The 72,089-nt window shown below is 40.4% G+C and overlaps 1 protein-coding gene across 1 annotated transcript; it reads right to left on the minus strand.

Moving 5' to 3' along the window:
• Nucleotides 1-1,380: 1,380 nt before the first annotated feature.
• On the minus strand, nt 1,381-22,119 carry LOC148016495 (cyclic phosphodiesterase-like). Its single transcript, XM_087663998.1, has 3 exons — nt 21,727-22,119; nt 8,348-8,405; nt 1,381-2,152 (listed from the first exon to the last, which is right to left on the minus strand). Exons 1-3 carry the CDS (start codon nt 22,030-22,032, stop codon nt 1,926-1,928), a joined length of 591 nt encoding a protein of 196 aa, XP_087520124.1. The 5' UTR covers nt 22,033-22,119; the 3' UTR covers nt 1,381-1,925.
• Nucleotides 22,120-72,089: the final 49,970 nt, after the last annotated feature.

Raw genomic sequence — 72,089 nt, forward strand, 5'->3', positions numbered from 1 at the left:
TATAAAATATACTTCATATAATGCATAATAAACAAATAAACATTTAGATAATACTTCACAAGATTCACTTTTAAATGACACTACCTCTATGGAATAAACCAAGTTGCTTTTGATTTTCTCATAACCTAATACTATGGTTAATCTATATCAACCCAATTCTCTTTACATTTTCAAACACTATAAATCTTCTATCATCATTTCGAATATACACTATCATACCTAAGTTTTAAAACAACATTCAAAAATGCATTATTTGCATTTAAAACATTTACAAATGATATCATTTATTTTTTATAAAAGTAGAACCATATTCATCATATGATGAACTTATCATGATCATCTAAATGCCTCTATATATCTTTATCACCCCCAAGGAGAATGGAGCATATACCCATCACTTGAGAGATGGATATCATACCTCATTAGTGCAAACTTTTTGTTGTAGCGGCCACACCAATGAAGACATAACCAACAAGAACATATTTGATAGCAACCCCACAACAAACAATCCAATGACCAACGAGAGACTCATCATAACAAACACTCGTGGACAAGCTAATTTGCAAAACACACATTATATTCAAAATGAAGGCACTTTTTTAGTTGTAAGAGTATTTTTGATAAAAGGTTTTCATTGTATTATATTCAATATTAATCCTTTTGTTGAGATGGAAAAGAATACATATTATAATATATTCATAACATGTCAAGGAATGTTTTAACTTATATTGATATATTCTCATGCCACGCGGACTCCCCATGTGCCTATGCTACCTAGGAACAATGGTTAGTGGTGGTTTGAGCTAGCCCAAGGAAACCCTCATTCCACTAGGAAGCGACATTCATTGGTGAGAAACCAATCAACAAGCTATTGCATGGGTAGTAAGAAAAAGTAAAACTACATAGTATTGTAGGCACAATGTGACACCCATTTAAAGAGCCAAAGGATTCATAGTTCATATTAGGGAGGGCAATCCATCAACTTGATGCCTCACTAGTTGCCTGGCATGAGGTGTGTGCCTCGGCGCATACCCAACCAATGGGACTAGGAGGTTGAATTCTAGGTCATCGATAGGTTTAAAGATATGGGCTTGTTTGTATTGAATTGATATATTGGCATCTTGTAGAGTAGTAAATAGATAATTTGGCATTGTTTTGTTTTCTCAAGGGATTATTTTAATGAGCCTATATTAAAGGGAGAAATGGAACATGTGTATTGATTAGGTTGTGGTTGTAATCAATTAAAAAACTCAATGATGAGTGGGTGGGTGGAATAAAGGCATATGGAGGACCCTTAAGAGATCGTCACAAGGCATTGATCTAAAGATTTGCAAAGTCATTATTTGCCAACTACCACCCATCATCGAAAATGAGCACCAATTAATCCCCTTTTAAAGGGTAAAAGTTTAAGCGCATACCTTATCATCTTGAATGTGGAAGCCATATGTTTTAATATATCCAATATTTACATTGCAATGATGCAACTAATAAACAATCTTCGAATGATGCCAAGTTTGTAGAGAAGATGATCACTCTTTAAAAATGGTTAGATTGAGGGGTGGATCTTCATAATTATATGATGCTTATAACCCATAATTATATACTAATCCTCCCCACCCCCCAAAACGGCATGTCTGTATAGGGTGAAAACTCAGTCCTCTGTCTGTTAACCTTCATAAGACCACACCATACAGATCATTTTCTCCTATAACAGAGTATTCATCTCATCCGCTCCAGCTTTCCCTAATCTAGCTCAAGATACTGTTCCAACTGTTATTCCATGATTTCCTTCAAGGTGGACCAAATGTTTGCAGAGTTTTACACTTTCCCTCCACAGTTAGATCTCCAAAATACAAGAGATGTACCCTTTTCCATCTGAAAACTTTGACATACCCAAGAAACCATCAGGAGTAACATTCCAAACATCATGAAGTAACACCAATGCTGTTTCCTGCCAAAGGAAATTCAGCAACTTTCCTCCAGGATTCCAGCTGCTTATCATTTGTATCTGTGCTGTACAAGCAAAGGCTTGAAACAGGGAACTCTTTGTTGCAGAGTTGATGACCAAACTCTTTTTCAACTAGCCTCTTAGCCTCCTGTCTTTCTTCATGAGTTGGATCTCCATAAAGCAGGCTTAAATGAGGCATGTAATCTGCCAATGTTGATTGGTTAGCAAGCACTACGGACTATTAAATCATGTAAATATCCAAATTTCACATTTCACATTTCATAAAAGTAAATTGTCAATACAACCTTCACAGTCAAGAGATTGAAATCATGAGACACGATGACACCATCAAGCCCATGATAACCAATTTCAAGCATCGCATACTCCAGAACCTTTAGAAATTAGTTTCTAGCTGCTAAACTAATTGTGCTCTCTCGTCACCCCTCTGTCTGTAGTCAGTTAGGTCTACCTTGATTGTTTCACTCTGTCTATATCATAACAAAACAATCTGTATGAACCAGACGGGATCTTGGCTGCATTGATACTTCGTAGAGTCAAGGTCCATTGAAGCTACTGTTTGAAACTTTGAAGCTCCATTGTGAGGCCACTAAGTACTGCTGCAGGCTGTGACATTGATATGCATAGGGCGTAAGTGCCCATGGTAGATCTAACTTTTGAGATTCATTTTCAATCATGTGAAGGCCCAGAGATGGTTCCAAAATGAATTCTTAATTGAAGCAAAGCTCGACTGCTGTGCAACATTTTCTGTGCTAAAAGCAGCATCAGAAAATAATTTGTGTGACCAACTGAGTACTATCTCCCATCACGGATACACCAACCGAATAGGAGAAAGGAGTCCTAAAGGCTGTGCCTAATGGAAGATCCCCCGGTGTGGTGTGTGGTGAATACATAGGTGCACTTAATGGAGGCTGAAAAAAATGTGCAGCGGAATATGAGGGAGGGATAGGTAGGATTCCAAATGGATTTGTGATGGGTGTAGATGTGGGAAACATCATTGGTTCCTTTTGTCCATTAAATGCAAAAAATGAGATGTACCTATTCAAGTATGACCATGAGAAACAAAATTATTTGAAGGAAAAGGAAGAGAAGCGATACTTAAAAGTTATTGCTTCTTTTTCTTACCTTGTCTAGAGTTTTCAAAGAAATATCTATCTTCCTCATTACTTCCAAACCAAAAGATGTTATGTATTACCCCGGATCTCCTGAACCATGAGGAATAGAAGAATCAGATACCATAGAATCAAAAACAAGATTGGGCATACCTAACACTGGAGAAAAGAAGTAAGATGAAAGTGGTATGTAAGAAGTGTCAGTTTCCACTTGAGGATTGCCAGTCTAAAGTGGAGATTCTGTTGTATTTACATAGTCAATAGTTCTATGCACCAAATCTAAAGGAGAAAACTCAAGCTTACCTTCAATCTACTACTAAGCCCTATGCATAAGGATAAGATCGTACCCAGAGGCTGAAATCTCGTACGGTCGATGGACCCCATGGTAGTCCAAAGTTTCTCCACCCATGCCAGATCTAGCAAGGACAAGCTAGGAGCCCCACTCCTGCTCGTTTCTTGATATCTTGGAAGAGTGCAAAAGATGAGGAGAAAGGTCGGAGGGGGTTATGTGGAGTATAGGAGAGGGTTCAACCTTTCAGATAGGCCTTCAGGAATGGGTGTTCGAAGTCATTTGAACCTTCTGTTGTTCTTGCTTCTATGAATGAGCTCTTCGATCAAGTCCAAGGTTTCTCAAAGAGAACTTGGCTTTGATACCATGTGACAAGAGATCTAAACACAAAAACATAATACCAATCGTGCGACAAAGCACAAACTGATAGCACAAAACATAGTTAGGATTAGGATAACTCAGAGACAATGAACACAAATAATAATTAAATAAATGGTTGTTGGATATACAATGCTCATGCAACAAACACACTATGCAAAGAGTGAATACTGAACCAGAAACTCCTGAATCTTGAGGATTAGGGCAGGAGTAATGAGCTGGAAAGTGCATCGTATTGTGAATAAATCCCGAAACATAGCAAGGCAACCTCCACATATCAAACACTAGCAAACACAACCAAGGAAGGCTGGATCTAATACAGACAACGGTGCACGAGAGAGAGACTAAAAACGCAGGTGAAGAGAGAGAAAGACTAAAATTGCAGGTGAGGAGACTAGTAGTTGCAGTCAACAGGCTAAAATCAGCTCCGAACAGTGTGTAGTAAGCTGAAAACAGGCAACAGATTGTTGTGGACAGCAATGGAAAGCTTGGACTGCGATGTCCTTCGCGTCTGGGGTGTGGGCAACAAGCTGAAAGACCTGAAATCTGCAAAAGACAAGATTAAGGGAGAGTAGTGGACTACATATCTATTTATCGAAAGTTTGGGGAACCCAAATTAGGGTTTTGCATATGGGACACCGTAACTCTCTAGGATCGCATTTCTTTTTAAAATAAAAGGTTTGCTTCATTAATTAAGCATGTTTTGGAACTATTTGTCAAGCTAATGCATTTTTAGCTCAACAACCACAAGCTCACCTCCTTAAAGAAAACGGTGATGTCTTGACAACAAAACCATGAAACCGGCCTTTGAAAATAATCCAAAGGGTATTGATCATAAAGTAACTTGCACACATGAAATAAATCGACAAATAAATAAAACACTCACTGAACAGGAACACTAGAACAACCTTGTATGGTAGATGACATATGATAGGCCCCAAAGGTTGGCACTCCTTTTGGAATTTCTTTATTATTATTCAATGCTTGCACAAATCACATATAACTTGCTTTCGCAAACCAACGCTCGCTTGATGCTAGTGATCCCCGTGTGCCTTGTTTCAACCTAAACATGTCTCTAGCTCGATGTCCTCAATTGTTCTCACCAACCTTGACCAAATGCACAATAAATCTATCTATTTACACTAACAAGTATAATGCATAAGAATGCATGCTATCCTTAGTCCAATTGACTTGCAAAAGTGACATTGGAGGTGCAAATCTAGTCTCACACTATTGCCCGCTGTAAACAATGTGTAATACATACAAATCTCAGTTCAAAACTTATCTAATCTGCTTTACAAAGCCTTAGCCATGTTCATGCATCAATCCTAGTGCTTTGCCCTAACCTTTGCATGCCCAACTTACTATCAAACTCAATAAATTTAGACCTATATTGCTGCTACAACAAACCAACATTCAATTCATTTCCAAAAACTCTAATCCTTGCAATATGCATTCCATTAAATACTGCCTTGCATTTCCCTAATCTTCCCATGCATTTTTCACAATTAAATAGCTGAATTTCAAAACTCAAAATGCACATGAACAATGCAGCCTGCCAAATCCTAAAAATGATAGCCAATATTCGAACCCAATTTCACTTACCATTCATCTAGACAACTATCCCACATAGTTTTCATGCAATTCCACATTGTTCCTCTCACATATGGAGAGATTTCTCGCAATGGAACTCTAAGAAAATCAGATTCTTTATGACAAAGTTGTCCAAAAGTGCATTAGGCTTGAGATCTTAGAGGAGAAAAGAAAATCTCAATCCATAGTGCTATAATAACTTGTAATCACGGCACTATCCTACATAGTTTTCATGCAATTCCACACAATTAGGTAAAAAACAATAGCATACCTTGTTGTAAATGGAATTACAAAGTTGCGGAATGGATTTTCCATGCCGAGAAGAGAAGATTGGCTACTATCTTAACTCCATACACGTTGTCAACTCATGTTCAATGACTGAAAATTGCAATTTCTACGGCAAAGAAGAGAATAAATAATGGCTATCTCCAAAATTGGATCCCTCCAAAAATAAGAGAAAAAGAGACCCCGATTAGCCAAGATTAGATTTCTAAAGGAGTAACTAGTTGCTCCTTAATCCAATCTCATTTTTTATTAAGGGCTAAATAATGACTTGGCCATTAATCATAATTGAGCTACTCACTAGACCAAACTTAAGCTTGCTTTAGAAGAAAGAATGGTTGTCTCCAAACTCGGATCGCTTAAAAAATGAGAGAGAAAGAGACCTCGATTAACCAAGATCGGATTTCTAAAGCAGTAACTGACAGCTTCTTAATCCAATCTCGTTTTAATTAAGGGCTAATTAATGACTTGGCCATTACTTAAACTTGAGTTGCTCACTAGACCAAACTTAAGCTCAAAGCTTGCTTTATAGCTTAAGTGAGGTACTTACTTGGGTGAAACTTTCAAATGATCATTAAACCTAAGGTACAAACTTTCAATTAATGAAAGTTGTACATTGCACCTTGTTCCTTTTTCCCCATCCTTGTATCACATAGCCTTTACACTTGTCCACTACATACCCCTGTGTCAAATCTTTCATTGCTAGTGCAATAGTCACCATGCCAAGAGCTAGGGTTACCAAAATCAAAGTACGTTTTTAATTAAATCATTAAGCCCACTTCTCATTTTGGTAACCATTGTTGATACAATGGTCACAATGCCAAGAGCTAGAAATACTAGAATTAAAGTTCATTTTTAATTAAATCATTGAGCCCATTTCTCATTCTAGTGATACAACAGGTGCACTAGTATCTTCAATGTCATATATTCCGATAGTAGACTATAGAGTGCATAAGCTTTGGGTATAAGGCCACCTAGCAAGGGACTGATCGCCATGCACAATCCCACCCTACAACAGACGATGATGGCTTCACTAGAGTGCAATGTCAACATGGTAAGCTCAAGTATCCCCCCAACAACCCCAAACGAGAGAGGAGGGACATTTAACATTCACGTCGACCCTTTCCCATTTTGTAGTGAATCGAATTGAAGGAGGAGTAGGTGCAGTTATATCATCACTGGGATAGAGCACTCAATGGGCTAGGGTCGCCTCAAGCCTGACCAACCTCAAGGAAACTCCGAATACAGGCCATAGGTTTGTATAGACAGACTTTGGGTGCCTATGTCCAGCCAGCATGCCCCATTATAAAAGCAACCCTCCCACGCACTGTGACTATTACCCTCCACCTCCATCCCCCCAACCCCAACCCCCCTCCCCCTCCCTCGCCCCCCCCCCCCCAAAAAAAACTCACCCATGCATCTTGCCCCTCCCCCAACCTTTTTTCTCTCTCTGATCCCCACCCTCCAACACCTCCCTTCCTCACCCTCCCTCCAACACCTCCTTTCCTCACCCTCCCTCTATTATTTCCACTCCCATCCCACCTCCCCCTCTATCCCCCCCCCCCCCCCCCGGCAAAAAAGGGAGGCAATGAGTTCCCCGCCCTTGTTCCATCCCCTAGACAGCAGCAAAGTAGTCCTTCCCATCCAACAAGAAGTCCCACATCATTCTTGGCAACCCCTATGCCTAGCTTCTACCAAAGGAGTTCTATCATTGTAGACCGTGGTCGTAGATAAGAGTTGCACGTCATGGGAAACTCTTGCTTCCTTTAGAAATGGGAATCTTCCCTAAGAACGGCAAGGCACACACATTGGCTTCTCCAAATGGGCCAAATTACTACTTCTCCCTTCGAATTGCACACATGACTAAGTGGTCGAATAGTGGAAGTCATCTATGATCAAGTGGTACAGCTCATGTCTCAATGGTTGGGAGTTGGGAAGGTGCAGTAGCTCTCAATACAGTTGCCCAAATGCATGATAGACATTAACTGGAGTTCGAGAGCAAAGTTTCCCCACCTTAGCATTCTTCTTTACACCACACCAGTGGCACCCCTCAGACATGATCAAGTGCCCAGGCTCCCCAATATTACTTAATGGCCAAGCATGACTGGCAGCTGGCCTGATGGAGGCACACTCCGCAGTTCAAGGGGCAAACATCACAGCCATACTACACCCACAGACTAAGAGTGGTGGTTCAAACCATGTGTTGAGATGGTATATTTATCACAAAGTCCTTCAGTGTGATAGCTGCAAGCATCTCAAAAGAAGACTCTATAAGTACAGGATAGTCTATATATGACACCCATGATAGGCTTCACAGTTTTCTTGACCAAAGAAATCATGTGACAAATTCACTTCACACCTTCTCAAATGATGTATGCAAAATCTGATTAAGCCACTGAGCTTAACTGCAATCATTAAGTGTAGCAGTCACTCCGATGGACAAGCAACTTCAGCTTCAAAGCATTGTAACAGGCTTCCCAAACCACCCAAGTCTGCAACCAGGTATGTAGCCCGGTGGCTTAAGACCTAGCAAACAACCCAAGATAAACAGGACTCTACTTAATTTTGCCTTTAACCATTTCGGATACTCCTGGCAGACTTGCCTTAGAAAACATAAAGGAAAGACCCAAAAAGAATCAAACAAACATCTCTCTTGTTATTCAACTGTTCTTCTTATAAAGTTAATTGTTCAAGAACCCCCATTGACTGTACACCAGACTCCAGTACCTTCATCTGATCTTGAAAGTCCAAAATAGCTCCACACTTGCTGATTTGTTTGCATTACCTGCAAGTATCACAACCACTGCATTTATGAGTCATACAAGGGAGGAAAGTAGCTTACCCCAGGCTAAAATAATTCAAAATTCACACTTTTGACTCAAAAGCCATTATGGAAGTTACTCAGCTCTGCACCTAAAAGAGGTCAAGGTACTCCCGCTTCCCATTTATAGTACCAACAAGAATGTGGCTGCTACAGCTAACAGAAAACTTTCATCCCCAAAAAGAGAACCTAACAAAAAAATGGGAAAAAAAAAGCATTGTTATCATCAACTTCACAAGATCAAGAGACTATTTGAGTCTGGCCTCCCATTATGACTGGCCTATTTCTCAAATGGACATCAAAAGTGCTTTTCTGAATGGCCTTTGGGACAAAGAGATATTTGTGGTGCAGCAATTTACTTCTCCATTCGTAGTCATGAGGATAAGATCCTTCACTTGTGGAACATTTGTTAGGTGTTGAAGCAAGCACCTAGGGGCATGGTACCATAGGATGAACCATTTATTTTGAGATCAGACTTATCTTGCATATGTCTATGATCCAAATTTTTGCATTTATCATGACCAAGTGATGTAGATGATCTAATATTCACAAGCTCAAATTCATCTAAGATTTACAATCACTGAAGCCACAACTATTAACAACATTTGAAATAGCCAATCTCAATCATCGCTCTCACTTTTTGGGCATGCAGGTTATCCACCGTCTTGGAGATATCTTTGTTTCACAGCAAAAGTATGCCCTTCAATTGGTCACTCTCTATTTTCCGATGGTGTAAATCCTATGATCATTCCACTAGATCCAGTCCCCCAATCCATAAAGACTCAAATTCTCCTCTCCACAATGAGCATGTCTACTGTCAAGTAGTAAAAAAAACTTATTTGACTTACTAACACCACAGTACAGACCTGACTTGTCATATCGTCATTCCATTCTCACTATTTAAATGCACCAAAAGCATCTCATTGAAACTTTGGTATGTAGGTCATCAGATATATTTTGCTACTTACATGCTAGGGTTGATTGCAATCAAAGATTAACATTGTGTAAATACACTGATTCTGATCGCACTCGAGACTTGGATCCTTGGCACCATAGCGACTACATGTTCTCTTGCTCTCTTGGTTCAACCCCATTTTTTGATCCAATAGAACCAAGACACATAGAGACTATTGTTGAAACATCCCCATAGGATCCAACCTTCTCACAAGACCAACACAAGCAGTACCCCCACAACAAACAGCATAAAAGGAATGCACATCAATCACGTGCACATGAAATTTTATTGCTTTGCTTAGTATTTGATTAGAAGTTAATCAAATGTGCTAATGTGACTTGCAAATGTGAAGTGCAAGTTAATTATTTCACACTGTGGGACCCACGATCTGAAAATATCAACTGATGCGAAAGACAAAAGTTGTAATAAGTTATGTATGATAGGTATTAGGTAGTACCCAGTGTCAAATTTGTAGCTCAAAGAACAAGACAAAGTATAGAAAGCATCTAGACATAGTGTTCAATGAGCTGCGTAAGCATAGGCTAGTCATTAATGATAAGAAAAGTGATTCTTTTTGCATGAAATCCACTTCTTGGGGCACATTGTATCGGCTGATGGTATTCATATAGACCCTGCAAGGGTTGAGGCAATACAATCATGGCCACCTTTGAAGAATGTACAAGAGATCCACAACTTGCATTTATGTTCCTACTACAAGAAGTATGTACATGGGTTTGCTAAAATTGCATCTCCGTTGTATGCCTCACAAAAGAAAAATGTGTCGTTTAGATGGACAACAATGGAAATTTCAGCATTTGAAAAGTTAAAGGAAAAGATGACTTCAAATCTTGTGCTTGTGTTGCCCGATCTAAAGAAGTCATTGTGATTCGGTGCGATACATGTGGGAATAGCATTGAGGCTGTTTTAATGCAAGACGACCAAGTTGTGGCTTATGAGAGCCGTCTTCTCCAATGGTGCAAAAAAGAATTTGCAAGTCTATGAGAAAGAGCTCTTGGTTGTAATTCATACACTGTCTACATAGAAACATTATTTGTTAGGGGCTGATTTTACAGTGCAAACAAATCATCAATATTGAGGTACTTTCTAATGCAGACAAAGTTGTCAAAAACGCATATGAGATGGGCAAACTTTCTCTCTATGTTTCATTTTCAGATTGTACACATTGATGGTAAAAAGAATGTTATGGCTGATGCACTGTCAAGTAAGCCTCAAATTTCACCCGTCAGCATGGTTTATTACACTGAGTTGGATGCCATGACAAAGCAATATGTTGCTGATTCAAATTTTGCTAGTGTTTTATGATCAAATTTGAAATGGCTAGAGGCATGAGCAGCACTTTGTCCTTAGAGATGGGTTTCTAATTATGTATAGACAACTGTGTGTCACAATGCAGTTGAGACCTAGAGTGATCACTAAGAGTCATACTCCTCCGTATGCAAGACATGGGGGTTTTGATGCCACAATCAAAGTAATGGAGCATTTCTTTTATTGTTTAACTTTGAGGCATGATATAGAGCAGTTTGTCAATACATGCATCGTGTTTCAGAAGGTCAAGCATGATAGGCAAAAGATGCCAGGTTTATTGCAACCCTTACCTATTCCAGACAAGCCTTGGAAAAGCATTGCTATGGATTTCATGTTTGAGCTTCCTAGGACACCTAGAAGAAATGATGGGATATGGACTATCGTTCGCAAGTTTAGCAGACAAGCCCGTTTCATTCCGGTGAGGAAGAAGATAAAGACTAATCATATGACATGCTTATTTTTACATCACATCTTTGAGTATCATGGTATGCCAAAGTCGATTGTCATCGATGATCTAGATCCTTGGATGACCAATATTATCCTTCCATCCACAAACAGATGGTTAGTCTAAGAAGGCAAATTCCACAAGGCTGAATCTTTTAAGGTGCTATGTATCCGACCATAAGTCACAATGGAAGTAGCATTTGCCATTGGTTGAGTTTGTTTATGATAACACGGTACATAGTTTCGCCGACAAAGCTCCATTTGAAGTAGTTGAGGGTGGCAAGAAGATAACACCTATTTTGCACACTAATAATAAGATCTTTTAAAATAATCATTATGTGAAAAACTTGGATGCAACCTATACAAAGATAAAGTATGCACTTCAGAGATCACAAGAAAAGCAAAAGAAGGTAGTTAATTGGCATAGATATGCTTTGCAGTTTGCAAAGAGCAATTATGTATTGTTGCATTTTGAAAAGGCAAGGTTGAAAAAGATGAAAGGAAGAGAGAGGTTATATCTGAAGTTGAGTATAAAATACTATCGGTCTTTCCAAGTGTTGAAGAAGATTAGCAATGTGGCATATAAGCTAAAATCACCTCCATATTTGCGAATACATAATGCCTTTCATGTTAGTTTGTTAAGGCCTTTTTGTAGTGATGTGTCAAAGGATGTATATGCAGAAATTGAGCGTGAAGTTGAGGAGCTAGATGAGATCTTGGTACCCAAGTAGATCTTAGAAACATAAGGAAAAAAATGTCTGGGATAAAGTTTCCACAAGATATTTAGTGGAGTCTCAACATTGTTTCTACTTGGAGATTGACCTTCAACCTACTCCTTAAAAGAAAATTTCAGCCCCAAATCCAATACAGGCTAGCTAGCCTCTTGAATCTCCCTAAAATTGTTTATTTTCAACTGTCAAAATTCAAGTCCTAAGCCCTCAATTTTGAGCATGCATCCCAAGGTGACTGTCAAACCCTAATCTACAATATAAATTAGGGCTTACAACAAAGACTTTCCAATATCTCCACCTCTGATGACTCAAATGGCTGGATTTTGCTAAGATAACTTGAAGGATAACTATAGAATACGAGACAATGTTAAAAGAGACAAAATTTCAAAGTTTCATCATAAAAAATGCTGAAAAACTATTGTTGCCTTGCTCAAACAACCATGGAAGCTATCAGCTATAGCTTAGGACCACCAGAAAGACTACTGCCCTCTCCTATATGCTATCATCTACACCAAAAGGACCTTGGGTCACCTACATCTGAAGGGCTCCAAATTGCTATCACCTACTGTAGGACTTTCCTTGCTCTCTATTAGCCTTCTTTTCGTTCACAATGGCTAGAACAAACTTTCATTAGCCCCCAAAAACATTTTTCCCACTTGCAATTTTACCAAGTGGTAGCCTTCTAATTCCATTTTCCGGCATTATCCAACTGATTAAATTAATCTTTCAAAATATTAATTCTGAAAATTAATTTAATAATTATTTTAGTGCTCAAAAAATTAATTTCACCAACCAACAATTAAATTGGCTAGGCCAGTTTGTCTTCCAAGTATCCTTAAGCAATTATTAGCCCTTAGACTGGCATTAATTAATTAATCAATGCCTAGTCTCGAATGTCACTACCCCTGATATTAAAGGCCAATAAATTAGTGTAGGCCAAAATCTGACATCGAGTACTACCTAGTACCTATCAAGCATAACATATTACAGCTTTTAATTTGGCATCCAACTGATATCTCAAGGACCTAGGTCCCACATTGTGAAATAATTAACTTGTATCTCACATGTGCAAGTCACATTAGCATATTTGATTAACTTTTAATTGAATGCTGCACAAAGCAAATAATTTTCACGTCCTTATGAGACATCCTTCCTCGTTCTTCTCTCATCCCCCTACTTCCATGTCGTGCCCACACTCATACTCCAAGTTGCATGTTAGGGCCGACTATTGCAACCTTGTATTATTCAATTTTTTGTCAATTTATATTTTTTCTGTGTGTGTGTGTGTGTGTGTGTGTGTGTGTGTGTGTGTGTTCTCTCCTTTCCTTTTCTCTTTTGCCTTGTGTTCAACAGTTTATTTCAACACATGTTTATGCTTCCATTGCTACATCACTTCTAACATGGTATCAGATTTTAGGATTTATGCTCTTGCTGTGTTTTCTCATTGATTGCAAGACTGTTTTCACCCTTGCTGATCAAGCGACTGTTGTTTCCAGCCAAGTGACCTGTTTCCCTACTGATCCAGCCTATGTTTTCTGCACATTTGCCATCAACTGCTATCTACAGACCCTCTGCTGCCTGCATTTTCAGTTCTCAGACTGCTGCAATAGTTTTCCAACCTATTTTTGGTAGTACTCAGCCTGTGTTTTGGTGTTCTTGACTCCTTTTTGGCTGAGCGACCATAACTTCAAACCGTTTTTTGCTGTTTTTGGCAGTGTTTGACTGATTTTTTGCCTTTTCGCAACAATTTTCTTCTTGTTTTGGTCAAATTTTGGCGAATACTGCATGTGAACTCTCATTTTCTGCAGTCTATGCTTGTGGTTTGGCTGTGTTCCCTCTCCAAATACCTTCTTTTCTCTACTTCTCTTCTAAATCCTCTACAAATAACTCCTCCATGCATATCCACTGATGATAAGTTACATGGACCTGATTATCTCACATGGAGAGCTGTGATGAAGGCTTGGTTTATACAAAAGCGGTTATGGTATGTGGTTTGCGGAGCTATTGAACATCCTCAACGGCCTTCTCCAGTTCCAACTGATTTTGATGAAAACAACCTTGAGGAAGCAGTGCTTACATGGGATTCAGACGATGCTCATGCTTACTCAGCCTTGCTTCGATGTATTTCCAAAGAAGTCCTACCAACGGTTACCTCCTATAGGACATCTTCTAAAGTATGGACGAAGTTGCAGGTGCTGTACGCGGCACCTTCCACCATGAGGGCAGTTACTCTGTATGGACAGCTCTAGCAAATTTTGCTCAAGGCCAACGATACTATCCAGTCTTTTCTACTTCGTGTGACCCAAATCCAAACCCAGCTTTGGCAAATGCAGTCTACCCTTCCAGAGGCTCATCTTATTGGACTCGTACTCTCCACACTCCCTCCGGTGTTTGATGGAGTGGTGAATGCTTTATGGGCGCAGACATCTATGACTCCTCAGTTTTCTTCATATGTCCTCGATGTTGCTTGAGCAGGAGGCGACTTTGAGACTATATGGGCGGCTTCCGTCACATTATGGAGGTTTAAGTTAAGCTCTTGCAACTTCAGAGAGGGTTCGAAGATAAAGAAGTCGAAGGCCCAGTGTTACCACTGTGACAAGAAGGGCCATTTGTAGAAGGACTGCAAAGAGTTAGTGGCTTCCAACAAGAAAAAGGAGCAGAAGACGAAGCGGGATGCGAACTCCTCTGACGAGTCATCATCTACCTCAAATTCCGACTCAAATCCTCTGGCTAAGGTGAAGTCCAAGGCGCGGAAGGGATCCTCTTCTTCAGTCGGGAAGGGCTTGCTGGCCTCTTCCTCAATTGCTTTCTAGTGGTGGTGATGAGGTCACCCCTCAGGACTCTCCAGTGCCAGAGAGGGAGTGTGAGAGGGTGGTGAGATGGGGAGGCCGTGCCTCATCTATATTTCTATACAGATGCACAGGATCCAAAGCAAGACGTCCCTGACACATTGACCAAAGTAGCAGGTTCAAATCCTGGAGATGGGATTGACATCCAGGTTCATGATGGGCTAGTTATTTGATAGAGAGCGGGTGGCTTTTGTCTAGAGCTTACATGAGGGGACACTTTGGCAGTCTGGCCAAAGGAGGGGAGATCCATGGTTATTTATGCACTACCGCATTGATGATAGGATGGTCACGTTTGGTACATCAGAGGCATTGTTGAAAAACATAGAGATATGCTATGATCTTCTCTATTTTCAAGAGCTACTACGATAGACATCGACATCAGGTTCTCTTTGAGGCACCTTGGTGGTAGCTTGATCACCCACTGCCTGGGTATTCATGGTTCTACTTGGTGGTTCTTTGTTGTATACTGTGTCAGAGTGCAGCGATGCAGAAGCGTAGGACAAAGACTGAGAGAGAGTAAACACAGAGAGGAGAGAGAGAGAAAAGGAGAGTGTAAACGCAGAAAATCTGTAGTGTAGTATACTGTATAAGAGTGCAGAAATATACACTGGGGCAGAAGAAATATTTGTGTATGTCTCCGACTTGATGACCTTGATCTCCATCAGCCCGAGCACAGTCTATCTCAGCCATCAGATCTCAAGATCAGAATCTGAAGTAAATGACGTGGAGCCTGCTGTACTCTACTATCCACCGACTGTCCAGGAAATGAGAGTGAACACAAAGAGAAGAGAGAGAGAGAAAAGGAGACAGTGTAAACGTAGAAAATCTGCAATGTAGTATGTTGTATAAGAGTGCAGAAATATACACGGGGGCAGAGGAAATATCTATGTATGTCTCCAACTTGATGACCTCGATCTCCGCCAACCCGAGCACAGTCTGTCTCAGCCAACAGATCTCAAGATCAGAATTTGAAGTGAATAGATACTGGAGTGTGCCACAAATTGGCTGTAAATAGCCAGAAAAATAGGAAATAACTGCGGTCGGCCCTATTCACTGGAGTGTGCCACAAATTGGCTCTAAATAGCCAGAAAAATAGGAAATAACTGCGGTCGGCTGCATTAAATGCAACCGACTGCAGTAAAACTAGCTGATTGTGCAGTCCGACTGGATAGAACTGCTGTCCGACTGCCCAGTGCCATGTGGCATCTTGCCATACTGCTGACATGTCCTCTACGTTGACATGGAGCCTGTTGTACTCTGCTATCCACTGGCTATCCAGGAAATCACTGTATAACATTATGATGAGTCATTTATCATTGTATTGTATCAGATCACCCATGATCTGAGAGAGAGTGTTAGTAGAGTATGTCAACTCATGTGTGAGTCTAAGCATGTATTGTGGATTGGGCACATAATGTAGATATTTTAGGCATTTTTATTGTGTAGCATTTTATGCTTTACAGCATTTATTGTTGTTTATAGCATTATTCATGCCTATATATTTTGGGCTCCTCCTCAGTAAGTCAGTTCACCACTTGAAGGTCCCATGGAGAGAGGAGCCGATGCTAGTGCCCACACAACCAGTGACTCACTATTGTATGCGAAAATCTCGTGTCTAATATATGGATTCCATTTCCTAAGTATACATCTGAGTTCTCATCTATATTGTGTTCTCTCTTTCTTTTCTTATCTCTTTTGTCTTGTATTCAGCTGTTTATTTCAGCACATGTTAATGCTTCCATTGTTGCACCACTTCTAACATAGGCACCATCAACAAAGTTGCCAAATCTGCGATTTCTTTTGTTTCTATGCAAGGCAGCCCCAAAAGCTACGTTTTTCAGCATCGAAGTCCTATCTTTTCACAAGCGTGCCACGTTTTCTGTAGGGCAGCACTCGTGTGCTAAGAGGGTGGCACTTTTTTGTGCTGGGCAACTATTGTGTTTCAGATAGGAAAGACATCTCCAAGGCTGTGATCAGCCCCAACCTGTTTAAAGGCTGTGTTTCTGCCTACAGCCACCTGTCAATCCTATGTTTTGCAAACTAGATATCACGGGGACGTAAAATTTTGAGATGTTTTGATCTTGTCAATAACATTTGATTTATTAATCAAATGTGCAAGGGTGTTTAGCACATGTGATGCACATAGCAATTATTTCATGGTAACTAGCCAAGGACCCCGAGGGTGCAGTGGATGTCAAAGGCAAAAGTTGTGATAAGTTATGCCAGTTGAGCTTTGGGCATCAATTGGTGTCAATTTTGACCCTACGATAGTTGTTTGGCTCATAAGTATAATTAATTAATTAATACCAAATTAATTAATGCCAATTTAAGGGTCAACAGAGGTTGGAAACCACTCCAGGTTGCAAAAGGCCTAGCCAATTTATTTATATATGGGCACGTTCAGCAATGTTGCTTGTGTTTTCCTTTTTTTGCAGATTTTCTTAAAGGACGCCTATGGGAGACCACTATAGCTAGGGGGATTGCTTCAATCGGGATTGCAAGGATCGTCAAAGTGACGAGACCGAGACCAAGAAGGCCATGTTCACAAAACTGTGACTGCCACTAGCCCACAATTGGCTATTATAGCATCCCTTGTGCAGTGCCTATCCTACCATCTCTTCTTGCATTAGAAAAGCTTGATGGGACAAACCACCCTCTATGGTCATGCATAGTCCAGTGCATCCTCAACACCTTTGACCCATGAGATTTTGTGGTAGTCCCTATTCCCCAACCTACCATGGATCCTCATGTTGTAGGAACCATGGGCTCAGCAGCTTTATGGAATCAACTCGATGCCAAAGCCTACTCTTTTCTCTTTATGAGTTGTGTAGGATCTATGCTAATGCATTTAAGACTATCTACACCCTACAAAGGTTTAGAAGAGATTAGCATCTCTTCACCAAATTTGGACATTTGGGTATCACATAATCTTTGAGTTGAAGCTTCAACAGCTCTCTATCACAAATTCCCTAACAATGAAGGACCACATCAACACAATGGAAGAGATTTAGGATGAGATTGCGCCCCTTTTATAAGATCATGTCTTTGAAGGACCTTGTTGTGGCACTCCTCTCACATCTCCCACCACCAAATATGATGTGTTCTATAGTAATCTTCTCACCTCTCATACAAAGGGTACTTTCATTTTGAAGGAGCTAGTCCCAATGGTGCTGAAGCACCAAGAAGCCATCCCCTCTCAACACTGAATGATGGAAGGGAAAGTTATTGAGAACCCCCTCAAGCTGAAGTATAAGGGGAGTGAGCAGCCACATCAATCCTTGGAAGCAAGTTCTATAAGATCAATTGATTGACCAACTTATTCAATATATCTACAAAATTATTTGATGCCGACACAAACTCTAAGCAGATGGTACCCAGCTCAACTTGCTCTCTCGTAAAATGGAAGCACACTCCAACATGCTTTATCTTTGGACTAACGATGGGGTCACCAACTAGTGCAATGGCATTCTAGTTGTCACTGAAAATCACAATTAGAATGTCACAAGAAAATTGAAGCTCCACTAGCAAACTCTTGAACTAGACGGCCTCTATGGTACCATCATAGAGAGCCCCTAAATATATGGATTTTTAAATTTCTCGTTCCCTCCCCATTCCTAGAACGGGGCCTCCCTGCTCCAATCGCATTCTATATCCCCATTTCACGCAACAATGCTCCATTCCCCTTGCAGAGTGAAGGACCTACTGAGGCATCTTCCCATTGTCACACCTGTTCCCATTTCTATACCACCCATCCCACAAGTTATATCCCATTCGCCACCATCTCCTTGTTGAGCTAACATAAGCATTACATGCTAATTTAGCCACTTAAACAACCCCAAAAATGCTTAATTAATGAAAACCTTAAAATGGTGCATGATTCGAGAGAGTTTTAATGCAGTGCATGGTAAGAGGTCCCAAAACTTTCTATAGATAGATAAGCTGCCCTCCATTCAGTCCAATCTCGTTTTTACAAGTTTCATACCCTCTACCTTCACTTCCACACCCCGTTCGCGAAGGACATCTCATCAAAAGTTGCTCATTGCTGTCTACATCAATTTGGCGCCTATTTCTAGCCTCCACCCTGTTGTTTTCTCACCTTCCAACCTTCACCTTGCTGATCAAGCCACACAGTTGTTGTGATTGCTGCTTGGCAACCCCTCTCCACTGCTCATGGACCACTCCTTGCAATTGGCAACCATCCAAACACTATCACCCTGCCGTTTTTGGTATTGCCTCACTGGGAGGACATCAGCATTTGCGTTTTCAGTTTTCTACTATCACCTAGTTTTTCTCTCTCCTTAGTTACCTACGTTTTTAGCCTTTCTCTCATCTCACTACCCATCTATATATCAAATCTAGCTTCCAGGGCTGCATTTGCTATTTGACCCTCGAAGGCTACCTTGCTGTGTTTTAGGATCCATTCAGAGTATGACACACTCTCCAGCTCATTACCTCCACCTTGGTCCTTGAGACAAGAGTTCAAGGTTTGGTATTCATTCACTACATAGCATAGTGTGTTTGATGTATGAGCACTGTATTTTCAATAGACATTCACTTCAGTATTCTCTATGTTCATTGTCAATGAGTTACCCCAACCCTATCAGTATTCTGTGTTATCAGTGTGTACTTTGTTGTACGATTGGTTTTGTGCTTTTTGTGTTTAGAGCATTTCTTCACGCTCCTGTGGTGGTTTCCTCATATCCCCCATCCCTTTCAAAGGGAAGAATATCAATGATGTGGCTGTGGATTGCCTCGCCCTTTGCGTTTTAGAGGACGATTCCCAAGATCATGAGAAAATTCTCCAAGGATTGCAATCTTCTATGGGCATTTCCTTCATGTGCAGCCTCTTTCTTTCATCATCAAGCCACCATCCCCCACCACTTGCATGCTCATCCCAATGGTCCTTAGTCCCTCCTACTCTTCTTTGGCAAATTATGGTGCCTTCGAAAGTTACTCCATATCATCTGTCAATTGGGTCAGAGACGTGGCTCATCCATTCCTACCTGGACATCTTTGGAGTGATCCATCCAAGGCCTCTCCATTCTAAGTGGACTTTTGTTGGATCGAGTTTTCATCTAGAGAGGGGATCTTACTCCTTGGTTGGGATTCTTCATCAATGGACTTCATTGACAGTGGCATTGCTACCATGCTCAAATCTGTTTCAATTTCTTTGGCCTTTTGCCACATCCAAAATCTAAGGGCAGATGTTAGTAGTAATGTATCATCTATGGTCATCTCATACCTATGAGCCTTAGTCTAAGTCAAACAAGGACATTTGGAGCTCTAATATTGAGATTGTTATATTATTAATTTTAGACACTTAGATGGAGGGTTAGGCAATGCATTTCATTTCTAGCCCAATGACCATTTTTTTCAGTTGGGTAGGCTGAACTAGAAGCCCACATTTTGGGCCTGGCCAATTGTATACTAGTTGTGGCCTCATTTTGCATATTTATAGGCAACTGCCCCCTCTCTCCATTCATCCATCATTTAGCCAATCCTCCTCATTCTTCTCTCGTCCCCCTACTTTTGTCTAGTGCCCATATTGACACTTCGAGCTACACGTTGGGACTGACAATTACAACCTTGCATCATTCAGTTTTTTGACAGTTTGTTCCTTCTCTCCTCTGCATTTCTTTCAATCTCCTTCTCTACTCACTCCATGTTCACTTTCCTTTCCACTACGCACTCACATGTTCATCCTCAATATGTGCGGTGACAACAGCCCATAGGGTACTTAGATTGGTTGTGATTTAGGCAGCATCAAAACTGTCTGTTTTCTTGCTCAGCAGCCATTGCTTTCAGGTCGCTACATGTTTCTTACTACTAAGTGGCACGTCTCAACCCTTTACAAGCAGGGCAGCAGATTTTGTATGGTCCAAACAGGTCAGCCAGTTTTCATTCCTTTTGGCTATATATAGCATTCCCAATTTCAGTCATACAAGATATTGGTGCATTTTTGTGTGGCTGTTGTCTCCTCTTCTCCCCCAGCTACCCCTATGCCCTAACTCTCTTGGATATTTTGAAAAAGCAATTGTGGCATTGCCAATGGTTAATCAATGTACAAAAACTCAGCAAGAATGCACGAAGATTGCAGCTTTTAGCCCCAAAAGCTAGCAAAATGGGGGGTATCTGATTTAAAATCCAATATTTTTATTATAAAATGAAATGCAAATTTTCCAATGGAAAAAATATTTATAATTTTGGTCATAGATAAAAACAAAAAACCTTTAGCATTTTTTTAATTCCCAAATAAGAATATATATTTGTAGTTTTCAAAAGGAAAAAAATATTTATAATTTCCAAACCAAAAAAGTGTAATTTCCAAATGGGCTATTTCAATGAGATAACATGTATTTAGCATTTTTTTGTGATGAGGTCGGTTTATTAAGGTGCCAAGTCCCCCCCCCCCCCCGGTTGGGATGAGGCAAATTAAGACAGAGCCGTCCATAGAAATCAAACTCAGGCCGCCAGGCACAAGCCTGGGCCCGGCCCTAAAGTCATCCGTTATATTCGTTACACGTAAGGGGGAGGGAAAATATTGCAAAAAATACACTTGTCTTAATGGTTAGAGCTTTGGATTCTGGGCTGATTGGCCAAAGGTTGCAAACCTGGTCAGGTGCAACATGTCTTTTTAAATAGATCTGCTTGTCCTTATCCCACTTGGGCAGGGGTTTGCCCCTTGGAGAGGCGATCTCCCTCGACCAGACCTGTCCGTCACACGGAGCAAATCGCAAGCTGCCACGTCAGCACAACACCCCTTCTATTGTTGCGTTCAACTGTCCGTACAGGCTGTAGGTAACCGGCCTCAGCCTGAACCCACACACACTCTGCTGGCGTAAACTAGCTGGCCCTTTAGGTTGTTTGCAACATGTATTTAGTATTTTTTTAAAAATAAATTATTTTTAAGTGATGAACACTGTGCAGGATCATTGGGAAAGAAAAGGATGAACAATTGCAGAGTCCTAAGCGGCACACACCTCTTGCGATTTATCAACAAGCATGTAGACGCACTGGTAGAAGGTGCTGCCGCAGTCGACCTGGGTCAAGCGGACGGTGAATGGAGGCAGGGAGCGACAGGCGGCCTGCAAGCAGTCACAGGCATGCTGGAGGGGGAGCTTCTGCACGCCCAGCACCGTCACATGGGGCTCGAATTTAGGGCCCCCGAATTGCGATCTGAGCTTCTCCATGGCAGGCTGCAGGGCTAGAAGCTCGTCTGCCCGTGAGGATGAAGAGGGCTGCGCCCACACCGAGAAAAAACCCACTTCTTCCGCCATTCTTCGCATGCACAGACAGAGACAGACGCGCGCACAGTTTGCTGCTTTGCTTGGAATGTAGAAACGATCTCAGGCCGGTTACACACCAAATGACCGACGTTTACTTTTACTTTGCAAGTATTAACCAAATCAAAATACTTTTTTAGGAGTTGGCCGTTCGCAATCAAATAAATTATAAATACAATAATTTTTATTTTTTTGTAAAGTGTGTCCCTTTGGTGTGTAAAGGCTTTGTGCTCGTGTCTGCGCCCAGTTTCAAAAATTGCATGCTCACACTCTGGGCAGGGGTTAGGCATCCACCATTTGGTGTGTAACCAACCTCGTGTACTTTGTAACTACGCCTAAAAAAGAGAAGTTTAGAAATGGTGGCTGTGTTTAAAGGATGCAAGTGTATAAAGTTAAGTAGTAAATAAGGGCATTGTCTAAAAAGGAGAAGTTTAGATATGGTGGTTGAGTTTGCAAGGTCTTCGAAGGTATATAAAGTTAAGCAGTAAATAAGGGCATCGTCTATGCACAACCAACCTCTTAGTTTCCTGGCTGCTCAGAATCTCTCCGGTGACCACTTTTTGAATCAATAAGCATTCAATTAAAATATCCACATTCAAATCTAAACTAAGGACCCTAAACCACTTGGTGATGATCAAGACAAAGGCAATGATGTAAACCTTCTAGGTAAGCATCCAAACAATAACAAAGATCAAGACAATGACATAAACCTTCTAGTTAAGCATTCAAGCCAACTAGCTCTACTCATTTGATTATGTATCTCCATCTGAATGTGGTCCTCATGGTCGTCGCAGCTCTTTGAGGCCATCATCTATCTATGAAGCTATTGAGACTCCACCCTGCATCTCTTAGCATTAACAATAATGACCTTATCACCACCATTGATAACATATTGGATTTCAGTCATGTGAAAGGTTTCTAGAATTTAGTTTGGCCTTAAAAGTATGTGGATTTAGATATTAGAGCCATGAATCCTACTTTATACGAAGCTTCTTATGTCAAAAAAAAAATCACTCAACCCTTAGAGCCATGAATCCGACTTTATAAGAAGCTTCATCTATATCATAATAAAGATCTCAAACCTCTCTCTCTCTCTCTCTCTCTCTCTCTCTCTCTCTCTCTCTCTCTCTCTCTCTCTCTCTCTCTCTCTCTCTCTCTCTCTCTCTCTCTCTCTCTCTCTCTCTCTCTCTCTCTCTCTCTCTCTCTCTCTCTCTCTCTCTCTCTCTCTCTCTCTACACACCTTTACACACACACACACACACACAAATAGTGATTCTCCCAAATCCATCCATCTACAAACAAGGGACCTGTATCTGTCAATAGTATAACACTATAGTTGGAAACTATCCTGAAACACAAATCCTCTAAGCTCCCAAGGAAGGTTATTAGCTGTAGTAATCAACATCATAACATTTTAGTTGAAAACTGCCATGAAACACAAATGTTTTTAGCTTTCAAAGAAGGTTGTTAAATGAAGAAGGACATTATGACAATGAGCCATCCCACATATACGTTTTGGTTTGCCTTTCTGTGATTTTGATAGCTACACTAAGCATTTTTAGTGACCAGTGCACTTTGCATCCAACACTGTCATTGTCAACAAAGTAAGGGATGCTTTTCACCTTAAATGTGTGTGATACTAAGAAGAAGTGGACATTCCCTAGCTAGCATAAATAGTTCACAGCTCATGATAAAATGTGTATTTCAATAGACAAGCCTGGTGATAGTATATTATCACTTGTTTTCTTTGAGGAAGTGTGAAATAAGATTTTTAAAAAAGGTAGCACATTCACTATGGAGCACATATATTATAAGTTTCTAGGAAATATTGCACATTTTTAGTGTGAATATAAAGTAGTTATTTATTAACATAAAAGATTATGTAGAATCCCATGAATCTCGAAACCTAGTCCTATATTCAATATGATATACCCAATAGAGGTATTGTCTGCAACAAATTGTGACTTTTTTGTGAGGCGAATGCAACTTATTTCCTATATTGCAAGCACAAGGAATAGTTTGCCCTTTCTTGTGCAAATGCCTCTTTAACTCTATTTCTAGTCAAGGAGGATCCATATACACATTGCTTGATGTTCTATGAGTTGAACAATGCAAAGTCATCTCGTGGGGCAACTTGTTGACCTAGGTCAATTGCTACAACCTCTCTCTCTCTCTCTCTCTCTCTCTCTCTCTCTCTCTCTCTCTCTCTCTCTCTCTCTCTCTCTCTCTCTCTCTCTCTCTCTCTCTCTCTCTCTCTCTCTCTCTCTCTCTCTCTCTCTCTCTCTCTCTCTCTCTCTCTCTCTCTCTCTCTCTCTCTCTCTCTCTCTCTCTCTCTCTCTCTCTCTTTGTGGGACCAAAGATGGAGTTTTACTAGAGGCACTTCCTACACCTCTCTGAGGATGGATTTATTGTCCAATTAGAATATACGGATACAAACATCTCACATGGTATGTTTGATAGATGCAGACCCTCTCCCATAAGTTAAGGAGGATAGAGACTAATAGATGGATAAATCTTCTAGCCAAGGATAGGATATGCCATCTTTGTGATAAAGAGTTGGAGACAGAGGAATACTACATATGTAGATGTACAGTATTCTATGACATACAAGGAAGGTATTATTGTTGGCTTTGAACCCCTTTGCCATATTATGAAATATGAGGACAATGATGTTCTTGAATTGGGTGAGAGAATGGAGAGGAAGCTAGAGAGAGAAATTTTAGAGTTTCATTGTCAAAATGGCTAAAATATAACATTGTCTTGGGGTGCATGGATGATTGACTACAAGCCACAATTATCAAAGGCCCCATATGTAGTCACTTGCTCTTGTGGGACCCAAAATTGTTGTCATCTACTTGTAGATAGACTACACAGACTCTCATGTGCCTCGATTTACTTAATTCTCACTCAAAAAAATAAATTCACCCAATAATGATTAAATTGATTTTCAAAATAAGGCTTTTCCTCCTAGAGCTTGAGAGGCATTGCACTAGTTCACCCTAAGGGAATAGTGATGTATTTCTTCCATAGATCAAACCATGCATGCACTACTGGTTCAACACTATGCCTATCCCACGCCACAAAGTCACAGTAGACAAGGCCATTTCACTTTCCAAGCAAGCATGGTGACTTGACCACCTGATTGATGACTGAAGTCCATATCATAGTTCGATTAGAGCCATCATTGCAAGACACATGAGACCACCCCTCAACGCATTAGTACAACAGCCCTATACCATATCATAGCTGGGATCACGTGCTAACATCAAGATATAAAGAAGAGATCTTATATGTTGGGGTAAAAGTCCCTTGGGCCTACCCATGTACATTGACCACCCATATTATTTTTTCATATATATATTAAAGTGCAATAAGGCTGTCATAACATTGTTGATAGCACCTACATTGTGTGTGCTCTTCTCTCTTGCGTCTCCTGCATCCCTTTCAACCGATATCAGAGCAAGTCCTTCACGAGTGCTTCCCGCCCTTCCCCGGCATCTACACGAGGTATGAGAGCTTGCTTCTCACTCAGTTCTTAGCCATTCTTTGACATGAACAACAGGGTTTCAAGAAGAGGCAGCCATAGCTTCCATCATTGAAGCTTGTTCTCTTCACCTCTTGCTCAGACTTGTCCTAGGCTTGTGTAGGCCTATTGAAAGCCTTCATTGGGCTCTTGCTTATCCCCTACCCACCCTGATTTGTCCGCTCAAGTACAGCAGCATGCTCACATTTTATTTGCACCTGTTTGCAAAAATGACTCAAAATTTACTCTTTTTGTCATATCTCAGGCATTCGGAACCCGATTCAAGCAAGGTAAGAGTCTAAGTTGGGGTTTTGGCACGCTCCGGACATGATGGTGATGTCAGATTTGCCAAATTTTGATGACATAATATTTTGCAACAGATTTCAGGTCTGAGACAGCATGTATTTGTATGCCTACGGCTTATGTGATGCTTCTACTGATGTCTATTGATATAGGATCACTTGTGGATGTTATGCCTCTAATGTGAGATGCATTTGGAGCTGATTTAACTCAGCCATTGACTGTTTTGAACAGTCCCAAATCTATCCAAAATAGGGCAGCCACCTATTACTTCAATTTTATGCTTACATGTCTTGGCATTTGATGCCCGATTATGCCCGGTTGGTGCCTATACATACGGGAATGTATGCCTATGGTTTGCCTATGGATTTGAGCTTGGATTGAGCACTGATTTGCTCAGTTTATAGAGGTTATATGCTGCTGGAAACTTTAGGGCTGAAGCTATTTATGCTATAGTTGGGTTATGCCTATTGGTCACGGGGTGCTCCCGGTTACTCGGTTGTGTTCTCCCCTTTTGGTTTGGATGAGTCCCCTTTGCAATATGCTATGATGACTTCCAACTCTTCTAGTCATACAGACACTCCTCTTGATGAGCATGTTCTCTCTGATGAGAGTTCCCTTGATTCTTTGAGCTCCTTGGATGTATTGGACAGCCCTACTCATGCTATTACAGAGCAGTTGTCCTCTTCTACAGGTTTTACAAGTTCTATTTGCTTTCATTGTGGAAAGACACGGCATGTGAAGTGTAAATGCTTCAAGTGGATTAGAGAGAAAAAAAGATTGCGCCACATTAGACATGAGAGTAGAGTTAATGATACAGTAGGTGAGACCACTGTTGATAGTGGTTTAGTGCATGTAGTTACCCACGATGATGCAGCTGAGCCTAGACTCCTGGCATTGTGTTACCCTGCAGATTACTTCCTCAATGATACGGCCTATACCTTTGATTGGCTTTTAGAGAGTATGGCATCTTGTCATGTTACTCCGCATAGAGCTTGGTTATCTTCTTATAAGGAGATCAACGGATGTATTTCTTTGGGCCTTGAGCAGGATTGTCATGTTATTGCACTTATATGAATATATATATATATATATATATATATGGTTTTCTAACATTGAGATCTTAAGTTTTTAGATATTAAACTTAGGATAAATTTTTCTTTCACTTTCACGATGAGATGACATTGGGCATTGATGTACTTTGGTTTCGTCTCGTAGGCCACATTTGCATTTTGTAGAAATGAATCTATCTCTCTCTCTCCCTCTCAAATGAGAGGTTTGTTTGTAAATGTAAATATTGGGTAAAAAATATTTCTAAATTGGTTCATTCTTAGTCTTGTGTAACAACCCATCAAAGATGAAGAGCCATTGTCAATATTGAGGGCAATTGGATGATTATACAATGTCTAATACCACTCTTGTCTTATCAAATTTCCCTTCTATCATCGCTAATGAAAAAATTATCTTATTATAACAAGAAAATCCTTCCTATTGGCTTCATTGAACTCATCGTTGTAAGTAGAGAGCCATATGATCCTTATCATTGAATATTATCTCAAGTACCAAGTTTGACATCCAGTTGCAGTGCCCTTTTCCGATGCTCTTTTCCCTTGATTTTCTAGTGTCCAACATCAAGCTAGCAACCTCTTTGCCCTCAGCTACACCTAGCTAGATATGCAATCACTCTTAAGTAGAAGCTCACAATGTTGTTGTAATTCAGAATGTGGGAGTTATTGCGAAAAAATTTCTAAATTTTTGTATGTGAGAAAATGCATCAAAGGCAAAATGAAATCCACTAGTTTGCATGCGAATTGTTGAGCAATGGCAAGCACCTAGAGAAGATGCATGTAATGGTGGTTTTAAATGTGGTGTTAGCAATAGTGCTTCTAACTAGGAGAAGGCACAAAATAGGAGATCATGATGTAGGTTGTTAACCATAAAACGGAAAGATGGCAGAGTAGCAAAGTAAACCAGCAATGGACAAAGGTGGCAATAATAAAGAGAAATGCAAAACAAGCGAAACACACTAGGTATATAATACTTTTTTTTCAATATCTACAATCATAAATTAATTGTAGTGTTATTTTGAAAGCTAAGCATAGAACCCGTGCAAGTTATAATATATTTTGTTAAGAAGAAAGATCCACAACTCAGCAAGGGTGTGTATACTAGCTCTCATTCACTTTCATGATGATGATTGATATAATGTATAAATCGGGAAACACTGGTCAAGAGCCAAATAGGAGAGACATGCACCCAACTTGAGTGGAAGCCCAAAATCTAAATCCGATTTATAAAAATTGAAAAGTGAATGGATAAGCTCATTCTTGTGGTGTGCAAACTTGAGATCATGCTTCTTCTATTTGTTTCTATTCCATCTACTTGTGCTCCATCTTGAGAGTGAAGGACTTGAGAGGTGAAGCTTATTCCTTGCATGTGCTCTTCTCTTCTTTTGCTTATTGGGTGAGAGGTAGACTAGATGGGAGGCCAAGTTGTCTTTCTTCTTCTTTGCATTTCCTCTCATGGATCAAGTGCTTGCAAATTGGATCAAGAGTAATGGAGTAAAGAAGACATATTAAGTACCATTGCATGGATTGTGCAGCCCAAATCAAGCCTTCACTTTGCGGCATTGAGGAGAAGGTTAGTAGGTAGTGAGTTCACTACACCCTTGTTGATTTATTTGTTCTTACTTTCATGTGTTGGGAGAAGAATGGATAGATTTATGAGTGTGGAGGATGTATAGGCTATGAGAGAGGTAGTCGTTGCCAAATCAAAAAAAGCGCTTGAAACAATAAGCATTCCATCAAGTCCAACGGTTGTGAGCTTACAAAAGCTTTAACATTTTGGTTTCATTTTTGGGACACGATGGAATCATCCATGAAGGCAAACACTCTCTTTATTATGCATCAAAATAGAAGCACTATTGCAAAATGGAATAGGAGCATGTACTCCGAAATGGATTAGAAACATGGCTCAAACCAAGTGTGAGATAGAGTAGGATGGATGGAGGAGGAGAGATTAGATGAGAGTGGGATTTGATCATTTGGATTTTGAAGTAGGTTAATGTGTAAGCGTAGACTTAGGAACAAACCTTAGAAAGTGAGACACATTTAACTTCTTAAAAAAGTTTTTTGGTCCTTAATACCTTATGGGACATGTAAAGGGCCTTTTTGCAAGTTAGAAGCAAGGGGTTTGAGAAGTTGGGCATTTGTAAAAATCAATAGCATTTCACTCCCTCCCTCTCCATCCTTGATCTTGCGTTACTAGAGACTTCACCTTGACCACACAACCCATTGAGGGATCAATCATTATGATTCATCCGTAAGGGTTTTGAGTTCCCCCTCCTTGACAATATAGCCATGATAGGCCTTGCTTTGGCAATCAACCACACGAGGATTCACTTGAAAATTGAGCCAACAAGGATTTTAGAAGAAATCCCACACTTGAACAAGGAAAAAATGGAAACCATTGAGCTTTAACATGTGATGCTAGCCATCAAGGGCAATTAGGCCACGTAGAAACACCTACACACTACATTCCAATTACACTTAGTGTAAATAGAATGCAATACCATCGAAAGACAAACATGAAGATGAAACACCTACACACTACATTCCAATTACACTTAGTCTAAATATAATGCAATACCATCGAAAGACAAACATGAAGATGAACCAACTCAATAACTATGACCTTGAATGTGCTATAAGTAGCATTGCACTAATGAGCCATGACTTTAATACAAGAATTGTGTCCGATAGTGTAGTCAGAACTTCAAATATCTACATTCGAAAGGGTTTATAGGTCTAGACCCAAAAGATGATGATATAATATTTCTTGCTTATCTTAGGGTCAAACTTACTGCAAAAAGAGAGTATGTTTTTTATGCTTTTATAGATGAGGGAGTGAATTTCAATATTTTGACCTATGAAGCATGGATTGGAATTCCAACCAATGGAGCTTACACCAACCAACATGGTCTTCAAGCCCTATGGTGGAAAACCATATTCTCTCTTGGGAAAATGTAGAATCCTCACAACTATCAAGATTGAAAGCCTGCCCATATTATTCCATATACTCCCAAACCGTGAGGATGTGGGAAAGCACTTATTGATAGAGCTTTTAAGCAAGCAAAAAAATGTAAAGTCAAGTATGCTTGACACTCTCGAATATGACAATAACTACAACTTTTAGTTAGGGTAATCTTGTTGATTCTCAAGGGGAAAGGCAAGGAGCAAGTCCTTGACTCAAAAGAGATATCACCTACTACTGAGAGAAGTAAGGAAATACTTGAGGAGTTGTTTCAAGTGCCCAAGGAAGAAAGAAAGTCTGTATCCTTCAAATGAAAAATCCTAGGAGCAATGCCAAGGATGCAAGATGGACTTACCAAACTCATCGAAAACTACACAAAAGAACAAAACCCCATATGCAAAGATATTTGTAGAGAGCTAGTATCTAATGGGTTCCACAATCCCTCTTGCTTGCTAAAGGGTACTATGTAGGAAATCATTGGTTATGGCTATCCAAATCCCCTACAAGACCACCTCTATCACACCACACACAAGTGCCTCCTCAATGGAAGAAAAAGAATCGACATGTAGAACAAAACTTGAAAAGGAATAGTTAGGGGAGGCAAAGCTGATTGAGATTCCCAAGGACAAGTCATCCACAATTAGACAAGATAAAGCTCCAGAGTCGGCAATTAAGCAAGAACAATTGCCGACATCCATAGTTAATATGCTTAATGAAGAAGAGACAAGTAAAGTCTTAATTATTCAAAACAAAAGGAATCATCATAGTCCAGCAATATCACTCACCATGACCTAGGGAAGCCACATGAAGAGATGAAAGGAGAACTGATCCCTAAATGTTGGGGGTAAATGCGCCTCTGCCTAGCCGCCTGTGTATCACTACATTGATAGTACCCTCCACTGCACACTACAGGTAGCGGGCGCCCGTCACTGTCACTTTATTCTTTATTCTTTTAGTGACAGTTTGAATAAATGAAGGCTCAAACACACATTGTGACTGTTGGAGTTCCCATTTAGTCTCTCTCTCTTTCTTGCTCTTACTCTCCCGCCATAGCTCTTCCAAGCAAGCTTCGATCCTTCTCACCTTTCAACTAGTATCAAAGCATGGTTGCTCGAGCATTCCAACTTGGTTCGTGACTCCTTCAGCTTCCTATTGATTACCTACACTCATTGGGTCTCCTTCCCGGTAGCCATATCTAACTCCTTCGAGCTCCCTCAACTTCCGAGGCACCTACTTGGCCCATTTGGGCACCCTCAAGGAATTCCTTCAGAGGTATTGGAGCTCTCTTTTGTTATTTTACTTCGGTCCATAGGTTTACTGAAGCAAGGCGGCCATGTCCTCTTGCTTCTTGTGATGCCTACTCTCTACCGGTGACTTTTCCATTCAAGAGAGGGAGCTCTTGGGGGTCCTTGACTACTCCCCCAACCTTGCCTTGACCTTGGCCAGCCCTTCCATAGGTCCTAGATCAGTTTGGGCCAGGTTGAAGACATGCAAAAAAGTTTGTTTTTTACTTCAGCCCTCCCTTGGCACTCATTGGCAGCTTGAAAACACTTCGTTTGGCACTTGGGAACTCCCCCTTGATGCTCGACATTGGTGGTTATCATTGGCATTGATTTGTGGACTGATTTACCTTAGTCCAGGATTATTTTCCATAGTCCACAAGTAACCACAAATAGTGTTACATCAACACTTTATGTTTATGCTTGGTTGGCATTGACATTGGTTGCTTGGTTGGTCCCGAATGCGCCCTGAATGCTAGGGGAATGTATGCCTATGATGTGAGATGCTTTTGGGGCTGAATTTACTTAGTCATTGACTGTTTTACATAGTCCACAGGTATCCCAAAATAGGGCAGTGCTCTGTCATTACACTTTATGCTCATGCTACATAGTCATTTAATGCCCATGGTTGTTGGTGCCTATATATATGGGAAAGTATGTCTATGGTTTTGAGTCTGGATTGAGCCGCTGTTTGCTCATTTTTGGACGTTTATTTGCTGGTGGAATATTTAGGGCTGAAGCTCTTTTGCTTATGTTTGGATATGGCTATTGCATTCGGGCTATGTCTTGGATGTATACATTGATGTAGTGACTCTCGGGGATCGACGTAGAGCTTGGATTTGCTCTTGAATCATTGGTTGAGCTTGAGCTCGCTTCGCATAGCATTTGGATCTTCATCTATGATGTACTTATGGCATGTACTTTGCTTATGTCTAACCAGTCTTGACATGCTTGGCCTATGCCACTACTACATGCCCATTACATTGTTTGGAGTTGGATGCTAAACATGCTGATTTATGCTCGCTTGATGCTAGTTATGCTTTGACAGTCAGTGGGATTGACTTGGTGCATTCATTTGCCTATAGTTTACTCTTGTTGTACCTGGCTGTAATTTATTACAGCAAGCAATTATGCATGGATTGATGTGGAATTTCATGCCGAATCATCCTAATTTTATGTACTTTTGATGGTACTTAGTGGGCAGCATCATTAGCTATCAGTTCGTGGTCATTATGCCTTGATTTTGGTGGTATTTTGGTTGTTTACAATAGAAAACAACAAGGAGTTTTGAGCTGTCTTACCCATTTTGGACTATCTTACCCATGTTTTTTCTTGGGACTCTGAGTGAGTCATGGGATGTATTCCACATTGCCTTATGTGCTCTTGCTACTATTTTGAACTTGCATGATGTAGAGAGTGCTCTTCTGCAGAAAGAGATCAACCATAAGATCTTGGATGCCTCTCGTTGTCGCATGCTTTGACTATTAGAGGCAGTGATGATAATGGAAAGAATGCCCGTGGGTATGGACGTGGCAGAGACTCGTAGAAGTCTAGGTCTAAGTCGCGTGGTAAGTCGCACAGCAAGTCTCGTGGGAGAAATGCTAATGTGACATGTCATCATTGCAACAAGAAGGGTCATATATGCCCACACTATCATGAGTTGCGCAATGAGAAGCACAAAGAGAAGAGGAAAGACAAAGTATAGGAAAAGTCCTCTGATCACAGTATTATGCATGCGAAATCCAGTGTGAAAATTGAGGAGATAAATGTCATGCAGACTGATTAATCTGATGGGGAGTACATACTTACATCTAGTTCTTGTGATGCTACGTCGTTGATCGAGGTTCACTCTATGTATGCACAGTGCTGGCTTTTGGATTCTAGTGCTTCATTTCATGTTACACCATGCCATGAGTAGTTTCATTCCTACCACACTGTCTCTAGTTCAGTTCGCTTGGGTGATGACATGTCACTTGCTATTGTTGGCATTGGGGATGTACAACTGCAGTTCTAGCAGTACTTTTCTGTTACAGGATGTACGTCATGTACCTATGCTTACATGCAGTCTTATGTCTGCAAGGCAACTTGATGATGATGGGTTTCATGATTCATTTGGGGATTCTGCTTGAAAGATCACCCGTGGGGCAGACTTGTGCTTGCTAGAGGTTCCAAGGCTAGTAGCCTCTATCCTCTTGTAGTTGATGGGTCCTCTATTGACCATGTTTTGTCAGTTAGTTCCATCCCACATGTATCTCTTTAGCATGTCCGTTTGGGCCATATGTCCTTGAAGGGAATGAAAATGCTTTCTAGTTTGTAGTACTTATCGCCCCTTGACTATGCATGTTTTAATTTATGTGAGCATTGTCTTTATGGCAAACAAACTTGGAATACGCATAAGAAGTCTGGTAGGACACGCATGAGTGAGACCGTGGCATTAGTACATTCGGATGTCTGTGGGCCCATGCCCTGTCAGTCTATAGGTGGTGCAAAGTATTTTGTGATGTTCATTGACGATTTTTCGCATAAAGTATGGGCTTATCCCATTAAGCTTAAGTCAGATGTCTTGGCTGTGTTTCAAAGATGGCTTGCATTGGTTGAGAACCAGGCTAAAATGCCTTAGGACTGACAATGGGAGAGAATATGTGTCACGTGCCTTTGAGCATCTATGTGACGAGAGGGGTATTAAGCATTAGTTGACCGCCCCCTATACCCCACCTCAAAATGGTTTGGTTGAGCGAATGAATAAAACCATCCAGGAGTGTGTATGTAGTATGCTTAGCCATGCATGCCTACCATAGAGCTTTCGGGCTAAGGCAGTCAGTACAATTGTGCATGTCATCAATAGATCACCTTCCAGGGGTTTGGATTTCCATGTTGCAGAGAGGAGGTATGGACTGGGAAACCTCCATCTTATGCGGATCTACATGTCTTTGGATGTGAGGCATTTTGCCGCCCAAGGACAAGCGTAGTAAGCTGGATCCTAAGAGTGTCAAATGTATTTTCCTTGGCTATGGAGATGCAAGCGAGATGGGTTAGTGCCTCTGGGATCTGCAACTGCAGAAAGTCATCCTCAGCCATGATGTTATCTTTCATGAAAACAATATGCATAGGTAGCCTGAGAAGGTGGTCAAGATACACAAGGTTATATTCTATGAGGAGCCACGTGCTCCAGTATAGCCTACACAGCCAGTTGGATAGCCTGTAGTAGCAATTGGTACACATGGCCAAGGTGTTGGACAGGATGCTAGACATGCAGCAAAGCCTGCAGTGAGACAGTCTTCTACAGCTAGATGTCCTCCTGATCAATTTGAGTTGCCCTTGATACATTATGTCTTGGTTACAGATGTAGGAGAGCCTCTCACCTATGATGAGGCTATGCACAGGGGTGACAATCACTCCTGGGAGAGGGCTATGCAGTCTGAGATGGACTCCCTGCATAAGAATATGACTTGGGATTTGGTTTCCTTGCCTGCTAGCAAGAAGGCTCTGCCATGCAAGTGGGTGTACAAGCTGAAAAGTACCCCTGGACACCCCAAGTCGACTTATAAGGCAAGACTTGTTGCTAAGGGTTTTAAGCAGGACCATGGAGTTGACTTTGATGAAACCTTTTCTCTTGTGGTCAAGATGACTACCCTACACTTGGTTTTGGCCTTAGTTGCGTAGCTTGACCCCATCGGTGTCTTGACATCACTTGAGCATGTATGCACATCAACATGCATGTCCAAGGACCAATGTCATTAAAGGACAGAGAGCTACCTGTAAATTGCAGGGTGTGGACTGTGTATTCCAGCCACAAGCAAGTCTACAAATTGAGCAAAATGATTGCCAAGATTAGCTCCAAATGACCTCAAGACAATGCCACATAATCCCTAAGACTTCCAGCCAGGACTCAATACCAAGCATCCATGAGCTTAAGTGTACACTCCTTAATTGCCTATGATGAGGGATATGTTGAAAAGTGCCAAGAGAGGGCATGCTGTCTATAGGTGCAAACAACATGGACTATTCAGGCAGGGAAGTAGCACTATGTGGAGTCAATGGAGCCCAAGGAGGGGCACAAACAAAGCCAAAGAGGGCTTACACAATGCCCACACACAAGCCTTTATGAGTTGCAGACAAAATAGAGGTGGAGAAGCTTCAACACACCTGAGCTATGGTTGTCTTGCAACCTGTGAAAATTTAAAAAAAAAAGGCTTACTAACTCTATTTCCAAGCTCCATTTCCACAATGCCAAGCTCTAGCTCCAAGTCTTGCACTCTGATACCACTTTTTGAATGTAGAGATCAAATGAATGAAGCTGTAGATGCAGGTGAGAGAGAGAGACAATGACACAATAGTTTTGTGGTACTCAAGAGTACCCAATAAAGTTTTCAGATAGGTATATAAGTCATGTACAAGCCCAGCCCTTAGGGCGGGCACGGGCACTGCCTTTATCTCAATAATTTTGATAAAATTATTCTTTTGAGTCATTGTTAAAATGTTGTAGGCAACTTCAAACTTTCTCAGCAAATATCAACAACATATAATGATGCCTTAGGATGGATTTTCTAGGGAGAATTTAGGCATATGAGGTCCCTAAGAATTAGAAGGTAGACTACATGTGTGGCTTATTGCTCTTATGAAGATACATGTTGAGTCATTTGCTATATTTGAATACATCGAATACAATGGTATCATAAAAATTTCCTACAAGTAGGCATTGAGCTCATTGTTTAAGTATTTCATGTTCATTGGACCATTTCATTGCATATGGATTTATGACAGATTTCCTTGAGCTTTTTTCATTGTGGTAGAGAGTTTCTACTAAGTCATGATGAAAAGAAAGAGTCTAGTTTAGTGATTACTTGATGACAATCTTGAGGTTTTTTTCATATCCCTTGATAACATAAAAATAGAAAGTATGACAACACTAAAAAGAAGTAGATGCACTTTCAAATGTATTCTACCTTGAGACATCTAAAATTTACATGTTCATCAATCTTAGTCTTAGGGATTCAAATAAAATCATCAACTGTAGGCTAAGCCTTACAATCCATTTATATCTGGAATTCCTGATCCTCAATGCTCCCTTCACATTGAAGCTAAGTTAAACTTCTCTCATGAGGCTCGGTTTTGAAATTGAGCTTTGCATACTCCCAACCTTCTCTAAAATTCACATATAGATTCTTGATTTGTTAGATAGACCAAAACAAAAATGAAAGCTATCTTTTCCAACTTAAACTTGACAAAATTATCAAATTTGAATTTGTCGTGACCTTCTATCATTAGATTTGAAATTTTTCAAATGGCATGTTCCATCTTGATGGTGGCAACTATCCCTCCAATAGAAAATTGTGCAATTCCTACTATGAGCCACCATTGCCATCCACCAAGATAAGTCTTGGGTGGTTGTCCTCCTCCTCCTCTTACACCTTCTCCCTCTCTTATTCAATTGTTGGCAAACTGCAACTTAGCTAGAAGCTCCTTTGTATGTCTCATTTTAATTGATATGTTGTGCATTTGGAAAAACTATACCTCATTCACAAGTTGATACAATATCCCCATGTTGTCCCTTGCAAAACGATAATATGTTAATTACTTCTTCTTGAAGGGGTTGACCTCACTTTCTATAATGAATCCATCTCATAGTCTATGCCAAGCACCTAAGGTTGTGTTGGTGCAAAATATTTACATGGTGTTGGCCATGGTAGGGCTATATAAGACTATCAAGAGCCCAAGCCAATGTATTTTGGTTGTCCTTCTTTCTACTATCAATTCAAACCTCCTCTTTAACTTAGGCATAATGAGACCCACCTTGAGTTCAAGTGAGATGGGCACATACATCCTATTGAATATTCATCCCTTCAAGTTGGTGTATTCTAGAAATGGCCATACTAGTGTATCATCTTAGAACCCAACCAATGCAATTTTAGGGGGACCAAAGTTGAAACTATATTGTATGGGTGGAGGGGTTGACATCACTCACCCTCATTTCTCAGTCTCTTGGAACCAAGTGTGGTAATGGTTTACTTCAACTTGAGGGATGATAGAAATGCAGTCATCTCAGAAGCTAATGTTAGATGGCTAGTATTAGATTATAGTATTTTAAATTAGATTCCCACTTTTAGGTCAATCTTGGTGGGGTTAAGGCGGACCTTCGCTACCTAGGGTTTAGCCTAAAAGCATGTTACTCCCGATTTGTAACTCTCCAAAAATATGCTCTGCCAATGTATATTTTTCAACAAGTAGCTAAGTTTTATGGAGACTTAGTTCCTCCTTTGGATACTCAATTGGCAGCTATGTAACCCATGGATCTTCATGATGCTCTCATTAGAGCCAAAACTTTGATTGATTCAAATAGAGGCCAATTTCTTGGAGACAATCACCTCTCAATGTATTCCAAGGAAGTCTATGATTATCGTTTCTCTCGAGATGAGTACATCTCGATTCCCCCAAGGGAGAGAGGATGTAATAGCTTAACCTTCAATAAAATAACCTTGGTAATTTTTTTAAAAAGCTTAAAAATTTTTATTTGACAATTGCCATGCTCTTGACATCATCCTTCATCATTGATGTCATCGGGATGTCATCAAGCAAAGACGTCATCACCATAAACTGGACGAGCCTTAGCTAACATCAATACCGTCTCCACTAATTCACACTTGCAAAAGAAATGTTGAGGATTGGATCAATGAAGATCATTGGGATGTGGTTCCATAAAGATCACTATGTAAGCAAGCTCACAAATGCTATATAAAACCTATAAGGAGTGGGTTATTGCCTATTCACTATTCCTTATTAAGTGCTCTAAGCACTGACCAAGTGAGGAAGGGGGATATTGCGACATGCCTCGACTGAGGACCCCTCAGTGACATGATCTAGTGGCCCAAGATTGTCCTAAGTGACATCACTTGTTACTCCTTAGAATAACACGGGGTTTGTCGCCTAGGCTCTCTTGGGTCCACTCCACGATAGAAGGTTCCATCTCTGTAACCCATAAGGATTGACCTCAATCTAGATTTCTAATTTGATGCTAATATCACCTATCAACTTAACTAGGATTAGTCCTTGAGCCACAACATTTGCAACTCAAATCGAAGCATATGAATGCCACACTTGGTTCAAAGAGGCTGAGAAACAAGGGGAAGCAATGTGTGTTGACCCCTCTACCCTTAGGGTATAGTCTTGAATTTGATCCCCTAAAATGGTGTTGATGGGATCATGCTAGGCACTCAAGTACTTGGCCCTTTTCTAATTATATCTCCTTGAAGGAAAACTCTCGGCTCATTGAGACTACCCATCCATAGAATGGACCCATTAGGGATTATGCCCTCCTACTTTCCTTAAGGGTGTATTTTAGTTATCTAATTATCCTAACATATTTATGTTGGACATGCAAAGAAAGCTTCCTTTATTAACCACTAAACACTAGAAAATATCAAACAATCCTTTGAAAGTAGTTGTAAAACAATATATTCATCCTATACCTTTTCCAAGGTGCAATGTTAACCCAACATTCTATCCCTTAATCCGGGACTTGTGTTCGAATCTTAGGTACATGATCCACCAATCTGCCCTCCTTAACTAGCACCAAGGCCTTCCAAGAAGTCCATCTTGGGCTCATAGGGATTAGAATGGTCCTCAATAGATCCAAGTGATTTACACCTAGAGCCTCCCTGGTACCCTTGTCACCTCATAGCCTAATGTCCTCCCTATGGAGAGACTTCTCGCATCTAGGGCTAGTCCTAGCCTCCAACATGGTCAAATAGCTCCTTGATGAAAGGCTCCCACCACTAACCTTGGGGAATGTTTAGTACATAACCAGAAATATGCCCATGAGGACATAAGAACTTTGGTACAATTACAAAACCAAAGCAATCAGCCTATCAGCTTTAGGAAAGTATTCATTTTCTATATTTTCAACCAAACAATCACTTTAAGTATTCCATAAGAGTTAAGTTGATTTATATTTGGATAAGGAAACCCTATATTTCCCCAAAATAATGAGCCTTTACTTTAAAATACAATTTTGATAAACCAACATAGTGTCCTTAAATTTTGCAAATGAAAATTCCATCCACAACAACTTATTCTTCCATCAAAGTGCAATCATATAAAATTATACATGCCACTCTCCTTAGGTCACAACTTAAAATAATACATCACTAGCCTTTTTGTTACATCACAACTTTTTTTGTGATTGATTCAATGCTTTATCATACACAACCTACACATAACTTTCTTATGGCCTTGCAAGGTATCTACCATTATACACTTCTCTTTCCAAGAGTGTAACATTTCAATGAGGCTTAATAACTAGGGTCTTTAGAGCCTCACCCTTGTAAGTATCTTATGAGTAGGGTTTTAGATTAATTTTTACCATGAGCAAGTTAATCCTAAATACAAAAGTAATCCTTTGTTTCCTTCATATTTCTAAACCTAAGAAATCTCCTATATTATCAATGATTGACCGCCCCCCCCCCCCCCCCCCCCCCCCCCCCCACATCATTACTATGCAAGTGTTTTTCCTTATGTACCAAATAGAATCAAACCCATTTGTGACTTTATAAAAAGAAGTAATTATCAAGAGTAGAAGAGGATTTATGAAGCACTTAGGGGTCCTTTGTCTTGTAAGCATCATGGATTGGATGTTGCTTTGCTTGATGGGATAGTTAGGTTCAAGGCATTCATTGTTGAGATCGTAAGCTTTAACATTGCTGATAGACCACCTAGTTAGATGGGTTTGCATATTTGCACTTAGCCCATCAGTGGTCATTATGATCCTCACATGGCCATTGACTTATCACTTATCATAATTAGTTTCATTGCACCTACCCACAACAATTGGCATAGCTATGGTGCCGGTTGGTTAGAACAATTAGTTATGCATTGTTTGACTTAGTAGACCGCTTTTCTTTATGTTTCTCACATGGCCATTGGCTTATCACTTATTATAATTGACTTGTTGCACTTACCTATAATAAATTTCTTAGTTATGGTGCAAGTTGATTAGTATAGTTAGCTATGCACTGTTTGACTTATCACTTATTATAATTGGCTTGTTGCACTTACCTAGAATAACTTTCTTAGTTATGGTGTGAGTTGATTAGTATAGTTAGCTATGCACTGTTTGACTTAGTAGCGCACTTTCCTTTATATTGTAGCTTATCTATACCTTGTATACATTGTATTGTGTGTGAAAGAAGAAGAAGGAGAAATCAACAAGAAAATGTGTTGGCTTCCATCTCTCTTCTTGTATTCTCAAGTGAGCTTCCTCTTGTATATATAGTGTGTTTGGCATAACAACTCAAGCAATTCCCCCCACCACGTGATTCGTGACATATATCATAGTGGTACCACTAAGAGAGATTGGTTTTGAAGGATCAAGTGAAGAAGAAGAATCAAATATTTGAGCAAGCAAGAAATGGGTAAGAAGCTCTCCCATTCTTCCACTCTTTCTCTTGGGGATAGTGTTTGTGGAAGCATCGAAAGTTGGATAGAGCAAAAATCTTAGATTGCTATGAGATTTACTGTGTGGATAGAGCACTATATAGTTTATAGGTAAGCACATCAAGACTTTTCCATATCTTTTTTAGCCAATTGAGGTCGTTTCCAGCCCCATTTTACACACATAAGGTTGTAGACAATAGTTTTGATGTATACGATTTTGGTTGTGTCGACCAAAAGTGGATGCACAATTGTAGATTTTGAATCTATAAGTTTTGAGGTATTTGCCCAGAAGAAATGTAAGTTTTATCTATAAACAGGTTGCAAATTACATATACTATTGTCAATGAAAGAGGCTACTTAGTGAGTTGTTGTGTACTTATTGTAAAAGGTTGTAGAAGACTTGCTTGTTGTTATATATTAATTTTGTGAAAATGGTAGAGAATAGTGGAAACCCCATCATTGAGAAGCTAGACAAAAACAACTACCTATCATAGAAGTTCCATGTGATAAACTTCCTTATTAGAAAAGGCCTCTTCAAGTTTGTTTCAGGAAAAGAAGCCAAAGTTGATGGCCCTACGAGTGCAAAAGAATTAAAGGCGTGGAAATAATGGAATGCAAAAGACAAAAAGATGATATATTGGCTATGTGCAGTAATTGATAATACTATGCTGGGACATATTAAAAATGTAGAAAATTTACATGTAGCTTGGACAATTTTTGAGAATATATTTTCGATAAATACAAAGGCATGAAAGATTCAATTCAAGCAAGAGTTGAATACTTTGAAGAAAGGAAAAATGTTTATAAACGACTATGTTTTGAAAGTGAGAAGCATTGCAGATGTCTTAGCAGCTATTGATGCAATGCTTGATGATGATGATTTGGTTTCATCTACTTTGGGTGGCCTTAATAATGAGAAAGCCTGAAAATCATTTGTTACTTCTGTATATGTACAGAAGTCATTTCCAGTTTTTGATGAGTTGGTTTCTCTCATGATTATGGAAGAGATCAACATGTGGGTGAAAGAAGTAGTGAACAAATTTAAGCATTTTACTCAAGTTTAGGAAGTGAACGTGAAAGATCCTCTTCAAGAGATTGTGAAATGGGATGTGTTGGTGATCATTAGCAAAATAAGTTAAATCAGTAGTTTGGTGAAATGTACGTTTCAAGAGACTGTGGAAACTTTAGAGGCAAGGGGAGCTCTAGAGGAAGAGGTGGATGGCAAAATAGAGGTTCTAGCAATTCTAGTATTGTTTATCATTATTGTGGTAAAATAGATCGCATTGTAGCCCAATGTTATGAAAAAAATAATGATATCCACAGTGGTAAATTACAACAAGAAAATTATGCATTGTCTTTACAACAGAATGAAGAAAAAAACAAGCACCCATTTATTATGTAGAATTTAATAAATGTTAGTACAGGAAAGGGGGCACATGATGATGTATTTAATGTTGATTTAGGTGCATCTAATCATATGACTAGCCATGCTGAATGGTTTAGAGAGATGTAGGATTTACAAAATCTAGATTATGTGTAGACAAGTGATGATTCGTTCCACCCAAATTTAGAGAGATGTAGGATTTACAAAATCTAGATTATGTGTAGACAAGTGATGATTCATTCCACCCAAATTTACACATTGGAAAAATTCCATTGTCCTTGCATGATGGTCAAACAAATAGTCTATTAGATGTATTACATGTACCATACATCATAAGAATTTAGTGTCTATTGGCTAGATAGCAGAGAAAGGGCCGTAGGTTCAATTTAATGCAAAAGGTTGTTTTGTAGAAGACTTTAATGATAAGTACAAGTTGGTCACAAAAGGAAGTAGAGTTGGCCACATGTTCACTTTAGATGTTAGAATTCTTGCTATGAATGCTGTTATGTATGCTAAAGGCAAAGGAGTGGTTGTTTGCAGACATTAAAATATGGTACAAACGTATTGAACATGCAAATATGCAAATGTGTAAATGTTAATAGAGATGTAAGCAGGAATCTACTCGATGATATGCATATAGATGTTTGGGAGCCTATACAAAGCCTATCTCTTGGTGGAGGCAAATATTTTATCACATTTAGTGATGATTGTTTTAGAAAGCTGTGGATGTATTTCATGAAGGAAAATAGTGATGTATTTAAGCATTTCAAAACTTTTAGGGCTATTGTTTAAATAAAAACATGCTTGAAAGTTAAGTACTTGAGGTCATATGGAGAGGGCGAGTACCTCTCTAATGAGTTCAATGACTTTTTGAGATCTCATGGAATAAGGTATACCCCACAATAAAATGGGATTGCATAAAGAAAAAATAGGCATATTGTAGAAGTTGCACAAGCATTGATGCGTGAAAAGAATTTACCAAAACATTTTTTGTCTAAAGTTATTTATAGTTCTATATATATTAAGAATAGAACTTCCATAGTTGCAATTCATGGGATAACCCTCAAATAATGCTTTATAGGCAAGAAGCTTGAGATATCACACTTGAAAGAGTTTGGTCGCATTGCATATGTTCATTGCCAGATGAGTTGCGAAAGAAGCTTGATCCAATGCCAAAAAATGTATTTTCATTGGATTCTTTTGTGCAGAAAGGGTATCACTATTATAATCCTATCAAACAAGTGAGTTTAGAGTGAGTAGGGATGTTATTTTTAATGAAATGAGTAGTTGGTATACATCTAGTGGTGATGCATTGGATGATGATGATAGTTATATGCAAAAAGAAAAGCAAGAATCACATAATCTTAGTGGACCAAAAACATCATCTGCTATTACTACATCTAAAGTTGGCCATGGTTTGGAAGACTAAGTAGCAACCCCACATCTTCATGTGCATCTACAAGTATTGTAAATAAAGACAAAGGGAAAAAGAAAGTGTTAGATGGTAGTGATGCATCTGCTAGTCATTTGGAGTGTGGGAGCTCTTGCTTGACTACCAAGACCTATAGACCGCTTATTGTTTTAAGTGTTTCAAGCTAAGTGCAATGGCTACCTCTCACATATCCATGTGCACTCTCCCACCTATGAGTGTAGTGAGCTCACCTTCATGTCTGATTAAGTTGCCTCCTTCCATGAGCTCTCCGGTAGCTCCATGATCCAAGGTGTAAGCTCAATCCTCAAGCTACAAGCTCCATTGCCATGCACAAGATGAGAGAAGAGAAGAGAAGAGAAGAGAAGAAGAAGAAGAGAGAAGAAGATGGAGAGCTTCTCCACCACTGTTCCTCACCCTCACACACTTAGTCCCTCACTTCCTCACACTCCCTCTCTCAAGCACAAGCATAAGTAAGAAGAAGAAGAAGAAGAAGAAGAAGAAGAAGATGAAGATGAAGAGCTAGTTTTGGCCACACATAAGAATGAGCTTCTTCATTCACTTTTTGCCTTTTATATATGCCCTACGTTCTCCTTGGGTGCCCATCCCTTTTTTACATGACCGACCATTTTAGCCTAGGTCCTCTTTCCCTATTCCCTTCCTATTTACATTGTTCCTTCACCCATGCCTGTCTACATTTACAAATTGCACAGGAGGGAGCCTAGCACTCTTTTACAAAGATTTAGGGTGTACTTTTATATTTAAAATGTGCCCTTTTCTTTTTGCACTTATCCTGGACTTTTTAATAGTTGCTCTTGTGCTTTTGGCTTTTTTCCTCCTATTTTTTTCGTTGGGCCACCTTTTTTCGCTTTGCCCTACGTCTTTTGATTTTCTTTCGCTTTCTTTTTCATTTCGTTTGCATCAGGGTTGCATTATCCCCTCCTAGCCAAGTGCCAGTCCCATGGCACTTGTAGGTGAGGGTTCGGGTGGTTGAAGGTTGGCCATGTGGGTCGATGATGGGGCATTGGGGAGATTGGCCATTGGGGAAGAAGCATTGCAAAATGGATGTGGGATTATGGAGGCTGAGAAGAGATCGAGTGGGTGGTGGGGGCCTCCAAGGTCAGTGGTTGATCATGGGTTATCAAATATACTTGAAAGGAAAAGGAAGCACACTACCTCTAGGGGTGTGCCTACCTCGCCATGCAGTGTATAGTGTCGATGCCAATGGAACTGGGAGTTGGGTAGCCTGTGTTGTTATCCCACACTTGAGGACCTAGATCGTGCAAGGGGAGGTGCTCTAGGTGTGACTTAGGGAGACATGTCTAGCCATAGGTGAGCGTAAGAGCCCTAGGTGTGTTCTACCCTTGATGTGCCCTAAGTGTGAAGTAGGGAAAGGGACTAGGGAGATAATTGTCCCTGGGTGCAGTGTCTGTGGCACCCTGATGGTATATGAGAATTCCATTTCTTTATTTTCTTATGCTTTGTCTTGTCCTTTCTTTGATTTCTTTATTTTTTTAAATCTTTTCTTTTTGATATTTAATACATTAGGAGAGGGAGCATACTAGACATCATTTTGATGCCCTTCAGGAGCTACATTGCGAGGGGGCCTAATAGACTTGGTAAGGAAGGGTCTACTCTGCAAGTAGCCTTTTATGTCAATACATAAATTTAGGGGTGTCATTGAGAATAAGGGGTGATTTCACTTGGTGAAGCAGCTGTCATTCATAACTTCAAGGACCGCCATACAAAATAAAGGTAGGAGCATGGTTCTCATCATAAGATGGGCTGTTGTGCAACTATCAATTCCTGCATTGAGATAAAAAAAGAGTGGCGGTAGTCATGCTTCTTCTAGTGTGGGCTTTTTCTTGAGCAAAATCCTAAGTGCCCTAAGATAATTACAGGTAGTGCTGAATGCAGGGTTAGGGTAGGATGATGAAAACTTGTTAAGGATGTGAGTGATGGATGGGTGGACATCTTTCTTAGTGAAAATTAAGCACTCCTTTGGACTCCCTACATTCACATTATAGATCCTTGGAAAATCATACTTGCCATGCACATTTGGGTTATAGTCTACCCCTATTCTCTACGGATATGGCATGTAGGTGGGATCAATGCACTCCTCTGGTATGGTGCTACAAAAGGCCATCCAAGCATCAAGGTTGGAGTCCCAGACATGTCACTGCCATTTTGTTTGGGCCTCATATCCATTGATAGTCTTTGGGATCTCCCAAATCTTGTTGTGCCAATAGTCTACAGGCTCTCTCTTTGCCACCTTGTAGGGTATCTTACTTTTTCCTCTATCCATCCGTTTCCTTAAAGACAAGACCCAATCTAAGGAGCGAGGGTAATGGAAGGAGAATTTGAAAGCTTGGCATTTGTTCTCCCATTCTTGAGCTCAATTTACCAGATAGCATTCTTCTTTTTGTGGGATTCAGACCTCGAGAACTTGCTGCAAATGGGCCCTTAGCCTCCTTTGTGCTTGCTCCACTATCTCTCTTTTCTTTCTTCTGACTTCTACCACCCTTTTTGGAACAGTGGTTCCCTCAGATCTTCAAGTGGCATATTCTATTGTCATGGGCTAGGTTTGCGTGGTTGCTCTTCCTCCTCTTGGCCCTGCTCAAAGTCTGGCCCCTCTTCCTGCACTGTCTCTCTCGACTCTTTAGTAGGGTGTTGCATCTGTTATACTGATGCTCTCTAAGCCCTAACTCCTCCAACTCCTTTGTCGAGAGCCCAAATTTCCTTAAGTATTGTCATTGTTGCTCTATGTTTAGGCCGATGTTGGATGCGGAGGTGTGCTCTTGGAGATCATACCTTAAGGCTCTTCTTGTAATTTCCAACTTCCGTTTTAGCCCTTCTATAGAGTTCTCACCTTTAGCATGGGTCACATGTAGCACAATATTTAGGAAGGCTTGCTGTTGGACCTCCATAACTTCCTCCATTGCTTTCGCCCTTGCCATTGCCATGATTTGTTCACTTTTCTCTAAGGCAAAGTGTTTGGCAAGGTCCTTGAGTCTTCCAATAGTCTTTTCCTCCCAAGCCTTGGCCTTCTCCTCCATCCGTTCTATGCCCTAATTCTAGCATTGACACAACATCATTACCATTATTTCATCTCCTTCTAGATTTCAAGCATCTTCTCTTTATGCTGTCTGAGGTGGTTTAGCTACTCTTGCAAATGTTCTTGCTCTAGGAGGGCCACATGGAGTTGGTTTTCCATCTCTACCAGCCTTTTGGTTGACACCTTATCTTTCTATGTCTGGGCCTCATGTAGTTCTTTAAGCAACCATTCCTTTTCTTGTTTCTCCTTACGAAACTCTGCATAGGCTTGGGTCCTTACTCTTTCTAGCTCCTCGATGAGCTCATCTCTGATTTTCCTCAGTTGCTCGAGGTGCTCCTCCATGTCCTTATTTTGTTGTAAGAGGGCTGAGAAATCCATCTCTAGCCCTATCTCCTCCCCTACCGGTGCATCTTGGGGCTCTTTTTCTAGCTTTTTCTTTAGGTCGCTCATTTTCCTCTATTGGGTGGCTATTTGCTTTGTCTTCTTCAGCTGGTAAGCTAAGAATGCCTCTCTTTCTGCCTCCAGCTCTGCCAATGCCGCTTTCCTGTCTTCCTTCACCTTTTCCAGTTGGGCTAGTAGCTCTTTTATGTATTCATCGTAACTCCCTGGTGCTAGCATAGCCAAGGGTATGGATGTCATCGAGGCTTCTATCTTGGGATTCTTCGGATCTTTCCTTGACTCCATGTCTACAGCTGTCAACCTCTTTGTTCCTGGCATTGGGGCTTGTCCACTTGGTGATGGGCCAAGCTATTGCATTGTGTTGACTAGGTATTGTATCCAAGCCATCACATTGCTTTGTTTCACCATGGCTTCTGCGATTTCCTATGTGGTGGTAGGGCATTGCACACATGATAGACGGTGATTGGTGTAATGGAGCTTTTCCCTTGCCTGCCACTACAAGTTCTTGAACTACTTCTTTTGTTGCCACTATGGAGCTGGTGCTTGGTGCATCTTCTAGGCTCCTCCTAGCCAACTGTTTTGCTTAGGAGGATTGCTCAATTGACAGCCTAATGGTGAGAGCAATCTACTCATCATCTTCCCTTTTTAGCATTTCCTCTTCTCCTCTTTACTTCCTCCTTCACTCCTCCTCTAGCTTCCTTGATTCTTCACGTGCAACTTCCAAGTCTTTGTCCTCTTCTGCTATAGTTCCCTTCTTTTTGCTTAGAATTATCAAGATGATTTTTTTTCTTTTCTCCCTAACTTGATGGGACAGATCCCTCCTCCTTTTGCTCATTAATGGCTCTTTCGCTCCAACCCTCCTGCTGTTGCCGGGCTTGGGATTGAGCTTTCTTCTTCTTTGACATGTGCTCTACTTCTTCCTTAATGGGCGAATGCACTCATGACCCGTGGGCTGGTGAGTGCTCAGATGTTTCTTCCATCACTTCTTTCCTTTCTACATCTCCCACTACCTCCTGGATTATGGTAGTTAGCATGCCCCCAAACCCTATGTTGGCCATTGGTTTCTTTCTTGCTATCTCCATTGTGGAAGCCAAAGATTTCCCACATGCTGCTCTGATGCTCATGGCTAGTGCTTTTGCTAAAGACTCAACAATTTTACACATGTAGCCATTCCAGTTGACTTCATCCAAGGACCTAGTTGCAAGGATCTCAAGAAGCAACAATACTTCGATCTTGCTCATCAAGGCATTGTACCTCTGGCTGGGGAAAAATGTGTGGACCATCTTTGCATGTAGTTTGATGTCGGGGTTGGGGATGTCAACTAAATTGATCCCATCTCATTGGTGTACACTTGGCCCTTGTCCACCCCCAACATGTTGTAGATGTCTCTTTTCGACTGAACCAGTTCAGGACTTAGCTCAATTTCTACCCTTTGGGTCTCCTCTCCTTGCCTCATCATCAGTATGCCACGGTTCTTGTTTGTGTCGAAGGATCACAGGAACTCCATGCACTTGTTGTAGTTGATGGCTTGGGCCGACCTTCTCCAAGTACTTGTTAAGGTTGCATTGATCAATGATCTGTTTAATCACCTGCTCCTCCATTAGCCTATATTCGAGGTTTTGAATGCTTTTGTATTGGAGCTAGTTTGAAGGCTCTCATTTTGATAGCTAGGACGTATTTGGCTTGCTCCTCTTCCAAGAATGGAAGCTTGCTGCCTTTGTCATGATGCCCTACCATCTTGGGTTTTCGTCATGATGCAATAACTCACCATTAGTTCCATTGAAATGACTTTTTGCAAAAGATAAGAGGATCACAAATATATGTTATGAAACAATGAAATGTTCAAGTATAGAATGGAAAATTTTGCTTCAAGCAATCCACACATTCTAGCGAGAATCTCATGAAAGTTTTCCTCAAGTACAAGTTTACTTTAACCATTCTTTTTTGCTTTTGAAATCAGGTTTGAAGTTCAAGTCATGGCCACTTGTGTGATGGGTTAGTCTTATGGCTTAGTAGGTGCACTTTCTCCTTGTGGTTTTCTCCTTGTGGAGCAGTTGGGATACTAGAAATGTCAGGTTGAGTCGGTTTTGGTGTAAAGAGCTGTAGCTTGGGTCGATAAACTTGTTGTGGTCCTATGAGTTTGGTACCTTTCGAGCTAATTGGTTTCTCATTCCTAGCTGGCTTACTATCTTGTGGAGGCTGGAGGTGTTAGAGAGAGACATGTGCCACTTGTGGTCTTGGGCAACCAAATCCATTTGTTGCCTTTGTAGTAGCCTTAAGTGCACAATCGAGCTTTGGGGACCCATCATGGCTTGGTTGTTCATTTGCTTCTGTAGTGCCAGCTTTGTCACCTAGGCCCAGGGCATGAGATTGTGGGATTATGAGTTCGTGCGGGTTGGTCCCTAGACGGTGGCAATTGTCATTTGGTATCCGTTTGAGTTGTAGCTCAATGGTCTTGGATGTGTTTACTGGGGGTTGCAACCAATTTGCTATGGTGGGGTGGGATAGATCATGACCCCCCTCCTTAGGCTTGGCACGAGGTTCTTCTACTAGTGGCATTGTGTGCTTGTGGAGTCGTGCTACCCTTGCTAAAAGCCATCACTATTTGAACATAACTAATGGCAAGGTGAATATGTCATGAGTCGTAATCGACATTGCAATGTGCTTGTTTCTTGAATGCACGATCTGGTAGCATTTCCTTACCGACAATCTTGGTATTAGGCAGCACACAAAATGTCATTGGTAGGCTTTCAGTCTAGATAGAGATCACTAATTTTGATTTTTCCAATAGTGGGTAAGACTGCCTCCCAAATGGGTTGAGTTTAACATCAATGGGTTGCAATTGGGGTTGACCAATGAGGGTCTAATGGTCATGTGTAAGAATATTAAAGTCAACTCCTTTGTCAATGAGTGCATCAAAGGCATGTGTCTTGTGGGTAGTGATCGAGATTGCCAAGCAGGCAGGTGCTACTACTTCCTCATCCTCACCCTCTATCTTCATGATGATGGCGACTCTCACATTCATGGGTGGTGCCAACATGGGAGCCTCATGCAATGGATGCACTGGAGGGTAGTACTTCTTGAGGTGAATACCATTAAAGAACTCTATGCCCTCTCCCTCTAGAGTCTTGAGCTCTACACTATCAGTTCGACTAATGTTGCGGACCATGAAAGGTCCCAATCATCTAAACTTTATCTTTTGCTTATGGCCCTTTATAGAGTATAATAGCACTAGGTCGCCTCGCTCGAAGTTGCGTTGTTTGCCATGTTTGTCAAACCAGCTTTTGCGCCTTGCCTTCTCGTGGATTAGTGCATGGGTTGTTAGGAGTTGGGTCTCAAGTTAAAACTACCAAGTGTTGTGTCCATGTTGCCTTTCCATCCCATCTCTCTTGGATTTCCACTCTCAAGCTTTCAAGCTTGGGACGAAGAACTCCACCAGTAGGATTGCTTTAGTGCCATAGGTCAGTTTGAATGGTGTTTGCCCTATGGCCATCTTATAAGTTGTTCTATAGGCCCATAGTGTTGCCATGAGCTTATTGTCCTAGTTTGTGCACGAGGTGGAGACCTCCTTAGTCAGAACATTTACTAGGATCTTATTCATGGATTCCACCTGACCATTAGCATGAGGGTAGTATGGTGAGGATTTCTTGTGGATGATCAAGAAGGTGGATAGCAAATGGGAAATAACTTTATTAACAAAGTGTGTACCTTGAACACTAACTAGTTCAATGGGGCATCCAAATCATGAGATCACCTACTCCCAAAGGAACTTGATTGTGGTCCTAGTGTCATTCTTCTTAGTGGCCCAAGCTTCCACCCACTTTGTGAGATAATCCATCGCTACAATTATATACTTTTCTTGTGAGTACTGCGCTGCAAGGTTGATCGGTCCAATGAAGTCAAATTTTCACTTTTCAAGGGGTTGTCATGCTATCACTGGGGTCAATTCCATATTGTCCTGTCAAATGGGGACTTTGATCCTTTGGCACTTGTCGCAATGTTTCACAAAATTAGCTATGTTATGCAAGAGGATGGGCCACCACAATTGAGATTGTAGCACTTTGCATGTTACAATGTCTTCATTGAGGTGTCCTCCAGCAATTCCACCATACGCTTCATCAAGTATATCATGCATCTCATGCTCACACCCGTATCTTTTCAATGACCCATCCTGTTCCTAGCCTATAGAGTTGGTTGTTGGCTATTACTTGATAGGGCTGAATCTTGAGGATGAATCCATGCTCTAGGAGTTGGACTATATCATCTACCCAATACAATGTTAGATTGGCCCTAAAAACAAGTATCATTCGCTAGACATGCTAAAAATGTGTGCACCAGGTAATTCATCTATGATGCCCTATTCAACCACTTCTCTTGTGGGTATGCCAGACATATGGTCTGCTATGTAATGTTGCTTACCCTTGCATACAACCACATAGCAGTCAAATTCTAAAAGTAGAAGTAGCCATCTCTCTATGCGTCGTGTAGTGCAAGGTTTGTTCACCAAATACATCACTGCTTGATGATCAATGAAGAAGGTGAAGGGTGTAGCCAAAAGATAATGAAGGAACTTCTTTACAACGAACACCATGGCCAAGCCTTCCCTTTTCATTGTGGAGTAATTCATCTCTGTATCTGTGAGTTGTCTGCTAGCAAAGCTCATAGGATAATCAAGATTATGTTCGCCAAGTTGGCACAAGACAACTCCCACAACGAACTTTGATGCATTAATGTGCACGTGGAATGTTATGTTTCAATCTAGGGCTCATAAGATCAGTGCAATCGTAACAGCCTTATTTAGTTCCTTTTAGGTGTGTTGGCATTCCTTGGTCCACTCAAATACAATCAGCAATTTGTAAAGGGGTCTAGCAATTAACGCATAGTTTAGAATGAATCGTTGATAGTACCTTGTGTGTCCCAGGAGAGTTGAACTCCTTATAGTTTGTAGGTGGTGGTAAATCAACAATGGCTTTGATTATGGAGGAATCTGTGGCAATGCCATTCTTAGACACTACGTGAGGATAAATTCGTGTTTAACCCAAAATTGACACTTTAGGGGGTTCAAGGAGAGATTATACAATCTACATGGCTCAAAGATTGCATGAAGCTTTTCTAGGTGTGCCCTCCAACTGGAGTGGATACATACATAAGCAACAAACACCTCCAATTCTCACCTAAGCATGTCCTTGAAGATGGCATACATGAGGCATTGAAAGGTGGCTAGTGTATTCATCAATCCAAATGGCATAACTATGTAGGCAAATACGCCCCATTCGGTTGCAAATGCTATCTTATGTCTATCGTTAGGGTGCATCTGCACTTAGTTGTAGCTTAAGAAGCCATCTAGGAAACTGTAGGCTTCTTTCCCTACCACTCTTTCGAGCACCTGCTATGTGTAGGTTAGTGGATAGTTGTCTCTCTTAGTTGCAGCATTGAACTTTTTATAGTTCACACACACTTGAATTTTCTTATTCTTCTTTAGGACAATTACTATAGGTGACACCCAATCGATATGCTCAATTTTATAGATGAATCTGGCCTTCAATATCTTATTATGAAACAAAAGTATTGTTTCAAATAAGCTAGGATTCATCGGGTATGGTATTGGTGTTGCTTCAAGGGTCATAGGAATGTTATTAGTCATGACCCTCGGATCTACTCCTTTTAGCTAATCTAAGGACCAAGCAAACATATCCATGTACTCTTGCATGAGAGAGATGACATTAGTCTCCTCGATCTTAGTCAGATCATCTGCTACGAACATGGGTTGAGGATTTTTCCCTTCCCCTTCTAAGCTAACTTCCTTGACCTTAGCAAGCCCTTCTATAGGTTCACTTGCTTGTCCTTGCCTTTTAGCTCTCAGCACAATCACTACCTTGTCGCCCTTTTTGAACTTCATGAAGCGCTTTGGTAGATCCAGGGACTTCCTCTGCTCTTTAGCTTTTGACCCCTTTGACTACCTCCTTTTTTCCTCCTTCAATCGTTTGTGCCTTAGGTGGACTGGCAGGTCCCCTTTGGTGTGTTTGGTCTTAGGTGATTTGGGTATTTCTGGATTACTTTTGGAGCTCACTTATGACTTAGGGTTAAACTCACAACGTTCTCTAAAAGGGGTTTTCTTCGGTGGTCGCAGCTCTGAGGCCGATTCCATTCTAAAGAGTGGTGCAATACTAGGTTGAACTAATCCGGCTTTCTCATAGTCTATTACACCTAGATAGTCAGTACGGTCACATTCTGTCTTGATGGCTCCTCTTTTGATCCTAAGGATGTTGGGTTTCCATAGCTTGGAGTCTACTTGTATTTGTTCGATCACTCGACCATCTATATTGTACTCTATTGTTTGTGCCTCTTCCTCACTTTCCTCATTTGTAGAGTAGTAGTCCTTGTACTCGTCATGTGAATCCTCATATTTTGACAGCTCATCATTTCCTAGTCTTCCACTCTTAGCATTCTTTTTGTTTCATGACTAGTGCCCGATTGTACAATAGGTTCAAGTCATGCACTTTGGTTCATTCCCACTTCTGCTCCTCCATGAGGTCCTTGAGGGGTTTGAGATTGGCAATCGGGATTACTAGCTAGCTCTTTTGTCAAGTGTTCAAGAATGCCATGGAGTTTGAATTTGTTAAATGGAACGTGGGAAGGGACATGTGTCGGTCGACTGTAAGAGCTCTTGGGCCATCATGTAGAGTGGTACCGATGGTGTGGCTCTACTCTTGAGTAGCTGAGATGGTGTGGCTTTGTGGGACTTATTGGCTATCATCACAGCCTACTTATACTCCTCCTCGTCATCTAAGAATGGTAGATCAACGGTGGCTAGCACATGTATCCAATCCTGCTCCTCCTCAGGGCAAGGGATATACCTCGTTAGTGGCCTGTAGGAATTCTTACTGGTGCATCTCCCTTTAAGATGGTAGAGATGGCATCTAGATCAATGAGCATGGCCTTCCATGTGTCCATCTTAACTCTCACAATTTTTGATCTATTGCCTAAGAATATTATACCATTACCCCAATCCTCTGTTACCCGTGCATTTCACATACAGGGTCAACCTAGTAGGATATCATAGTCCACTCCCTTCATGACTATGAAGTTCACTGAGAACTGAACTCCCACTATCTTTAAGGGCCAATCCTTTAAAACTTCGAATGGTCTAATCTCATTTCGTTAGCTAGTGTGACATTAAACTAGGTTGTGGTGGCATTTGTAGTCCTGTTTTCAGTGCTCTACGAGCCATTTTCAATTTCTTTTTTATTGTTGCTATGGACTCTCCCTCCTCTACCTAGGTGACGTCCAATAGGGTATCTAGGAAGGCGCATTGCTGGGTTTGGAAGCTCATTTGGGTGATTGTTGCTCTTCTTTCAACAAGTATTTTGTCCTTTTCGACTTGAGCGAGACAGTGTGCCAAGGCTTTTACCCTTTTCTTGTTCTAGGTAGCCCATTCTTTTTCCAATAGGAGATAATGGCGTTGCTCTTCTAGTCTTGGGCCAACTCCACTAGGCTGTGGCTTCATCTGCACTCCTGCTTTTAGTGCTATAGGAGCCATTCTCAATTTCTTTTTTATTGTTAATATGGACTCTCCCTTCTCTACTTGGGTGACATCCAATAGGGTATCCAAGAAGGCACATTGCTGGGTTTGGAAGCTCACTTGGGTAGCTGTTGCTCTGCTTTCAGCAAGTACTTTTTCCCTTTGACTTGAGCAAGACGACGTGCCAAGGCTTTGACCATTTTCTCGTTCTGGCTAGCCCATTCTTCTGCCCTCTTGTTCATCTCTTCCAAGCCCTCACCTTACCTTTGTGACAGGGCCGCTAGCACTGGCTTGCCTTTTCCATTTTTGTATAAGTTCCTCTTTTTCTTCTGTTAGGCTCCCAATCTCCTTTTCTAGTGTTTCTTGTTCTTCCCTTTGTCTTTGCATTCCACACTCTGCTTCTTCTCTCTCTTTTTTTTGTTCTTCTTGCTCCTGTGCTCTCTCTACTTCTAGTGTGATGAGCTCTTCCATGCTCTCTTGGAGTTTTCTCATTTGTGTTTCGAGCTCTACCTGCTGTAGAACTAGGAGTCTATACTCCCTTTGCATTCTGACCAGCTCCTCATTCTCTTCTTCTAGTTTTTTTTGCCACTAGTCTTCTTCATCTTCCTTGGCCCTTAGTTCCGCTTTTAGCACATGGATTTCTTTTTGTTGCAAGGCCACTTGGCAGGTCTTTTCTAGTTGGAAGGCATTTGACATTTCCCTTTCCATTTCCAGCTTCACCACTGCTGCTCTCTTCTCCTCCTTTGCCCTTTCCAATTGAGCGTAAAGCTCCCTGACATGCTCGTCCTGGTCAGCGGGCTACGGCTCCATGTGGTAGTAGTACATGTTCTTGGTTGCTTGGGCCCCTGTTGAGATTCGGCATTCGCAGCTACTTGTCTTTTCATTCCTGTCATTGGGGTTCTTGCACTGGAGGTGGGCATTGGGGTATGTACCTTATCGACCAAGAACTGCACCCATGCCATGAGGTTGCTGGCGTCCATTGTGGTTGGGGTGACTGGTGTTGCTGTGATGGTTGGGATATTTGGCAGGAGGGTAGGCAAGGTCAGGTGGAGTGTGGCCTCGCCCTTTCCTTCTGGGGCGGGTGGAGGTAAGTCCTCTAATGCTTGGCCATTGGTTCCCGACTTGTGTAGCCTTGGTGGGCTCATTGCTGCTAGTTCCTTCTCCCTGCATTGTTGCTCTATGGACATGTGCACAACTTGTGCCAAGTCCTCCTCTTCTTTTCTTCTCAACTCCTCCTCCTGTTTGGTGGCTTTTCTCCTCCTCTCTTCCTCGGCTCTTTTTGACTTAGCCTTGGCTTTTAGTAAGTCCGCTTCCTCTTTTTTCTTCTTCTCTTCCTCCTGCTTCTTTTTTGTTGTCTTCTTTTTAGGTGTCTTCACCTTCCTCTTGCTAGATTGAGCTTCTTGCTCTCCCTCTTCTTCACTAATCATCCTCTCACTTGATTGTTCTTTGTCATGACAAGGAGCTGACCTCTCAGGCATTTCATTTGATCCATCTTCTCCGTCTTGTGCCTCTTTTATCGCCTCTCGGATAAGGGTGATCAAGGCCTTGGCTGAGGGCTTCTTCATGTCAGTTCCCTTCGATGCTGGGGATTCTCCACCCACTGGTCTACTTCCAAGGGCTAGTGTCGTGGCTGCTGATTGATCTATGGTTTTCTTGACGTAGCCGTTCCAATCCACTTCATGTAGCGAATGGGCCACCATGCTGTCTAGCACATGCACATTGATCCTATGCATGAGAGAATTGTATCTTAGGCTAGAGAAGAGGGAGTGGATCACCTTAGCTTGCAGCTTGACCTCTGCATTGGGAATGTCCTGGATGCTTATACCATCATTTGTCAAGACACTTTCCTTCCTCATCCCCAACATGGCATAAACATCTCTTTTATGCATCTTCTCCACCTTTGGTTCCAATCTCAATGCCTTTTCCACTAAGGCCTTGTTGAGCAGGACTTGCATGTGCTTGATTCCTTCTCTGCTTACCAAGGACACTGTCCCACTCTCCTTATCGGGGTCATACACCCCCAGGAATTCCACACAATTAGTGTGGTTAGTTGAACTTTTTGATGTATGTGGCAAGGTTGCACTGGTCCACAATCCTCCTAATGGCTTTCTCACTGGTCAGCGCCCCTTTGATGTTGTGGATGCTCCTAAACCTGAGTTGGTTGTATACCCCTAGTTCTCAAGGAAGAGGCCATACTTTGGTCTTTCCTCTTTCGTGAAGGGTAGGTGAAGGGCTCAGTCTTGCTGTGACATCTTTAGGTCCTGTCATAAGCCATGGTTTGCCATTCGTGCTTTTCCAAATAGTCAGTTGCTGAAAGAAAAAACTTCATACTTGGCATATTAAATTGTTTTTAGTACAAAATTAGACTTTTTCCTCCAAGCAGTGTATTGATTTCAAATTTTATTGTCAATTCCTCAATCACAAGTTGCTTCATCTTACCATTGAGGTCCCCCATGTGTGATTTTCCTTTACTATTCTTCTTATGTGTTTGGTTTGATTCGCCGTACCCCCCCTTTTTGAATTAAGAAGAATCCTTTCTAGGATTAAATGTTTAGCAGATGAAGGGCTTGCAACACATAATCTTAGTGTTTTACTGTCACATGAGCCAAGCATAGAAATTAGGGTTGTATTCTAACGTAGCATAGCTATCCATGTCTAAAGGGCATACATCGGCATGTGTAATATAAGTGAGGACATCAAGCAAGAAGTCGCCAGAGTCCATGTGGCTAGCGATGTGCCTTAATGTCTTCTTGCAGGGGTCGGTCACAAATGGTAGTCAATACCCTATAAAAAGTTGGAGCTACATAGGTTGGGTTGTATTTTGAGGCCTTGATTGCGTGTTGCTATTCAGTGTTGGTCATTATTTGGCATCCCTCTAGCTCCCATTGCAATCATAGAGCATACCATTTTCACAAAAAGGAGGAGTCGTTTTTAGCAAGCTATTTCAACTTCTCAATTTCCTGGTTTGTGGCCATGATCGCGTTCTTGCTATACGGCATAATGAGACGCTGTTTGATTGCTTGTTCCTTGGATATCTTAGTTGCAATTAACTCCTCAACTGCTTGGAAAGCCTTAACAAATGCAAATTTTGACTTCTTCCAAGAGCAAGGGAGTGTTTGTACTTTCGTTGCTATAGGTTCTTCCAAGAGACCTAAGGCTAGTCAATCGTAGCTTTTAGCGAAAAGGCAAGGATTGGGAATGGTTTCACACAAAGGGTATTCAATATTTCTTAGGATATATGGGATATTGGAAATGGTCAATCCTACCAATTACAAGGCAATCATATTGATTAGGGTTGGATGGATTCTTAAGGAGATGTGTATGTGAGCATGAGATACTAGATGTGCTCCATGTTGGGGTAAAAGGCCTCTGGGCCTACCCAGGTATACTGTGACCGCCCATTCTTTATTCATATATAATATGATAGTACAATAAGGCTGTCAGTTCAGTTGGATAGCACCTACATTGTGTGTGCTCTTCTCTCCCACATCTTTCTCTTCTCCTTCTCTACTGCCATTGCATCCCCTTCAACTGGTATCAGAGCAGGTCTTCAAGAGCTCATCCCGGCCTTCCACACAAGGTATGAGATCTTCATTCTCACTCAGTTTTCAGCTCAACAGGGTACACAGGTTGTGGGCAGCCATAGCTCACACCTCTTGGAGCTTCCTTTACCTAGATCTTGCTTCTAGCCTATCAAGGCTTGCTGAGGGTTGGTGTAGGCCTTATTCTGCCCTCATTCGTGCCCCCTTTGGGCCCCATTGTTGACACATGGGATAGCAGACCCCCCCAGCCAGCTCACGTTTTTTTTGCGCCTGTTTCAAAATCTGGCCTAAAAATCACTCTTTTTGTCATATCTTGGGCATTTGGAACTTGATTCAGGCAAGGTAAGAGTCTAAGTTGGGGTTTTGGCATGCTCCGACGTGATGGTGATGTCGAATTTGCCAAATTCTGATGAAAAAATATTATGCAACAGATTTCAGGCCTGAGACAGCATGTATTTGTATGCCTATGGCTTATGTGATGCTTCTACTGATGTCTATTGATACTGGATCACTTGTGGATGTTATGCCTCTTATGTGAGACGCATTTGGAGCTGTTTTAGCTCAGCCATTGACTATTTTGAACAATCCCAGATCTGTCTAAAATAGGGCAGCCACGTGTTACTTCAATTTTATGCTTACAGGTCTTGGCATTTGATACCCGATTATGCCTGGTTGGTGCCTATACATACGGGAATGTATGCCTATGGTTTGCCTATGGATTTGAGCTTGGATTGAGCACTGATTTGCTCAGTTTACAGAGGTTATATGCTGCTAGAAACTTCAGGGCTGAAGCTATTTATGCTATAGTTGGGTTATGCCTATTGGTCACGGGGTGCTCCCAACTACTCGGTATGATGTCATGATGTATTTGGACTATGCTACATGTCTTGTTTATGCTCCAGAATGCTTTTGAGCTGAGATTAGAGCTCGATTTGGATTTGACTATCACTTTTTCTGGCATTTCATCTATGACATGGTTTATGCCTAGGCTACCCAGTACAGGTTATGATGTCTTGGTGAATGCTTTATGCTTTGGCTATGGATGGCAGTTGTTTGAGCTCGTCTTGACATTCATTTGAGTATTCCCTTGAGTAGTTGGACATTGACTTGGCTTTTTTCGTTACGACTTGGCTTTTTCTATTACGACCTTGGATGCTATATGGGATTTGATGCTCCGATTATGGATCTTGGCTATTACTTGGATGCACTTACATGTATTGAGCAGTGAACTGCTCCCTTGTTTTGGCAGTTGCCTATTGAGCTGTGATTGCTCATTTGCATTTGATATGCAGGATGCTTACTGATCAATGGACTTGGATAGTGCTTGGGATTTACAGTTATGGCTTTCTTGCTCCTCTGTTGTCTAGCTTCTATGCTAGTTGGGCTCCTGTTGGTCGTCCATGTTAGAGAGCAGATGCTATGTATGCTTACTCATCTATGGACATGGTCTACTGTTATATACCTTACAGAGCCACTTATTTGGATGTTGTTGTATAGATGCTTGGGCTTCACCTAGACCTTGACTCTTGCAGGATGCTTTGCCACTTGTCGGTCTTTACTTGACTTGGATGTTCCTTGGTGGCATGATGTACTACAGAGCTATGCGTATGCATATGGTTATGGGCTGATTTCATGGCTGAATATCATATGCTCTTATGAGAGATATCTTATGCTTTACTGTACTGTGGTTGGTTATGTCATGCAGTTGGCTACGACTCTTCTTCATGTGGGAGCTTTTGCATCCTTGATTGATGCATTTATGTCCTCCCATCCATTGAGGTTTCATGAGCATTTGCAACATTCTTCTACCACTGATGTACTAGCAGATGATTGTCTTTATGAGTAGGTTCCCTATGTTGGGACAGCCCTCAACTGCTTGAGCTCCATGGATGCTATGGATAGCCCTATTCATGATGACTTGGATTCCTTGTCATCTTCTACATGTTCTACTTCAGATGTTGTTTGCTTCCATTGTGGGAAGCAAAGAAAATGCTTTAGACGGATTAGAGAGCAGCAGAGACAGAGACAGACTCGACATGAGCAGAGAGTCAGCGATGCAGCAAGTATTCCCACTCTTTCTAGTGGTGAGGTACATGTAGTTATCCATGATGATGCAGCTGAGCATGTCTTCTTGTCATCTAGTTTCCCTACAGCTTACTTGCTCAATGATCATGCCCATGCCTTTGATTGGCTTTTCGACTCTATGGCATCTTGTCATGTTACCCCTCATAGAGCTGGTTCTCTTCTTACATGGAGGTTGATGGATGTATTGATCTGGGCCTTGAGAAAACTTATGCTATTGTTGGTACAGGGAACATACACCTAGCTTTGCCTAATGGGACTTCTCTTATGCTCAGGGATATTCTACATGTTCCCATGCTCAGTAAGAGCCTGATTTCTGTCAGTCAGTTACATGATGCAGGTTACTCTGTTTCTCTTCAGGATAGATCATGGAAGATCTATCATGGTTGCTTGGTTTTGGCCAGAGGTTCTCGAGTTGGTTCTCATTACCCAATGCATGTCTCTCATGTGGGAGATTCTATGGTTGCAGTTATCCGGATACCACATGCATTGTTATGGCATTATCGCCTAGGCCATATGCACCATAGAGAGATGGAGATCTTGTCTCGTTCAGACTCATTGCTGCTTCCTATGTCACTTATTATAGATCTTGATGCTTGCCCTGATTGTACTCTTGGTCCTTTCAGAGCCCCCTTGGCTTATGGCGATCGTATGAGGCATGCTCCTCTAGATCTTGTCCATTGTGTAGTATATGGACCTATGCCTTCCTAGTCACTTGGTGGAGCTTCGTACTTTGTGACCTTTATTGATCATGCTACCCATCGTGTTTGGGCTTTTCCCTTGGTGCAGATTGAGGATGTTGTAGTTATGCTTGACAAGTTTATGGATTCTGCTGGTAGCAGGCCTAGGTGCTTGCAGATGGATTATGAGAGTCATGCTCTCTCTCCCAACTTTCGGACCTCTTATCAGTAGTATGGCATTGATTTCTTGTGCCCACGGTATTATGGGATTGCTCATGGCATGTGTCTGACCTTACAGGCAAAGGTTGCTTCTATGCTTACCACAGTTGGGTTGTCTTATGGATTTTGGGCTGAGGCTCTTATGACAGCAGTCTATTTGGTTAACAGGATGCCGTGCTTGACCTTGGATGGTATTACACCCCATGAGGCATGGAGTGGCATGCAACCCTCCTATGATTACGTGAGGATGTTTGGCTGCCAAGCATCTGTACGTATGCCACATGAGCCTATGTCACGTAGATGTATCCTCCTTGGTTATGGAGATGGTGACTTTAAGCCTACAAATTATGGGATTTGGATGCCCAACAGGTCATACGCAACCGTCATGCTGTCTTCTATGAGACACTGACACCTCTTAGCCCTCTTGATGAGTGTTCAATACGCTTTATAGAAGCTACTATGCCATTACAACAAGTTGTTTATGCTGAAAATGAGGCACTTATTGGTCCAGATGACGTAGCTATGCATAGCAGTCAGGGTCAGGATGTTGGTGGTCAGTTGCTAGACCCCTTGCAGGCTCATGAGAGCCGTTTTCTTGTAGTTTTGTAGGCTAGACAGCCAACCATATGTCAATATTCCGCTTTGCTGAGGCCACATGTAGTCTTGAGACCCCGTTGGACGAGTGTCCAGGATGTTGGCCCTCTTTCAGTGATTGACTCTGGAGAGTTTGACTACTCTCCGCTGTCTTATATGCGCCACGCTGATGCTATGTGCGACTCTGATGCTTTACAGTCGTGCACTGATGAGTTGTGCTTGCTTCATGAGAAGCATTCTTGGATTGCTCCGTTGTATGGAGCTGCGCGATCTCTTATCTCCTGGATGTCATGGACTCGGGGATGCTTGACTCTTCTTCTGCAGAGGTTCCCGACACTTCTTGCATAGCTCGCTTTCCGATTGGGCATTGAGTGAGATGTTATGATTCCTCACCTTGTCTTTTTTTTTTCTTTTCTTTGTTTTCACTCCCTAGCCACATTGGCCTTTTAGTGGAAGGTTGTTGGGGTAAAAGGCCTCTGGGCCTACCCGTGTATATTGTGACTGCCCATTCTTTATTCATATATAATATGATAGTGCAATAAGGCTGTCAGTTCAGTTGGACAACACCTACATTGTGTGTGCTCTTCTCTCCCGCATCTTCCTCTTCTCCTTCTCCACCGCCATTGCATCCCCTTCACTCCAAAAGCATATGGAGTCATAGTTGTAGGACACCTTTGTATCAATACTACAACTAGAAAGTTGCAACAAGTCAAGTTTTGATAATTTACATTGCTCACAGATGCAACTTGATTTGTTAATAATTGTGATGAGTGTTAGCAGCCAAGGGTATTAATTGGAAAAGATAAAATGGAGTGGACATCAAGCATAGCTTACCAACCATTTGAAAAGCAAAAAATAGACCATAGGGACTATACGTCTTGCAAATATTCTTAGGTTAAGTATAACATAATCGCAACCAACTATTTGACCAAAATAGATGAGGTAAGAATCACAAGAAAGAATGATGCCCACATAGTGGCAAAATTCTTCTAGGATAAAATCTTCTCTAGATTTGGATACTCCATTGAAATAGTGAGTGACCAAGACACCCATTTCCTTAACAAAGTGATAAATCTTCTCCTATCGACATTCATGGTCACTTACAAGAAGTCATCACCCTATTACCCATAAACAACACCTCCAATAAAGGTGAAGAAATAACTAGAGATGGACTTCCTACTATCTATATGTCTTGCATAATCTAAGTCAGTGTAACCCACGACTTCAGTATCATGGCTACCATAGCAAAGGCACAAGTCTACAATGCCCTTGAGGTATTGCATGGTACACTTCATGATGTCCCAATGTCCTTGGCTAGATTTTGATATATGTAGCAAGACACAATTCCCACTGCAAATGTTTGGTGGCTATCATGACATACATCAAGATACCCATTATGCATGCATACAAAATCTTGTGGCCATCTCGACCTTTTTATCCTTTGATTGGGGAGAATCTGCCTAATAAACCTTCACATAAGAAGGTAAAGGGGTGTCAATGGGTTTATGATCGTCCACATGGAAGTGTTGAAATATCCTATGCATATACTCCTTTTGTGACAAGTAGAGGAGTACTTTAAAGTGATTACGCACAATACACATGCCAAAAATATAAGAAGCATGCTTCATGTCCTTCATGTCAAAGCTCCTCTTGAACTGAGTATTTAAAGCATCCAGCTCATCATGAGCACTCCTAACAATTAGCATATCATCAACATAAAGTATCATAATAATAAGGCCCATCATGGGCCTTCTTCTATAGAGACACATATCCATAGTGCTACGAGAATAAGGTTATGAATGTGCAAAGGTATCAAACTTATGATATCGTTCCCTAGGTGTTTTCTTAAGTCCATAGAGACTCTTTCTAAACTTTTATACAAGGTGTTCCTTATCCTTTTCCACAAATCCCATAGGTTGCTGCACGTAAATGTCCTCATGCAAGTCTCCATTTGGAAAAGCCATATTTATATCCATCCGATACAAGTCCAAATCTAACAGTGCAACCAAGGCCAAAACCAAGCAAAGGTAGTCATTTTGACAAAAAGAGAAGATCTCATCAATGTCAACTCCCTTTTATTGTTTAAAAACCTTTGAAACTAAGTTATATACTGGTTTAGGGAAACTAGGGGTTCTCTTTAGCTTATAGACCCACTTTCATGGCAATGTATATTTTTCACTAGGCAAGAAAACTAAATTGCAAGTATGGTTTTTTTGCAATGATTCAAACTCAAACTGCATAGCCCTCTCCCAAGAAGAACTATCACCTTTGTGCATAGCCTTCTGGAAAGTAAGATGCTCAGTAGAGTTTGTCACTATGACATAATTCATAGAGGGCTCATAATGATTAGGAGGATGTGAGGCTCTAGTGAAGCATCACAAAATTGGCTTTGAAGCCGGTGCATTATGTCCTCCCTATCCAACATTAATATGAATCTGCATGATTGGTGGATATTGGGTCATTAGAGCATCAACAATAATTGTAGGATGTCTAACAGGGACTGGCTGCATACTACTAGGAGGTTCCTCCTAAAAGATCACCCTATGCACATCAATTACATGCTTAGGTTTCTTATAAATCTTATCCTCATGAAACCAACATCCTACCTTGAAATGTATGATCATGAGAGGCATGAGCGGTGTCAATATTCTTTTGATTAACCTCTTGAGTGAGTAAAGCTCCCTCTACATTTGTATTAAAATGTTAGCACAAAATGTGCCCCATGACTAAGGGAGATAACAAATAAGAACATAGACTAAATATTATCATCAAAGACAAACTTTTGTGATGTAAGATAGCTAAAAATAGAATAGAACTCATTCAAATGAGTATACATAGGAGTTCCTTCATACAAAGGTCCACAAGATTTTTGATCTAGTACAACTATGAGATCGAGCTTTGCTTATCATAAAGATCACATATCTTTTTTATAATTGCCATGCACAACCAATAGTCTTAATGACATTAAAATAGACTTGTTTAGATAAATATAAAATAATATTAGACTTGCATAGCTCATCAGGATTCTCTCAAATATCAATGTCAAGATCTTTTGGCATTATACCTTTGCATTTCAATTGCTTAACTTGCTTCTATTGGACCAAGACTTGCCAATTCATGTCTTCTAGTAGTTCAAATTGTTGCCATCCAACTTGCCAATGTTAAGGATATCAATATCACCAGAAGTACTAGAAACACCTGACATTATTAGTGCAAATTAAAGAGAATATGGGCTGCTGTAAATTCAATAAAACAACCCAAAAACTAAGTCAAAACTGTATGCAAAAGGAGAAGTATAGAGCAATGTACTACTATCCACAAAATAGAAGCACTAAATCACCCAAAACAAGTGTCTATCCTCACTAAAATAGCTCAAAGATGAAGTACAACAACTGTATTCATAAAACTAAAGTAAATGAGAACTCAACCTTAGGGTAATGTCCAAGATAAAATACTACAATTGCCACCAAATTTTGGATAGCAACTGGACTACAACGCGATTGACCATGACCAATGAAGAGCATATAGCTCCAAGTACCAAATATTCTTAGAGAACCAAAGAGTTTCAAATACATAGATGCATCTCAAACCAAGGGGTAACCAATTTTATAAGCTAACAATGTATAATTGATCTCCAAGCAACAATGAGATCTACCAAAAGCTACAACCAACTCACTGCTCTTGAACAATGAAGCTCAGTATATAAACAAAGGTACACATCCATAATTGAGAACCCATCTAATAGGAGGAAATACTAGGTAACCCCCCCCAAAAATGTGTCAAAATTTGTTGGTTGCTTCCTAACACGTTTGCCTATTGCTCTTGACCCTCTTGGGTTCCTCGGCATTGATAAAAGATTGCCTTAAAGCTAAGAAATGAGATCGAAAAGGAGAGGAGCATATGTTTACCTTAGATGATTGAATACATGGCTGCAATGGAAGCTAGGGCTGAAGTCCTCTCTCTCAGGCTGAAGTGAAATTGCTAAACTTCCTTGAATGCCCACTTTGATACTAGTTGAAAGGGTGACTAGAAGTAGGAGAGAAGAGCGTAAGTGGAAGCAAGAGCAATAGATATGGAGCTTTGAACTCAAAAGAGCAAGATTGGTGTGTGGAAACTCTAATAGTCACAATGTGTGACCTGCATTCCCTTCATTATTCTATCATAGTAAAGAATAAGGAATAAAGATGATGGTGATGGGTGGCTGCCATCTATAGAGTACATGTGTGTGGGCATAGTACAAGGTAAACATAGGTGGCTAAGCACATGTGTCCTTTAACCCCCAACACAACACATTAGACACCCTTTAGACTTACCTATAATATTTATACCATTCTACCCATTCAGTTTTTAAATCCCATGTCTATGAGTAGTTGTACAAGAATGGTGGGAAGACAATGAAGCTTGGACTGAGTGATTCAAAGAATTTGAATGGCTATCAAAAGATAAAAGTATTGGCCATGCATGCATTGATATGAAAAAGTACATTTGAAAAGACTTAGTTTGATAGACATATCAAATAATGGGACCTTAATAAAGGCCACCTCATGTTGCTTCACTCACTAAAAGTACATAAGATAAAGTTGAAGTTTTGTGGACAATAGCCATTCTACATTAGCTTGTTATTTCAAGAACAGGCAATGCCAAACTTGAAACTCTAGAAGATGAGGGATCAACTACTTCAATAGCAATTGTGTCAAGAAATATTACACACTTGAAGATCCACAACATAAGCCACCAATACCAGTACCTAATGTTGTAGCTAAAGTAGTAAGAGCCATTGAAATTAACCTAGAAAACAAGGAGCTTATACCATTGGTATATCTTAGGGTCAAAATGATTACAAAGAGAGAGCATATCATAAACACTCTCATAGATGAAGGCTCTAGTTTTTAGCATCCTTACTTATGGTGCTTGGATAGAAATTGGTTAGCCAAAACTTGTGCCAAAAAATGCAACAATCAACCCATATGCAGGACTCCTTGATCTTTCTTATGAAACTGTAATATATTGATGATAGTGGAAAATTAGAGCATACAAGTCATGTTTTATGTACTTGATTGAGAAGACATTAGAAAGAAGCTACTCAAGTGATCAAAGAAAATAAAATACTTATCACTTCGACAAGAGTATAAGACCCTCATTCCACAAGGTGAGTTTTTGTGGCATCCTATGAGACGCTTAAGATTTGTTGGTGTGGGAATCACAATAGTATTTTCCAATGTATTCTCTTTTTTGCCCAATTGTCATAAGCATAGATTTAGGATAAGATAATTAGCACACAAACACATCCAAAAACAATCATACCACAGGTAGAAAGTATAACTTTAATAATTTGCAACCATGTCATCATGAATCTACCATTACCTTTATCCCATTTTTCCTTCCTAAAAATATAAGATCCATTTAATGTTAGTTTTGGGGTTTCTTGGATTTTACTCAAGTTAATTTTCAGCCAAAGAATATGCAAAATTTTTTCCATACTTTTCTAGCACTAGTTGCTTTTAGATTTCTCTTAATGTTTTTGGCCACTCGCACAATTTAAATAGAAAGAATCAAGGAATTTAAAGTGGGATTTAATGAGAAATTACTTATTTAAAATACATAAACTTGCTTATTTTTTAAGACCAACAATCGTTATGTGGGATTACCGCAACCTCCAGTTGATGCACGATTGTAGCTATTTTGGGTCGCATGGATTCCTCGACTTCCTTAGGTAACCTTCGAATGTACCTTAGCTTCAATGATGGGTTCATTAATGATGATTTTATACATTATCTATCTACATTGTTTGGATTCTTTTTCTTGTATGCAAGGGAATGACCTTCAAATGCGATTTATTGTTGCATGCGGTTGTTGTCAAGGCGCATTTAGTTGAAGGCCTTAACCATAGGGATTTGAAGAGAAGAGGTGCATAGAAAAGGGATATGAAAATTTAGGAAGAAAGAAAAGAGACATAATTTAAGATCAAATAATCATTAGAAGAATTTGTAGACAAGCCTTAGACTGAATCCTTAGCCAGATAAGAATCAGTATGTGCACTTGAGACAATGGCTCAGACCTTGCGTTTCAAGACAAGAGCCCAATATATTTGAGTTGGTGGCTCAGAAGAAACCCTAATAATGACAAGCTCTTTGATGTACATAAGCTTCAATTTTACCCATATACTTTATATGTAATGAAAAAACCCAATATATAGGTAGCAACTATCAACTACCATCAATCGGGAAAGCTCACCATTGGAGCATAAGAATCAAGGAAAAACCTATGATATTTTCAATATTTGATTTCAGCCCTATTCTCTATGTATTTACACTATAAAAAAGAGTCTTTCACTACCCAAATGCATTCAAGATCAATCCTTTATGTGGTCCAAGCACATGCCCAAAGCATACACTCATATGATTCCTGTAATAAGTGGTTCAATACCTTGTAGAGATTGAGGGAAAATGATTACAATAGCAATATACTATTTATAATATCATAAAAATCTATTTCGAATCAGTCTAAATCAGCCCCAAATTCACTCCTTTACTCCTCTTAATAAGCACAAAGCTTCTACCAAGCATACCCCAAGAAGAAGCTTCTTGTACATAACCTGGAAGCACTTAGAAGTAGGCTAAAATTTTATTACAATGGTTGTTCATTACTATGGATAGCATAGATGACCTGTTCTTTCCTGTGAGATTAGACAATGAACTTCTTCAAAAAAACATGTTGCATTTGTCCCTTCTTATGCTCTATGTCTTCCTTGAGGATAGCTCTTTCCTTCCCTTCTTCAAGCATTGCTTGTTCATGCATAAGCTTCTCCCTTCTCTCCGCTTTGTTTGCACTATCATGTTCCTCCCTTTCCTCATTTTTTTCTCCACCCCACATCCCCATACGTTTTAAGCTAAGTATAATGCATTTGAAATAAAGATGTTTGTGATTGTAAGCTAGGTATTGATCTTTTCTAAAATCACCAAGCTAAAAGATGGATGATTGAGTACAGATTGCTTATTGAGGCAGTATTTTGGTGAGCATAGAACATTGAGTGAGGTAGTGTTCCTAATGGCACTAGACCTCCCCAAGGCCAACGTGAATAAAACCTACTCCAAGAGGTTTTTCTCTTTTGTTTCGCATTAGTAAAAATAGACCAATCATGACACGAAAGGTCTTGTCATAGGGAACTTTAGTTGCGGGAGAAGGTGAGGATACCAGGGGGCTCTGGTCACAAACTCCTTACGCTCTTACGACTTGCAAACTACCCTTCGATTTCCAGACTTTGTCGTGGAAGTTCCAAAACTAGTTGGGGAACGAAACTTGGAGAGAATAATACTTTGAATGGAAAACATTATAAAGGTATTTTTTTTTCTGAAAGGAACTATTAAGAAGGAATTCGTTTACTTTGTTTTTGTGTCGTGAATTAAAGGTATGTAACAAATTCGTATCAGGAGATAATTCAAAGAAGTTGTTTTTATATGTTGAATCTAAAGTGGTAGGTAATTAGATAACTAAAAATACTCTCTCAAGGGAAGTAGAAGGATGTGGACCCCCGACGGATCCAGACCTATGGTTGGGTGGTCTTGTTAAAGTCAAGAGCTTTCCTAAGGAGGAATAAAAATAGCACTTGATGGACCATTAGAAACCAGAAAGCCTGATTCACATCACTTTAGAATCTGCTAATACTAATTAGCCACTAGTAATAGATTTGACTAGAAAAACTTAGGTTGATCCTCGTGGGAGCGGCTAGAACTTCCATTGTGGAGTATATTCAAGCAATCCTAGTTAGCAAACTTCGAGGGTTTTATCAAAATCCCGGATGATGCTTCCTAGGACATCTCTTGATGTGCTAGTAAGAATGTACCGTGAAGGAAAGCTCGGGCGACACGTTACAAAATATAATTTCTTGATTCTAGTTTTTTAGCTAATCACTATTGTACTCTCCTTTTGTGTGGTAGGACTTTGATGTTCTTGAGGGATGGTGTGGCTTCCCTTCCAACAACATGTAAGGTCTAGGTATCATGCACCACCAACAAGGGTGCAACTATGTGTATCCCCAATATGCACTTGGGAGATTGAAAATTTCCCATAGTGAACCTTTATGGGGGTGAGATTGTTGAGCTTCTTGAATACATGTGATGGTGGAGGCGCTTATGTTGTTAGACAAGGTAGCATTTTTGTTTTTGTTGTTAAGTTACATGCATGATTTTTTTGCCACCTAGTGGTAGTCATTGCTACTTTGCCATTGCAAGTGCTTATATTACCACTGGAATAGGCTTTGCATGTGGGGTGAAGAACTATATATACGCACATGTTCATGAGCACTTAAAACTTCTAGTCTTAAGGATAAAGAGTACATATGTAACGGTAAAATTGTTGGTTGGGTACAAATATGATTTTTTTAAATCTTCCATTTGGTGGCATGCTTTATGGATCTACATCACATCCACTATGGGATAAAATTTTGGAGGGCCATGTTTGTTATGGTGTATTTTTATGCTACAATTTCATTCTCACCATGTACTTATTTGGTACAATCTTATTTTGCAAGTCCTTCTACAAGATGGATACAGAGATATGCACATGTGTTTGCTATGGAAATATTGCATTGTGTATTGGTGTTACATAATTCACTATATGGTTATGTGGACCTAGCCAGGTGCTAGGGTGGAGGTAAGAAAAGCATTCAAAGCATAGAATTTTGACAACATTTTTCTAGGTTGTGGCAAAGGGTTATTAATTTTCTCATCCTTGCCTATTTCACATTGCTCATTTATTTTGGGATTCATCCATTCAAATGAACGATGGCATCCAACCTTATTGCATGTGCAATTGGTTTAAAATCATTTTCTACCACAAAAATATGCTCAATGAAGCATAAATAATAGTACATAGTGATGCTTAAAATTTTGAATGCTTCCATTTGCAATCTACAAACAAAATAGGATATGAAGTACTTCAATTTGTGCAAGCAAGAAAAACATTAGATGCATTCATCATTGTTATCTCAACATGAGATTCACATGAGGGATTTTATGTTTTTTAATGAGTCTCTTTACATGAAGAATACAAGAAATAAGAATCTAAACTATCTTACTATCTCTACTTATTCATCACAACATTTTGACTTGGCCTTCCCATCTAATTTGTGCGAGTTTTAGAGTCAAAGGGATTCCTCTATTTAGATAGCAAATAATTCAATCCTTTCAAGGGTTTTAACCTCCTATTCCACCACAATGGATTATTTTCGACACACCTCTATTTGGATATAAAAATAAATCAATTCTTTCAAGCATTCATTGCTTCCTATTCCTATGCATGGTGAGAGAATAAGAAATCACTCAAGAAATACAATTCCATCTTGGTTCAAGCAAGGAAACTGAAAATATTACTAGCTTATGCACAACGAGTGGTACTTTGCAGATACGTATTCTTTCAAGAGTTTCCTTCTCTCAATAGTTTTAGGCTATCTCTCACATATCTGGCTTGTATTCTAGGTCTAAACAATCTATGCCTCTCCACTCAATTCCCATGAATCTAAGAATAAATAAATGATCTAAAGGTTACAGACTTGCCAAAATCACATTTCTTTTTGTTGTTTTGTGTTGAAAGAACACTTTATTGTCTCATGTTTCAAATATGGCTCCCTCAAATTTTTAGGCCATGATGATCCACAACCAATTTGCTTCCCTTTAATGCTGCTAAGAAAGAAGAAGAGCAATAGATGAGGGGAAGCTTCTCCTTCTCAAAACCAAACCCCCCCCCCCCCCCCTCGAAAGTAAGAAATGGAAACTCCAACGCTACATTGTATGTAAATGAAAAGAGGAAGAATAATAAGAGAAGAATAGAAGCAAGAGAAGGTTTCATGCTCTTGGTCTCATAAACTATTTATCAATCCCTCACACACTCTCTCACAGAAGCTTCGGCTATGTTGGAAGTAAGAAGAAAGATATGGAAGAAAAAGCTCAAAAGTTTAAAAAAATAAGAAAGAGAGTTTCTCCACATTTTACAAATTATATACATAGGGTTTCTTGAGTCGGTAGCCCAAACCTTTGTGCTCTCTCAAGTTTGATAATCTTTCTAAATTTGACATGATAGATGGACTTGCTTGCAAATATACATGCTTTGCATGTCTTTTGTGTATAGATGAATACTTATTAAAGACACATGACTATGACACTCAGAGATATTACCATTTGCGTGGAGTGAGCTTGACTCTTATATTTTGATAAGAGTATACAAGAAGATGTACAAAATATAACTATCTAAAGGAAATGCCCTATCTATGGATTTGCAAAGTGCATGAGGTATTCTAATATTTCCCAAAAAAAATTCATGCCACAACTTCTAGCGCCCTTTATGCTTCAATTAGCTTCAATCTCTTCTCCAAGGTCCACTGATTATTCTCCATTAACTCCTTTGAAAATGTTTTGACTACTTTCACTAAGATTTTGATTTATCCATTTTTTTGTGGCCTTTTTCATTTAGGGGAGGCCAATGTCTCCATTGCACTTGACTTTTCATCCCTCGAAAGAGTGCTACCTATCTCCACAATCAACAAGCTTACCTCTACATGCACATTTATTGCTTGAATTTTTTTTGGAAAAATGG

The sequence above is a fragment of the Lygodium microphyllum genome, chromosome 23, assembly GCF_053477565.2.
Source record: "Lygodium microphyllum isolate KBCC chromosome 23, Lygodium_microphyllum_v1.1.10, whole genome shotgun sequence".
Classification (NCBI taxonomy): Eukaryota; Viridiplantae; Streptophyta; class Polypodiopsida; order Schizaeales; family Lygodiaceae; genus Lygodium; species Lygodium microphyllum.

Bases quoted from the DNA above. Each gene is read 5' to 3' on its own strand.
- LOC148016495 (XM_087663998.1), bottom strand. From the start codon at position 22,032: ATGCGAAGAATGGCGGAAGAAGTGGGTTTTTTCTCGGTGTGGGCGCAG. The intron at 8,406-21,726 runs GTGTGTGCCGCT...TGATACTTGCAG, and splicing joins TTGTTGATAAATCGCAAGAG to GTAATGCAAACAAATCAGCA. The intron at 2,153-8,347 runs GTACTGGAGTCT...CAACATTGGCAG, and splicing joins ACTTTCAAGATCAGATGAAG to ATTACATGCCTCATTTAAGC.